The 71,943-nt window shown below is 43.8% G+C and overlaps 1 long non-coding RNA gene across 1 annotated transcript; it reads left to right on the top strand.

Moving 5' to 3' along the window:
- The first annotated feature begins 13,671 nt into the window (after positions 1-13,671).
- Positions 13,672-29,325, top strand: LOC121079183. Its single transcript, XR_005824921.1, has 4 exons — positions 13,672-13,902; positions 19,501-19,558; positions 23,855-24,115; positions 28,248-29,325. It is a non-coding gene; the product is annotated as an uncharacterized LOC121079183 (long non-coding RNA).
- The last annotated feature ends 42,618 nt before the right edge of the window (positions 29,326-71,943 follow it).

Raw genomic sequence — 71,943 nt, 5'->3', positions numbered from 1 at the left:
TGCTGGACCTACCACTGGCAGTGTGAGTAACCCAGCAGGTTTCCTGCTGTCACAAGGATCAAAGTCGTTGATCCCTCCCCATCTTTCTCCATACTGGTTCATCAGTGGTCTTACAACTTCTGGCTTTTTGCATGACAGACCCCAGTTAGCCAGGTTGTATATGGCTGTTAAGAAGTGCAGGTGAGAGTTCGGTTGTTACATGTGCCCTTCTGGACCTGAAGTCCATCTCCTCCCTAACTGGGGGGGGTGGATTCTACAGCCCAGCCCAGCTCTCTAAGGGCCTTGCTCCTACTGAGGATTCTGGTTTGTCTGTCCCTATCAGACTGTGCTCCAGACAAGCCCAGATTTATCCCAGCAAAGCAAACTCAAGCCTTGGAGAAGTAGCAATAGGTGCTCTGGCCAAGCAGGCTGATGCCATGCCTATGCCCTGGCCAGCTCTCTCCACATTGGCCTCCCAGTTTACCAAAGTTTAGAAGTTTTTGGCATTAACATCCCAGAAAGAGCTCAGCCTGCTTATTCCATCCCTGTCCTCCTTCCAGAAGCAAAGCTGCGCTGCTGCTTAATTTCCTGCAGTCACGGAAGCTTTCGGCACAGTCCCTTGGAAGAGGCAGCAGAGCCTCCTGACTTAAACGGATGGGGCGTGAGGCCTGGGCAGCGCCACGGGCCTCGGAGAGGCCGGAGCCAGGAGCGGGATAACAGATGAGGTGCCACCGCCAGAGCGCCCGCAAGCGCCGTCAGGCCTGCTCTCGGCCCACCCGTTGGTATGGTAACGGCCCGTTATTTAGTGGAACGAGCCATCCGCAGTGCTGTCCGGCTATTTGTACTTGTCTAATTATTATTACTCTTTGCATTTTCGTCCAGGGGATGAGTAATGGGAGCGGGTTAGAGGGAAGGGAAGGTGCAGGGGGAAGAGAGCGGTGATTTGTGGGATAGGTATCTCATCTCACAGAGGAGGACATTTATCTTGCTGAGCCTCCGCAAGCAGCCCGGGCTGTTGGCCCACGGTGCCCAGGCGCATGAGTGTCACCCACCCTTCTCCTGGTGTCACCCACCCTTCTCCTGGATGGGCCAGACAGCACCTGGGTGAGCACCGAGGCCATGCCTGGCATTGTTCTGGTCACAGAGTGCCGCTGGGATCCATGTTTGGATTTCTAAAGACTTGCCATGAGCCACTTGTTTGGAAAGCAAGCCATTTCCAGGAGGCCCAAGGAGCCATAAACGCTGGAGTCTTCTCAGATCTTGATTCAAGCTGTTGTGCTCATCCTTGACAACTAAAATCTCCCACTTAGCGTAATAGTTCAGTGAATCAAACCAGATTAAACAGTCAATTTTTCTTCCTAGAGCCGAAGGTAATTTGAGATTATTCACCCAAAGGTAATTTGAGATTTTTCAGGGCAGAAAGTTTTGCCTGAAGTAGGGCGTAGCTTTATGACAAGCCTTCCTTTGGTCAAGCATGGTGGTGACTGCATCAAAGCACAGTTGCCCCAATAGTTTGGGCAGGACATTTTATGGCTCTTGTCTAGGCCAGCTATAATGGTGGGTAGAAAATAGACCCCTGATGATTTTTTTTTTTAATGTATTTACCCGCTTTCTGATAGTTTTACTTCCTTTTTTTTTTTTTTTTTTTTCTCTTGGTTAAAATGTTCCTGCAACAGTGTTGCTAACCTCCCAGAGGGATCATTTTTGTGGTTTTCTATGGTCTAATTTGGAGCCAGTTATCCTGTTTTGGTGGAGTGCAAAGTGTGGCCTCTTGGAGGTCTGCAGAGGTAGGGAAAGAAATGAAAATTTTGTGAGGGTGGAGGGAGGGTCATTAATTCCTACTTTGTGGAGAGGTGCATAAATGAGAAATACGAGTATGTCAAAAGAGCGGTTATATCTGTTCAAATACACTTCTGTTAAGTGAGCATTTTTATTCATGTTTTACAAAAATCATCTGTGATTTCTTTAAACACTGCACACTTGCAACAAGTAGTCTAAACGTCTGTATTGACAAGCCCATTGGATTTCCTTCACCACAACCACGTAGCAAAGAGCAGCCTGTACCTGCTCTAGCAGATCTTGTATTTGATGCAAGAAATCCTGCCCGCCTCATTTTGAGCTATACCTAAGCATCTAGAACCAAAAAAGTTCAACTACGTACTATCTGACTCTTGTTATTTCATGGGTGTAAGTTAAATATAGAGTATTTACAGATGCAATGATGGAATTTTATGGATGCAATGAAGGATTTTTATCAGGGGTCACTTTTATTCCATGGAGCATATAGTTTTATGCAGCTATGCAGAAAGCTGGATGCTGCTTATTTGTTTTATTTTTATTTTTCTTTGTTATTATTTTTTGGCACCTGATTCCCAAGAGGAGGTCTCTTGAATTCTGAACAAGCTCATATCATGCCCTAACCTGTGATTATAGAGAATTTCATGCTTAAATTGCTCTTTGTGGCTGTGGGGGGCTGTTGTAATAGCAGAGGCTTCCACTGCTGGTGCAGAGCCATGCTCAGCAAGCCAAGGCCTTTGCATCGCCATCGAACACTTCTTACTGTGTTCCACAGAGGGCAGTGGATGAAAACCGCAGCTGATGTGCTACCATGCAGCATGCTCTCAGGTTCTATTAAAAAGCAGTAAGTACCTCCTTTTTGCAGATACTCACTTGTATGAGAAGGCAGATGCTGAGCCTGGACCAAAAACAGAGGGGCCGCTACTCAGAGTACTGGTGGTATCTCATGTAGGCACTCCGGAGGGTGTTTGTAAACCAGTGCAGCCAAAACCCAACGTGAAGCTTGTGCTTTGACAGTCAAATACAGTTTTTCCACAGTGACAACAAAACCCATCAGAGACCTTTTCCTGCTTTCCCATCTTCTGGATTTGTACATTGTGTTCCCCATAACACCCTCATCTCTCAGAACCATAAATGCATCACAGGGAAGGCCACCGAGGCACCATGCTGGGACCTAAACTGGGATTTGCTGGGATGGGAAACAGATTTAGTTTTTGCCCTTTGACAGAATCGCCCAAAATTATTGAAATTCAACCTACATAGGCACCTAGTCAGGATTTCTTTCCCTTGCACTGCCTGTTCTGTCAGCTGCTAAAGGTCTTATAAACCAAAGCTATCCTTGCTTTTGGTGCTGGGAAGAATTTTGAAGCTCCAGAGCAGAAAAGATATATTGTCTCTAGCAATCAAAAATCAATGTGTTTGACCATAAGATCTGCTTGTGCTTGAATGTTGCTTGGTAGATAAATTAGAAGGTGCTTGTTGGCTGAATTACCCAGCAGCAGCAGCTGATGGCTGAGCATCTCTTTTCTTCCCTTGCCGTGGTGCACAAGGATGGTCTAATCTGGGGAGTGCTGGGGCCACATTCAACCTGCCCACCAGTTGTGTGCCCTGGAAGGGGAGAAACAAAAGACCTCAGCTCTAAAAGACCCCAGCACAAGCCAATCCGAGGGCAAGCTGTGGTAACAGCCAATTATGATGGTATTATAAAAGATGGCATTACAGCACTGAAAGTATTGATCGAACCTTTAGCCATTGCAGGCATTGAAAGAGAGAAAAAGAATGAGTGTGAGATCAATATATGCATCTTTAGACCTATTTATCTCCGGGTGATTTTTCCATTCCCCTTCCTGTTCGATATGGCATAATTTACCTTCATAAAGTGTTCAGCGTCAGGGGTCCATTATCAGAGTAATCAGTTTTGATTAGTAGAGAAAGGGTACAAAATTGTTTAGCCTCTAGATAGAACTGTGAAAAGTGAGTAAACTATGCTTGACAGCACCTAATGCAGTTAGAATGTAGACTTAATTTGATTCCAATTCTTTATGGCTTTCTGTGATTTCAAGCATCTATTGGTTTGTTAGAAAAATATAATAGGAAATGGGCCATGGCAGGTGGGAGGGGAGAGGGAGGAGAGAGATAATTTAAGTTTGCAGGATGCAATTTTCCTCAATATAAACATTCTAATGCAATTTGATGCCCATTGTGTTTTGGTGCGCCAGGCGGGAGCTTTTATTTTGCAGATTTATTTTTAGCACTCTGAGTTTATACAGGGGTAACCCAAGCCTATGGTTGGTTGCTTATTCCCAGTGCCACGAGCCGAGCTTTAGAAGTTCTGACATGCAATATGGACATGGGAGCTGAGGCTCTTTCACTCATACAATCCTACAGTGCTAGCATCTCCCTAGCTTGATTTTGCTCTTTTTAAAACCGAGTGGAGAAATCATGTAAAATCCATTAATGGTGGCAGGGCTTTACGAGATCCTCTAGTGAAGTATGCATGCTGCTTTGAAGTCAGTCATTAATCAGGATGTGATTAATGCTACTGAGTGTGCCATCTGTGTGAAAGGAAAGGCAGTTAGGATTTCACTAGGCAATGACCACCCTGCTCCAGTTCTCAGCACACGTAGCAGAACAGCAGTACGGCACACTGGAAGTGTTACCTGATTTCCCAAACTTCTGTAATTAGATGGTTTGAGTTCAAGTATTCAAGAAATGAAGTGAAAGATTTCTGTCTATCAGGTGAGGAAGGGACCTCTGTACAGCACTGTTGATTTGGGACTACGGAGAGGGGAGGTTTGTACTCTTTTGAGAGGCCAAGGATGAAACCTTCTGGACGCATCTTTGAAATACGTAGATAAGAGGACTTCACTCTGCATTTACCTGCGATAAGAGAACTTCCTACAGGACCTATCTCCATGTTTCATTGCTCGTCTTGTTGCTCTGTCTTTACGGGATAAATTTAAGCAGCATACTGTTTAAATGCAGAAAGCAGTGAGAAGAAAGGCCTCTGCACTTGTGCAATGTGTTTCTTGATCTACCTCATCGTAAAGACTGCAGGGCTCTGGGACAGGACCCTTCTACCTCGCACAGCCCATGGTGTCCCTGCGTGCCTCCAGCCCTGCCCTCCTTCATCTTGTCCCGGACCCTTCAGTCTTCTGAAGTACTTTTCCTCAAAGTACACCAGAGCTCCAAGAAGAGCTCTCTCCTCCTCTGCTGAGTGCATGAGGTGTCAGAGTCAGGGTGAAGGCTGGGTGAGGAGCTGCAAATTAATTGTAAAGCTTCCTGTGACACTACAGGGTGTTAAAGAATTTTGGATTGGTCATAAATCAACAATCTTGGCAAACAGGGCAGAAGAACCATCTTGACCATTTTAGACCCAAACCATTTAAAGTCAACTTCAAAATGTTTTGTCATTTCACATGAAAATATGGTAAAATTCTGCAACTGTCAAGATGAAACTTCCCTACTTTTTCCCCCATGAATTTATTGGTAGGATTTTTGAAACACTTACACTTACAATTCAACAATTTGAAACAATTATCAATTCACAAAGTACTTCGGTTGACCTGAATCTGTGTTTATCTGAGTGGGGCTGGCCTTGGCACATCCCTGACGGCGGTGGGAAGCGACACATCGGGGCTGTTATCCATCATTCCAGGGCTCAGCAATTAGCCCTATAGCTTGTACCAAAAGGGGCAATCAACACTTTATGTGTCTCAATCCCCGCCACCTCTTTCTCTCCATTTGCAGGAAGCTGTTGTGAAGATTTAGTTTGTTTCGCATTAGGTAAATAATCAGTTCCAGTGGGAGGCATGGGCAGCTGGCCGGTCACCCAAAGGTGCCTGCAGCAGGAGAGGCACGTGGGGCTGCCTGCTGCTGTAACATCTTATGGGAATGTACAATTGGCACTAAAACCTGACTGTGCCAGCTCCCAGGTGAAGCCCTTACACCCTGCTTACAACCCATGTTGTCCTAAATCCCCCCACTTTTACTTTTCCCTCTTCACCTTCCCCTGTCCTCTCCACCTTCCCCTTTTGTTTATTTATTTATTTCTTCCTAGAGAATCACAGAATCGTTCAGGTCGGAAAAGACCTCTATCGGAGCACTTAGAGGAAAACCTGGCAGATTTCTTGAATTTGGCCACTGAAGTCAAACACGGGACCTGCCTGGGTCTCACAGCCACAAAGCCCAGCCTGAGCTCACGCTGAGCTGGCATGCTGCTCGTGCACCGCCTATGCCTGTGCCCAGAGATGCAAGGATTACTTGCCCTAGGTGAGCTGATCAATAACCTTTTACATGGCATATTTATTTTTTGAGCTTTATCTATAAAATTAGAGCCGAGCAAATCAATTTGTGTAATAAGATCTCTAGTCACAGATCCTTTAGTGTTTGGTTTATATCCTCTAGTGACCAGAGCTTTTAATACCTTTTAATGCTTTGGGATGGTGGCAACATTGCCTGCTTTTGTGCTTTTTCTGAGTCCTGAGATATTTGGGCTTGTGTTTATAGTCCCAGCTCCAGCAAAAGGCTGGAGGAGAATCTTGGCTTTTGTTTTAAAGCATTTCTAGTAACTGTGGTTTGAGAGAATAGCTTTAAAACGTGACCTGGCTTCACAGTAAAGACTCAGGAACTAGAAGGCAAATAAAAACTTCAGTTAGCTAAAACATACTGTATTTTTTTTACTTGTGTGCTTTTTTTTTTTTCAGGGGGTGTTGTACTTATGATACATATCTAGATATCTGTCAGCTATTTATCCTGAGATGTTCACTTGTATTTTTATTATTCTGAAAGTCACATCTAAGTAAGGCATTGGCAAACAGCTGCCGTCAGCTGCAATAGAAATATCTGAAGCTCTACTCCCCTTCTCTAGTGGTGCTTCACTTGCTGCAAACCCAATGCAAGCCAAAGCAACAGAAAGAACCCTGGGCTGTGGAAATGGCTTTTCATGGTGAATTTATTTCCACTTTGAAAAGCTGGCAGTAGCTGTAGGAACTTCTGCAGCTGGAACCAAGGAAATGTACTTCAGGCGCTAAAGGGATGGACAGGAGGTGATGTGACACTGGGAGGTTTGGATGGTGGTGGGTATTTATCAGGTCAAAAAAAAGGGAAAGATGTCTATCATTATCTGAAAAGTCCTGACTAGCTCTGTGGTTGTAAAAAATCATAAAAAATGCCATATATATGTATATGCATTTGGCCAAGCCAAGGCTGTTGTCCTCTTGGTGAGCAAGCTGCAGTGCTCTGTGCATCAGGGCTGTTGTCAGACCACATCAGGACTCTGAGCTGCCTGTGCATGCGAGTCGGCTCTTCAAAACAGCATGTTGAAACCAGATTTTGGCTTTTATGATTTCTGAAGAGAAACAGGCCAAATCTGAAAATGTGTTGTTCAAATGGGACACCATACCACCTTGTTGGTATCTGATAGCAGCTGGCCTTGTCTGACCATGTAAATGGAATGTGAGAGTTTTGCAATGGATGTTAGTTTTGATGTTTCAGATCTCTGTCAGAATACTCAGTCTGTGTGTGTACGGAACAAAAGTGCTAAAACAAAAATTCAGAGTGAATAACAAGGATTTCTGGGACTTTTGTTTTGGTCCGTAGCCTAGCAGAACTCTCAAACACATGCAGTTTTAAGGAAGTGTGTAACATCTTAAGTGAATTTGTTTCAGCTGTGTTCACGCCTTTTTGTCAAGTACTCCCCATGAAAATTTGGACTATAAAATCCTGATGGTATGAAAGCTTTTTTTTTTTCTATAAAGTTTAAAATTGTGTGCAGCAATACTCCATATCCCAAACTAATAGTTTACATGTGTGAATCAAAGTATTAAGTTCACAGATTTTGACCCAAACCGATATTTATTATGTGATACAACCAATATGCTACTACTTACCTGTTTATTCACAAAATTGCATCATATGTCATAGATTTACAATCTGTACAGTAGCATGCATTAAATTAATTAAGTAATTTGTGTAAATGATTAGCTAATCAAAAGATAAAGTTCCTTCTTTTTTCTTTTTTGAGCAAAATTAGGCAGGTGCGACAGCTTGCTTAACTTGATATCCACATGCATATATTGCTGGAATTTTAGGAAATTCATCTTCACAGATTTCCTTTTCTTAGACTGGGATAACTCAAGTTTTTGGACATTAAAGCAATTTCAGACAAAGCCTGAGAAAATGGATCCTGTTTTCAGAGGTCATCAGCTATGATGGGGAAGGTCACCAAATCTTTTGTCAGCAGAGTTACCAGATTGTAAGCAGATACATATATCTGGGGCTCCATGATTTAAAGAGGTAACATTTTTCAGTAGTTAAAAGATGTCAGCTGAGTAAATAAACCTAGACTATCATGTATGAGTTCTCCTGCTTCCCAAAGTTCATTTGTGATAACAAGACTCTTGGCATTTGGATAATAAATCGCGATCTAAGGGCTATTGTAAGCAGGTTGAGGAACTCGGATGGTGACATTAATGATGCAAATAATACAATAACATTTGAGAAGAAAATTCCTGGGGGGGGAGTCGGGTAGAAGAAAGGGCAGCCGAGTGCGAGAGAACAGGGACAACTTCATCATCGCGGCCCTTCATGCAGAGAGGGCATCCACCATCTATTCACCACACACAGCTTGTATTTTTGTGTCAGTTCTGTGAAATAGAACTGTGAGGAGTGTGTTTGAGATAGCAGGACATAAGCAATGGTTACTATACCTTTCTGAATCAGTTTGTCTGCTCACATCAGTTAAAGCGACCAAGTAACCTGGGCTTAGTGGGTCACTCGTGTCGGATGCGCTGCAGTAACTGCGTGGATGCGTGCTCAGTTATTCCACTGCCATGGGTCTCACCGGATGATTGACTTTGCAGGGAGCAAAGGAGCATTTTTCCATTTCAGTGGAAAAATATTTCTTGCAAATCTGTGCAAGGAAATGCTAGAACTCCCGGAAACCCAGTTGTAGACCTGTGGGATCCTGGACCTCTTCGTGTTCATGAGCCTCTGACACCCCCTGCTTTTCTGCTCTTCTCCTGAACCTTTATGCCCTTAAGGAAAGCTTCAGCTGCATGAGTGTTTCCACAGTTTTGGTTTTTTCCTTTGTGCACACTCCTTGCATGCTGCTGCTGCTGTTGTTTCTGTTATTGCATGTTATTGTGCATTGCCTGCCTGTGTGGATGTACCTAGCAAAGCAGAACAGGATGAGTTTAAATCCTTCATCCATCATCTTCTGTTGGAGGAAGCTGGGCTCTGGAAGGCTGAGGAATATCAAGACATAAACCATCTCCCACCCTAGTCCTAATCCTAATCCTAATCCTAATCTCAGCCTTGCCCTAGATATCAGCCACAGTGGAGGAGGCGGCTGCAGTATTGAGGGTGAACAGATCTCTCTGCCAAAACTGATGTTCCTGTACGTGCGTGTGTTGTCCCCTGGCTGTGACTGGTCCTTGTGCTGCTTTATCTTTGCCAGGGGCTGCCTGACATTTTTGGCACTGCACCCCCTGCTTGGTACTGATCTGATTATACCTGACTCTCTCATCTTGGCCAGCATAGCAAAAGAATGCAGTTTTGAAGTAGTCCTGTTTTAAGTTGGCTTTATTTTTATATTTTTAATTTTTTTCCCCCCTAAAAATTGTTGCAAGTCCTGTAAATGAGCCTGGAACTGCAGGAGAATGGCAAGAGTTGCAGGGAGCTGAGCAGGCAGTGATCTGGGGCTCGCAGGGTGAGGTGAGCAGCACTGCTGCCCCTGCCAGGGCTCCTCTGCAGCTTCCAGCATTAACTGGAGGTTTAAAGCCAGCTCTCTTGATTTTGCTGAGAATCATGAAAATGACTTCAGGCTTCAACATTGATTGCTCTGGAGAGCAAGTTATATGCACCGGTAGCACAGGCCAACTTGTTTTTAGTGATGGGAAATAGTGAATTTACCTCTAAAATGCTCTGGATTTAACACATTTGTCTCAGGAAAATGTTTTTTACTTGAATACTTGATCTGCTTGAGGGGCTTGACCAGGATGCAGCCATCATTTAGCACTTGTTAAAAAATAAGATAAAATAAAAATGCTCAAGCCAAAATCAAATCAAATAATGATATACATGGGAAAGAGCAAAACAGTGTTTGCCTAAATCTTTCCTTTGCTTGGAGACAGTCACAGAACAGTTCCTGTAATTCTGCCAGGTGGATAAGGAGTTTGCCTCAGTAGTATTGAAAACTTCAAGTGCTAGAAACAGGGTTTATTGAAGACAGAGTAGATGGTCTTAGTAATTGCCATGTAGTGTTTGCAGAATACATGGGAGGACATCAGCTTCACCAGTGCATGTCTTCTGAGTGTAATATTCAAAATCTTGACTCTTCTGTGTATTGTAGCCAAATTCATTAATTTTAAAATCTGGGTCCTTTCCTCCACAGATTTTAGACCAAGTGTCAATTAGCAATGTGGGTGGCAGATAATACACAAACTCTGCATAGTTCCAGTAATACTGTTGGCCTTTCCCCTACAGTTTATAAGTCAATTTTGGCAACAGCAACCTATGTCAAATGTGAGCTGCTCTCTGATCAGGTTACAGCCTATGCAGCAACACGAATTAAGTTTTTCTCTCGTAGGACTATGGGTGGAAAATATAATCAAAATTAGCAGATAAATGAATAAAATCTCAAGGACAATGACTGAATAAACATGTCTGCTAAGCAATTTTCTAGCAGGAAAATCTGGCATCTCTCACGTGAGGAGAAATACAGGGGAGGAAAGGAGCACTTAGCTGCTGAGCCTGAACAAGCAGAGGCTCGTGAGCGATATCAAACACCAGGTTCTTGGGGTAAGTAATTTAAAACTGCCCACCAGGCTGGTGTACAGGGCCTCTTCTGAATGTTGTAGGACAGTTATCATATTTCCTTAGCTTATGGTCATGTGTTTAGAGCTATCCCCAGAACATCAGCCTGCAAGTCAGCCCACACAGAGCTGGTCCAGTGCCTTGTGTTATGCAGCAGCTCTCAGCAAGCTTTGGGGGGGCACAGGAGGACTTACAGTATTATGGGCCAGGACCTAATGGCAGGATGTGCCCTATATTTTGGGGACTGAAGAGAGTAAGGGGACTCATAAAAATAAATATATTTAATAGCATGGAATGAAACAACAAATTGAAATTGCGCTGAAATCCAATTCTGGGGTTTTATAATCTACAGGAACTTATTAACTTCAGAGACCTGGGCAAGTTGGAAAAAAAAAAAAAAAAGCTTTTCATTCCATCTCCAAAACACAGAGAATTTAGAGCATTTTTATAGTACATTTCAGGACAAGGACTTGGGCAATGTGTTTATCCACTTCACTTACCTCATAAAACCCAGTTTATACAGTCCTGGAATCAATCCTGTTCTGTTCTGGGGTTTTCCAGAGCAGGGTCTGCCAGTGGAAGCACTTTATGATATGGGACTAATGTGTCAAAGGTACATAGACCAGAGCTATTGCGTTCACCTCTGTTTGATAGGAAGCAGATACTTAGATAACTAATACTTGTTGCGGGCCAAGGAGAACCTTTCAGTGCAGCCCAAGGTATGAAGGCACTTATCTGTTCTCCAGGACCTGATCTCCTGAGTTCATTTGCACTTGATAGGACAACTAGAGCAAGAGTGGCACCTAAAAATACCCCCAAAGAAAGAATTTGAAGTTGGAGTTTCCTGTACAGTTGACTTGATCATGTCAAGGGTGGCCATTCTCCAGTCTTGAGTTTTCATTGGTGTTTGAATTTTATTGCGTATCTATTAAAAAAAAAATCCAAAATGCTTCATTGGAAAATATCAAAATGCGTCTTTATAGCTGCAATATTTTCAGTAACGTAACTTCATTTTTCAGTGAATAAAACAACCTGTTTCTAGATTTCATTCTAAATTTGAGTTTTAACTGGTTTTCAGCTCACCGTGCCCAGCTCCCAGCCAATTAGTAGGCAAAAGTTTGCAGGCTGAGGGGTGGGAAGAGCCAAGTATTGCATGCTTCAAGGTGAAAGAAAGCACGTCTCCTCCAGAGAGATCCTGTGCTTGCTGCTTGAGTCCTTTCTCTGGATGTTAGGTTTTTCTGAAGGCTGTTCTGTTTTCCCATGAGCGTTCTGGAGAAGCCTGAGAAGGAAAACATCTGGGCCGTGGTAGAGCTGGGTTAGACTTGAAAAGGAAAAGAAAAATGGGTTGAAGAGAGTTAACTGAACTCTTTTTATCTCACCCTAATACAATGATTTGAGTTCTGGATTAATGTTTGAATGCCTACTTGTTTTAGCCAAAGTTATTTGTTTATAGTTAGTATTCTGCAGCTTTTGCAAGACTCTAGCTCTGCAGAGTGTCAGCTATTACTGCTATTTCTTCTTGCAGCATGGCAGAAGTTTGCAGTGTGGCCGCCGCTGCCCCTCCAGCCAAGTGGTTGTAGTGTGCACATCGCTACCCGGCCGCCGTGGAGACAGAGGAGAAAAATAGGAATTCAAGCCCTGTCTGAAAAGTAAAAGGGACAAATTAGTTTCTTGTCACTGCGCTGCAATAAATACATTGTCATTTTTATACCCCAGTGAATCATATTCTCCATTTCCCCCGTAACTATTATACAGTCTGCTGGCAGTACATCATTTTTTGGTAATTTTATTTTCACCAATTGTTTTATGAAATTTTTGAGTTTTATGGACACTAAAACAAATCTAGCCTGCAAGTATTATAGCCCTTTAAATCACTGGCAGGAAATCTCAAGGTTCCTCCAGACTGTGAGAGAAGGAAGCTTTAGGAAAGAAAGATTGCTCCTAGCTTATAAACTGAGCAAAAACCCAGAGATAAGTTTGTAAAAGGGGCATACATCATCACTGGCAAAAGCCAGGACGTAAAACAACATCTCTCTGCTCAGCTCCCTTACAAATAAAAATGGATTTTTATTTAGCAGAAACACTAAAGTAGTTGGGGAAAGGAACACACAAGCTTTTCCATGCTTTCTTAACCATAACAGTCCTTATTTCCTACAGAGCCACTGTGTCAGGCACCACCTTGGCTAAATTGCAGTTAATTGTAGTCCCAAAACCCTGGTTCTAATCCGTGTGCATGTAGCACTTGTCTGAATTTGGTCCTCAAGATGCTGAGGAAGTGTTGGCACTTGGGTATTTTGGAAAGGTCTCAGATATGTTCTTCTCTCTTGTCTGTTAGTTTTGCTAATATTTTTGTCACTAATCCTGCTGTACATATTTTTGAGAAGTTGCACAAAATTTTAGACAGCAAATAGGAGACCCCTATCTGCAGAGCCACCCTGTTTGCAGTCATCCTGGTGTTGGGCTTTGCTGAGGAGCAAAGGATTATGATTTCCAAAGCTTACATCAAAAATCAGTCATAGTATGATTTATTTTGTTTGTAAGTAACATTTTTGTTCTAGATGGACTGCTTGATGTGCTTTGCTATCTCTGAATATAAAAAAGTAAAAGTAGGTGGGATGGTGTTGCCTAGGTAGAAACATTAAAGAAGAACTTTCTTAACAGTAAACCTGGTGGGTGCAGATGGACGAGCTCCATCCGGTTCTGACATGGCCTTTGCAGTTAGAAATGAGCTACCCTTTTTCACTTTTTCTTTTTTAATAGCATCTTAGTGTATTTAAGTTTCTCAACAGAGTTAGGTTAAATATTTGTTTTGTGAATTGAATGAAACATTACTTTTAGAGCAAATTGAATCAATTTTATTTCTAAGCAACTAAAAAAAAAAAAACAAATAAGAAATTTGAAAATAATATAAAAATGGCTGCTTTTTCTCAGACCTGTGGTCCACTGTGGCCAGAAGCAGAACAGTATAAGTGCATATGCATATAATATTTCTTTTGGTATATCCTTCCAGCAATCTATTATGTAGGAACTTATGAGCCAAAGGGAACACATTTGTTAATGGCCCTTGATGGATTTTTCCTCTGTGAATTTATTGAGTTGAACATATGTATGCTCATGACTTCCACAGTATAATGTAGGAATGACTTCCACTGTTTAACATGTTGTGTGATGGAAAAATGTCTCTGTTTTCATACTTTTTGGCTTGCTGCTTGTCTGCCTGTTGACCTGATGCCTGACTTGCCCTTGGATGCCCAGGATATGAAAGATTTCTGCCTGAGTCTGCCCTGGTCTCCTTTCTTCCAGTCTGAGGTATACTTCTATTTGTTGGACAGATAACTTCCTGAGGGAATGGAGGCACTGATCCCAAAGGGGGGCTTGATTTACATGCTGCAGATTTGGGAGGCTGTAACAGCAACCATCGTATGTTGGCTAAAAATCAACCCTGGGCTGAGGCATGCTGTCCTCGTAAAAGTCCTAAAGAAATGAAACCGGTAAAGATACTTGCCTGAGTAGATGCTCATGTGATTGCAAAATGAAAATTTCTGAAAAGTACATACAGTCTAAAATCTCTAGGTGTTAATATTCACAGATTACAACCTTCAGCCTATGCGTGCTGAATAAATCAGTAAATAAGCATGGGCTAGTTTTCAAGCTCTGTTTTCATATTACCTGGAAAGAAAGGCCCAGGGGTTTGGAAGCAAACTGAGTGTGAATGCCTGCCTGACGGCTGGTGTTTGCAGTCCTGGATTCAGGAACCTCTGTGCATTTTGTCTGTTTGGAGCAGGGCAGCAGTGCTGCCTTCCCTCTGACCTGCCACTGATGTTTGGGTGCTTCAGGAAAAGGTCTTTAATGACCTGAGGATCTGGCTGTAATAGTCTGGTTCCTGTATGGTGATTTTTCTCCTGCCTCCATCCTGAGAGCATCTTCCATCTTGAAGACTTATAACTGGTTTCTAGTCCAGTAGTGGTCAAATGGGTAATAGAGGTGAAACACTGCTTAATTTAAATGGCTAGGCAGAAAAACAGAGAAGAGCACGAGGTGCAGTGAGTCAATGTGTTCAGTATGTCTGTCCCCTTCACGAAGGCTTGTTTAAAAACAGGACATGGATGTGTGATAGTTGTGAAATTTGGGATGTAGCTGTAGTGGGCCAAAAGGTAGAAATGGAGTTAACCTGAGCTCTTCGAAGCAACTTCGTGTCACTGAGGCTGTAGCCATGTTGGTGGCATCAAATTCTATGCTGAGAAAATACTCTTTGGGGTTTGGCTTGCAGTCGTGCTGCTGTCTGGCTCTCAGGTCTTTGGAGGAGGAGTGTGCATTGGTCGGGCTGGCTGCAAGGAAGAATTTTGCAGGATGTGAAAGATGGGGTGTATGGCTCTATTGACAGGGCAGTGGAGAGAAAAGGGGGCAGCAGAAAAAATAATCCACAAAGGCGTTGTTGTAGCTAGTGCAGCCAGAGGCACCGCGAGCCAGCCGAGCTGCCGGGGCAGGTGCTGCCATTGCTGCCAGACACCACCAGTATCTGGGGGAGGTGACACAGGGTCGAGCTCCGTGGTGCTCTGTTTGCTTCAGCAGCGGCCAGCTGAGCCAGACAACAAATTCACATCACAGTTGCTCTCTGTTTTATCAGCTCTCTGCCACCTCCTCTTTCAAAATAAAACCCATTGCACCACCCCTCAGCTCACTCCTTGCTGCTCTCTGTTTTCTCCCTTCTTCTCTTTGCACAAAGTGCACTTCTTTTGTTTTTATTTTTACTGTCTATAGCTAAATCTACTTCTTCCCCCCCCCCCCCCCCCCCTTTTTTTTTTTTTCCATGCTGTTTAATCTCAACTCAGAGCCCCAGAGCTGGTGCAGTGTTACAACAGTTTTGTCATGTTGGCTGTCACGGCGCTGACAGCCCCGTGACAGCTGGCAGATGTACAGATGATGGATGTTTTCTCCCTTGTGCAAGGACGATGGGATAAAAGTGCAAACAAACCGGGTAATAGATGGGAAAAGCAGAGCAATGTTGATAAGGCCTGGTCCTCACTCTGTGATGTATGGGAAAGCAAGCTGTGGGCAATTTGTTTCAGAGAAATGAGGGGTTCTTTGTAGAGAGGGGCACAAGGAGAAGAAGGAAAAAAGGAGCAAAAATAAAGAAATAATAATGGGGGGGAGTGGAGGGGGGAACTTCCCAAAGCTTGTCTTTATTGTGGCAACACTAGCCTGTTGTTATGGCAATAAGCAAATCTCATTTCAAGGACAGACTTGGGGGTCCTTGGCTCACGTCTGTGCCTTGCATCCAGAGAGGGCCCCCAGGAGGAGGTGTCTGGGGCTGGGAACACTGCATTTCTGTTTGCTCCTTTCTGCTGCTCCACTCAGCTCTGCGCTGGCTCGCCCCTAGCACCTCCTATTATTCATGGTGTCTAGGTGTCTTCTGAAAGAGCTAACAAATGACCACACTGGGTACAGGCAACAGATAAACTTTTCAAGCTGCTCACTTAAGCTGGGTAGTGGAGAAGTTCATAGGCACGTCTGGATCCATGCGACAGGGCTGCTCATCTCTAAAAGCTGGCGGTACCACGCTCTGGACCAGCACAGGGAGCTCCAGCTGCAGCCTGAGCTTCTCTGCTCCAGCTCCCCACTCCTGCCCCCCAGCTGCCAGCAGTCAGTAGGAGGATGCTGCACTGGTGCAAGTGACCTGGGGCAGAGGGTGACATTCACCTTGTCCCTGAAGGCAGTGAGCTCCCAGGTGTGGTCCTGCAGCTGAAGGAGGTGGCAGGATGCAGGCATGAGGTGCAGGTCAGCATACTCCAGCTGGTGTGCAGTGCAGGGAGGAGGATGCTCACATTATGGCCCCTCTTTATAAGAGACTTAACCCTGGCACGCCCTTTAAAATTCAGGGAATATCTTGCAGGGCTCCCGTATGGATCCTGAATATTAATCCCTCGGTGCGGTTATTGCTCCATGTGCCCTCGCACACCCACTTACCAGCATGTAAATTTTCAGGATGCCATCATCTCCCTCACTTCCCTTCCGCCTTTGGTTCTGTCACTGTCAGGGACTTATTTAGGCCTGTAATAGTGATAATTTATTACAGCACACTTCCTACTGTGAGTAAATAAGTCTGTCTCCCTTAAATTCCCTGGGCAATTAGAAGAATGAAAGACTGTGCCACGTATTAGCATTTATTTTCTCCCAGCATTTATACAAGGCCATTTTCTTGCTGACAAATTGAGGGGCAAATTGTTCTCGAGAAAGTCTGTCAGATGGGAAGGTGTTATGATTAAACTGTTGGAGTAAATTTGGGTAACAATAAATCCTTTTATTGCATTAACTGGATTTATTTGCTTGCAACTGCCGTTAAGGGTTTGAAGAAATAATAATAAACAGGTTGATTTTGCACCTGCTTAAGGGTAATTAAAATGCGCTCTAAAAATAGAGAGTCTGCTTATAAAAAATCCATTCAGTGATCTAGGGGCTGCTGATCAGGAAGTGGATGTAGAATTAGCTGTATGTGCATATTAGCATTGCACTAACAAAAATCCTAAAACGCAATGATGCTGCAGTGAATCCGGAAAGGGCTGCATTCAGACGCCGACTGGAAGGGCTCAGAGCTGCTCTGCTGCTGCTGTGCTGCTGCTGCGAGCCCTCCTGTGCTTGGAGCTGGGTGGGAGGAAAGTTGGCTGGTTTTTATGGTCATTTTACATCCATCGCTGCTTTTGTCACAGCCCTGTATCTGTTCCACCCTGGAGGGGGTTTACAGAGAAGCTTTTACTGCTAGTGTGCTGCTTGTGGGAAGTTTTTATGAAGCCTGGGTGACTGAGCAGGAAAAAGAGGCTTTTTGCTTCATCAGGAGTCTAGCCCCAGTTATCCCTATTGTCAGCTTGGATAAAGGGAAATGGAAATATTTGTTTACCTATGTTAAAAAAAAAATAAAAATCAAATATATGGAAAACCACCTGGAAGGTGAGAATAACAAAGTCCCATATGTCAAAAGAGATATTGATAAATTTTGTGTAAGTGATAGTTGCAGAACAAAAGTTGTTTGTTGGTGGCCCTTTATTTGTTCCCCTTGAGGAAGGAAAAGCCATTCATATCATGAATGGGTAAGGATCTTCTTAAAGCCAAAATAAAAATAATCAGGATCAAAAATATACAACTTGATCATAAATTTTGGTGGGAAGTTAGGTAAAGGTAAAACTTTTGGATGCCTTTTAAGAAAGGGCTTTGAGATAGAGGGCCTTTATATTAATTCTAAGAGGGCCCTTGATATCTTATGACAGGAACTGGAGGACTGGACAAGTGGCGTGAACTTCTGGGTATCCACGTTGTTACCATCACTGCGGGGGCTGTGTGAAGAACCACTGGATGGAGAGGTGTCTTCTGCTGTGCTGGGTTATCCCATCACTTTGATCTCCCACTGGTCACTTTTAGCGTTGGGTGAGACTTCTTCCCTGCCCTCAGCCTCCTCCACAGACAAATGTAGAAAATTGGTCATGGCTGGTCGAAATAGCTGGTGGAAATCTAGCTCTTGGTATTTGGATAGTGATGGCTAATAGAACTGGGAGCCTGGCAGCGTATTCTGGTGCTTCAGCTGGCATCAAAACTGAGATGCTTGCTTGATCTTGCTTCCTCCTCCAAGTTAAGCTGGGGAGGAAGCACAGCACGGGGCGCTCAGCAGCAGTGGCGCGTTCTTAGTGCCATTTACATGGGTTTGGCTTTGTGTGGGAGCTCATTAGGCTTGTTAGAAGGTGTGGGTGGTTGTTTGTGACCTGCAGAGGGGGAGCAGCTGCTCTGCGGACCTTCCCAACAGAGCCGGGCCTGGGCATCTGCGTGGCTTTGCAGTGTGGCCAAATTCAGTGCCACCCCTTTGGTTTTTTTTCCTTTTGTTTTCCAGTTGTTGTGGTTCTGAAGAAAATGAGAACACATTCCTCAGCTGAAGAGAAAATTCAGCACATGCCTCTGTGATTGCACCCTAGTGTCCACATTTCTCTCCCGGTTATTCAGCCTGAACGTGCGGGCAGCCTGCCTCGGCCGGTGCTTGTACTGCCCGAGCCCATCCTGCTGGTCCTGGTTTGCTGGCTGTAAGCTGTTAAAACGATGTAAATAATCATCTGTATTAGACTGGCCCTGTTGGAGGAGTTGTGGGTGTTTTTATCATCGCAGTAGAATTATTTCTAGGAGGACAGGGGGGTGTCAGTGAGTTCCAGATGTCACGGCTTGCCAGTGGGTCGCGGTGCTGCAGCCGCCCACGTCTTGCTGCTACAGGGCTTTTCCTGCTCGTAGGGCGCTTTACAAGTGGAATTGATTTTCTTTATTTTAAAAAACTATTTTTCCACGTTTTTAATATTCTTCCACACTTGCTAAATTAGAGGGGTAGAACATATGCTGCCATGCTAATGACTAATGAATATGTGCCGTTGATTTTAAATTACACATTTTGGGGAGTGATTTGCTGGAGCAGCTTGTACACACAGAAGGGTTGAGATGGTTTCACAGCCACTTTCCAAAGCAGAGAAGCTGCCTTTCATCTGCATTTGGCTTAGATGTAGTGTTTAAGGTGCCTCTCTATAGCGAGCTGAGGAACTGGGTTTGCTCTAGCACTGGAGCAGCTCGGCCCATCCTCACTGCTGTGACATGCAGTAGAAAGAGAAGGCCTCGGCCAACAATTTCCAAGTTGCCTACAGGTCTCTTTGCTTTATTTGCCCCAGCTGGTAATGCTGCTTGACCGCCCACTGCCACCTTTGGCATCCCATCGGCCTCCCTCACATCTAGTGCTAGTCAGAAAGATTTTAGTCTGAACTGTTCTGGGGAAAAACACTGGTAATTTGTAACAGGGATTTCTCCCTGTCCGAGTGATACCTTTGCATGGAAGGTTTTAGTTAAATGTTTCATTACATTAGATTTCTTCTTTCTTTCTTTTCAAAGATCTCCCACCTAGATGCTGAAAAGATTTTCTTCTTGTAACCTTGAACCCTTCCACAAGGTAAGCGTACCCATTTCCACACCATTCTCCCCGTCTTATTGGCTTGTGTCAAATTGTTGCATGATAATTTGTTTGGCACAAAAGTTTTCAAATCGGGATGTGTGGAGCAAAGCGGCTCCTGTCGCAGTTTGACAAGGTTATTGGAGGGTAATGTGGTAAATATTTTTCATCCATTAGCGGATTATAAAAGCGGTGCATCACACTACTGCTTGGCATCGGGGGGGTGGAGGGCAGGAGCACAGTCGTTAACTTAAGAGGTAAGAAGCCATCAGTCATCTGATGGATCCGGGAGGCAGGGCGTGCAGGAACATCTCACGTGTGCATGAATGCGTGTTTGTGTTAAAATTAACTATCCCGATCAAAAAAAACAGCAGATTTTTTTTTTCTCCTATCTGCTTCCATATTTACCCCTTTTCTTTTTTCTTTCCTGGTTTTGTTTCTGATTTCCATTCTCTCTTCATGAGGTTTTTCCTTAAATTTTTTCTTATCACATCCCCATAAAACCAGCACAAGGTGTTAGGTGTGTCTTGGTCTGCATCAGCATGTGGTCCGTGCGCTCCCTGCTCTCCTCCCCTCTGACCTGGCTGCTGAGAGTGGAAAGGATTTTTCTCTGCATGGGACTTCATTCTGCACTGACCCCTCATCATTACTGTAATAAAAAAAATTAATAATATAAATCGTAAACCATTTACTGTAGTGATAAATACAGTGATACATTTCTGTGCAGTTTTTCTGTGCTTTTCCTACAAAAAGCAGGACTCAATCTCTTTATGTGTAAAATGATACTGAACTGTAACTACCTTATAATGTTGCTACATTATTCTGTAGTTATAGTCCTAAACACCACAGCTTTTGTCAATTTTACTAGGTAGGTTTCATTCTTACCATAAAAAAAAAAAAAGTAATTTTTAATAGGGGTAGGTGGCAGCAGGAGAAAATGACTCATAAAGCACTTCTGATAGACTTGGCTTTCTAAGCCTGGGGCCTGAGTCTTCCCTGTTTGTCCCCTGCAGGATGCTAAGTTGTCATCCCTCAGGACTCTCAGTGACTTCTCCTTTGTGTTTAGGAGCTCAGGGATGCTGGCAGTCAGGGGCTTTCCAAGTGCACCTCTAGCTGGCGTACAATTTGGGTCAGGAAGGCACTTGTGAAACGCATCTCTTGGTTGTCTTCGCTTACTGGAGGCTTTCTCATCTCAAGGTGCCTGACCGAAGTTCCTTTAAAAACAGCTGAAATGGGAAATGCTCTTCAAGAACATGGCTGATGACTGCAGCCACCAAGGGGCATTTAGTCTGGAACCAAGCTGGGACTAGTCTGGAGGAAAAAACCCTCTGAACTGTGGCTAGTGTCGATGTCAGTCCTCAGGATTTTGCCTCTGCAGCTCCTCTTCTCTTGGTCTGCCTTCCCTGGCTGTACAGATGTGTCCCTGTGGGATGAGGGATGTTGCCTGCTGAGTTGGACCCAGCCTGGGGGTGTGATGGGGCTAGCCAGGCCCTGCTTGGTGTGGTTCAAACTCACCCATGGGGACCCCCAGCCTCAGAGGTAATGTGCAGCAAAGCACGGACTTATCCCTGCTGCTGGGCCGTGGATCAGAGCCTGTCCCAGCAGGACAGCCACTGCTGTAAGGCCATGGTGCTGTGAGGGGCTGCAGGGCATCAGCAGTGGGACCGGTGGGTGTTGGGAGGCAGCTGCAGGGAGGTAAAGGCAGTGGAAGCAAGGCAATGGGATGGTGACAAGACAAGGAGGCAGAGAAAACACTGCAGTTTGGCTTGCCCTATTTTTTTTTTTAAAGGGGGAATAAAAAAAGAATGGCCTCAGTTATACAAGCAGTTCCAAGCCTTGACTTTGGGAGTTGCTTATGCCCTGACTTGGTGCATTTTAAGGCACAAGCCTCCATTTGGAAGACGGTTTTAACCATAGGACTTTTATAGCTTTCTGCTGTGGGCTGGGTTGGAAAGCAGAAGCAGTAGTTGGCAAGCAGTGTCTCAGCAAACAGCCACATGCACGGCATTACAGCAGAATACAGCAACTGAACGCGTCGGCAAGTCCTTGGCCTTTGTCAAGCTTTTGAGACTTTTTGCAAGGCTTGGCTTACCTGTTTGTTGGCACATCTAAAAGTTTTGAGACTGTTGTTTCTCTTCTGCTTCTGTCCCCTTGCTCAGCCGCTGGCAGGAGGGCGGGCGGGCGGAGGCACTGCCTCTAATTCTCACTTTCCCTTCCGAACGAGAGTGATCTATGGATGCTCAGAGCCCGAGCCACATTAGCGGGGAAGACCCTGCAGCAATGAGGCTCGAGCTCAGTGCAACTTCTGTCCATTTAATTAAGAAATGCTACTCAAACAGAACTGAATACACGAACCTAATTTACTGCCATGTCTGTCTGTCTCTCTGTCTAGCCTTTTGTCTCTCCCTGCATCCTATACAATGCCGTTGTATCTTATTACTCGAGCTAGGTAGATTCTTGCTTGGCTGAGCCGAGATCAAAAAGTAATTTTTCTTTTTGCAACAGCCGATTAGAAATTCATTTATTTTCACATTAGACGTTTGGCCAATACCTCCCTCCCCCAACAAACAGATCCCCCCCAACTTCGTCAATTTAGCTCCATTTGTATAGTCTGCATAATGGAAGACAGTGAGCCTGTTAGAAAAATGTGGCCCAGGGCAAAAATTAAATGCAGAATCATGTATCAGAAATGAGATGTATTTACTATTGTTTTTGAAAATTAATGGTGCATTTTTAGTTTTTATAATGTAATTTAATGATGCAATTCATCTAATAAAAAAACACATTTTAACTCAGTCACATAGACCTACTGGGGCAGGACAAAATGTACCTTTCAGATGTAAGATTTTTTAAAAATGCTTCGGGCTCTTTCTTGAATGCAAAAAAGAGAAACTCTTTGCGTGCATTGGCTAACAGCTGGGATATCAGCAGGAGTCCAATAAAAAGGACATTTTTCTTTTTAAATATTGGTGTTTGTGCAGCATACAATAATATTATAAATGCAGCAGTGGGTTTGAAGTACAATGCTGCAGCTGATTATAGGATGCCATATGGTGCTGGCATGTTAAACTGATACAGGCTGAACATGGGCTGTAGCTTTAAATGCTGTGGTCCAGCAATTGTGCTAAACTAGAATAAATACACTATACAGTGTCAATATATCGAGCGATCGTGTTCAGCAGCAAAAAGAAACTGTGTCAAAATAGTACAAATTGATTGGAGAAAACCCACAAAAGTCAGTGTGGAGCAGATGCTCCTTCCTAGGCACCGATTCTGCTCCAGCTTTCGCAGAGAAATGCCCATGCCTCAGTTTTCTTGTTTAAGGCATTAAATGTTCTTTGTCCATTTTGCATCATCATTTTCACCTGCTTTGCAATTTGCCACGGACTTTAAAACCTCCAAAAAATGCAGTTCCACAACAGGGTGCAGACACAGGCTAAGGGGTGCTACCTGCTGGCTGCAGCCTCCCACCAGTGCGAGCAGCTGCACTGGGACTTGGGCGATACTGGAAAGAGACCCGATGAAGTTAGAAATAAACAAACAAACAAACAACGAAAGCCGCTTGATGCTTTGCCATCAGCACTGAGCTGCTGTGGCTCACTGCCACGCCGCTGCTGGAGGTGAGCGATGTGCAGGGCCAGGAGCACGGGGCTGCCTTGTTCAGCTGGTTCACTTCAGCTGATCGCGTTAAGTCCCAGGGTTTTGAAGGTGCTTCTACAAAATACATTCAGGTTTGATTTCCAGCTTTAAAATAAGCTTCCATCTGCTTTTGTAAAGCTTTACTTTTATGGACAGAACTTGAAGTTGCAGCTGAGCACATTGTATCTGATACTGTTTTAAGAAAACTCCTTTCTTACCATTATTAAAAATGTACATTTAACAGGAATGGCTGAGATTAACTACATGAAAACTCTACCAGTTTGGCACTGAAGTAGATTTTGGTACAAAGCTGTGGAAGGAGAGGTTTTCATTTGTGGATGAGCTAAACATCTGTTTTAATTTGTGTCCTGACCCTGGTTGCATGATTTCCCAGTGGGCCCGAGGAGATGGCTCCTGTGACAAGTAAATGGGGAGGGCTCCTGTGAGCTCTGGCGAGGCACTCTTTGAGGGAAGCCCTTTGCTGTTCCATGAGGTTCGTTAAAGGGAAATGTCAGCTGGTTTGGGTCTAACAGGGGCTCTGCTGTTCAAGTTCCCAGTCAGTTTGTAGGCACAAAGAGGAAATAGAAAAGCTGGGTCGCTATTTGAGCAGGTTTCTCTGAATCCCAGGATTAACCTTCTTTTCTCTTCCCCTTACAGCCCATCTCCATGCCCACATTTAGTAAGCCTGAGCTTCTGGCCCAATGGATGGATTTTGAACCATCCCCAACACATCCTCGCTCCTGCTCTTCCCAGCAAGCCCCGAGTGCATGGTCTCTATGTTGTCCCTTCCAGTTTACAGACCTAAGGCACAGCCTTGGAGAGGGGAGCCCAGCAGGAGCAGAGCAGCAAGCCAAAGGCTAAATCGTTCCCAAGGTTTCTGGTGGCTTACTGCATGCAGAAACCCAACACACAGGACAGGTAAGTAAGCAAAGCACAAGCATCACAGTGCCTCTTTTGTACTGCTCTGCGTGTGAGCAGTGGCAGAGGCAAAATATGGGACCCTGTGCTTTGTTTTCCTGTGCCACAGAATTTAAGCAACATAGAGAAATGTGCCTGTGGTACAAACGTAAGCTTTTTGTTTGTTTGTTTTGTTTTTTAATGGAGTGACTTTAATAACTTCATAACCATCATGTTTATAGTTTGATGCACTGGAGTAGGATTGATCCCAGCACTGGATTTCCTGCTGGACAAGGAGAGCCCTCATTCCTGGCTTTCTGTGCTATTTGGTGGCTTTATAGCACCTGGGCTTTACTCTGCCTCCTTGATGGGAGGTGCCAGCTGCAGCTGGGATTAATGCAGCCTTGGCTAGCTGCTGGCAGAGCCTATGAATCCTCCTTGAAGGTCTCATATTGTGGAATTTTTCTGTCTGCAACATCATGCTACCTGTATAGGACTTAAAACCAAATGACACAAAAGTCTGATTTGATGTGGCAAATCCCGTATGGGGCTTGATATTGAGAAATTTGCGGTGCTTAGGATCTTAGGTCAGGAATAAAGGTTGCGTTTTACAATTGAATGGTCCCTGACTCAAAGAGACTGTAGATTAGATGTAAAGAATATCTCCGGTTTATCTGTTAAGTGAAGAGGTGAATCTCTGCTAGGCTCTGACCTGTAGACGCATTTTTCATTGTGAAAGAAAATAAAAAGAGTTTGTTGGGAGTTAGAATCTGTCTTTGCTATGGCTCGGGGTGGTGTTTAGCAAAGAAAAACGTTCAGGACAGTAATCAGAATTTGAGCAGGTTCGGGTCATGGGATTGTTACAGGGAGAGAGTTACTTACATGGGTAGGTAGAGGCAAATGTTAAAATAAACACATTTCTTATAGCTGAAGAGTTAACTGACATTTAACATGGTGACTGAAGGAGTTGAGACAGACTTTTTTTTTTTTTTGATTTAAGCTAATTTGTTGGAGGCCTCATTAGTTGGTGCAGCCTCTGTATCAATAAACTGGAACCGGATTTCCAGAAATGCATCACATAATTTTTCAATGAAAAATCCAAGAGCCTGGGAGATGATGTTATGGTGTGAATTACATCGCAGAGCGGTTGTCAGCTGTCCCTGTCAGCACTTTTTCAGATGCCGTAATGCGCAGTGAATGCTGTGGCTGCACCTATTTAGGATTACTGTGGTGGTGGTTTTAGGGGAAGCACCACAAGTTAACAGCTAAAGAAACATGTCCCTTTTTCTTGAATTGCCTGATCCTTAAACAACACTTCACTGGCTGCAAGTTGTCACCACTGTATCTGTGCCTATTTCTTCTCACCTTTTGAAATGAAGCATGTCCTTTCCCACTTTTGCAGATTTACCAGGAAGAGGATCAGTGTTTGCTCTGACTTTCCCATTAGCATGCTAATACTTTCTAGCACAAAGGACAGTGAAAATACTCCCATTCTTGAGGCTAGGATCACAGGCTCTGGTTGCTCTTTAACTGCACCCAGCCTGGACCGCAGACCCCACGTGAGGTCAGGACGCAGGGTTATCCAGAACAGCAAGAGAGCAAGTCCCAGGCAAACTGCATGGTTTAAATCAGCAGGACAACCCAAAACGTGTTTATTTTGTTTTTCAGATCAGGGACTGAGATTCACAAAGACTACAGGACTTGGCATATGGAGCTGTTGCAGGGCTGTTTCCCCATCACTCTTGGAGATGTTTCTTAGTGTGCCAGACACCACTGTACCCCAAGTAGGATTCAGGATAAAAAACCTGGGCTCCCTGGATGCCTGTCAGTTCAGTAAATGTCCCCGCTATTCAAATATTAATTAAAGATGGTCTGTTTTGCTAAAATATTGAAATGCTGATGAAGCACAGCTTTCCTTCTCCTGGAATTAACTTTTCCAGCTCACCTGTATGTGTCGCATGGAGCAGAGTGGCTGTGGGCTTACAAAGGGTGTCACCCTGCCTGCGCTGCTGGTCCCTGGCTGTGTACACCCCATCAGTGGGGCTTCAGAGCTGCGTCTCCAGAGGTTACCAACAGCTATGGGTGGGTCTCATCCTGTCCCGGTAGGACTCCTGGTGAGCTGACCTGGCTGACAACAGGTCTGGCTGTGCTCACTTTCTGCTACTTCATGGGAGAAAATAAACCAGATGAGCAAGTGATTCATCTTCTGGGGGACCTGCGAGCACCCTGCTGCACACCGGACTGATGATAGAGTGATGTCTTAAGGTATGCAATTTACAGATATCTTGCATTCAGGGTTTTGAAAGTGTTTAATTAATGGAATAAATCTCGGACTTTGCAATGGACTAGCTGGCTATGCCTGTTTCCATATTACAGAGAGATTCTGTAAGTCCAGGAGATTTACTAAGAAGTATGTGAATGTAAACACGTCTAGGATTCCTTTGCCACCAGCTGCAGCCCAGGTGAACGGGTTACAGCAGACGTCTGAGTGCTTCTGAAAACTTCCTTTTCTTGCAGTCAGCTGGGGAAACAGACACTTGATCCTGTGCTCAGGGTCAGTCCTTCTGGCTCTGAGCTTCCTTTGGTGAGAGCCTGCACAGCTTTGCTCTCACCTGTGCGAAACCTTGTCTCCCATGAGGGTGCTGGGTCCTCTGCATGAGCTGGGAGAGGCTTGCAGGATGCCTTGCTCATGCACACCTGCATTTCCTATACTCAGGATGCTTCTGCACGTTTTAAAGTTTGTTTTGCCATTTGTATTAAGAAGAAGAAAAAAAGCCTTTCTCATTAACGTGTTGTCAAACCAGCTGGTGATTCGGCTGCGGGAGCTGAAGCCCACCGGAGCTCACTGCAGCTGGTCACAGCTCTCCCGGCCACCAGGCACGCAGTGCAGCTTTCCCTCCGCCCTGCAGGTGGTACTGTTCGACCACTTTGCAGCCCTCTAAGGCAAGGAGCTGCAGCTTTTCGGGTAAGCTTTACCAGCGCATCTGGGCGCAGTTGCAGGCACGCAGCAGCACGGAGCTGGGCTCTATCCGCTGCTCCCCGTGGGTGCAAGGACCAAAGGCGTGCCCTGTCCCTGGGACACCCGGTGCACCCATGTGGGTCACCCACAGCTCTCCTAAGACAGTGCCAGCCCGTGGGGCAGGAGGGGTTTGTGCGTGTATCAGAGCAGCAGCTTTAATCCTTAATGTAGGCAGCTTGGAGCAATGGGCAATAACTTTTCCCCTTGGGAATTCAACATCTTTTCAAGGGCGGATTGCCAGAGTTTGTGTGATTTAATCAGCTCCTTCTGGGCTGCTGAGCTGGAGAAGAGCAGGGCAGGGCTCTGGGGACTCTGGCTGTTGACTGATTTCTTCTGGGGAGCTGGTGCACAGAGCAGGAGGCTGAGAGAGGGCGACGGGCACCTTGTATACACACATTGCACGCTTCTGATTAGGTTTGTGTGATAGGTAACGTGGTGTTTTGCTTGTCCACCAGCTAGCTTTATAGGCACTGTGCTAGCCCAGGAGTTGCTCCTGACTTGCAAAGGAATGGGAAGAACCTTTCATCTTTCCTGACCTTAAATACTTGTATATCCGTGCCAGTGGTTCTGCTCCACCCTTTGCAGTATTCCTGTACTTTGGGAACGATGCTCTGCAGTTACAGGTGCTCAGCCCCTTGCAGGGGAATGCTTGGTTGTGTCCTCCCTTTCCTCTGCATGCACCTGCACTTCAGTCCTGAAGACTCAGTGTCCCCTTAAAGCCTACAAAGTGGGAAATCAGCTCCCCTCCACCTTTTCTGCTTGGACCTGCCCATGGTGTTACTCCAGCCCCCACGGAGAGGGCAGCTCCCTAAGGCTGGGTTCAGCTGCAGTGTAGACAAGAAGGGGTTTGTCTTTTCTGGTCCTGCTGTGCAGCTGATCCCTGCAGTGCTGGAGAGCCCCCCCACCTCCATTTGCTGCTGCGGGCGAAACGAAACCAGATGCAAACAGCAGTGCGGCACCAAGTACAGCTGTTTTGCCCCATGTTCAAGCCCTGCTGCAGCAAGGGTTGGCAGCACGATGTGTGAGACGTGTCCTGCATGTGCATGTTTGTGCTGAGATGTCTGTGTAAAAAGCACCAGAAGTAGGCGCCCCTGTATCTGGCTGAAACTCATTTGGCTTTTGATTCTCTTACAGGCTTGCCATGCGGATGAGGTGTCAGTAGCTTTGAAATCCTCGTCGTGAGGCTGGGGCCCCTGTTTGCAGCTCAGCACTGTGCCACATCTCCTTTGGCTGGGGCTCATTTGCGGTGCTGTCAGAGCACCAACAGGTCCCATACAGCAGCGCACGGATTCAAGGCATTCTCCTGGTGTATCCATCACTATCTCCGTCTCATTGCCAAGCACTTCAAGCTTTCATCAGATCAATTTTCTCCCTTTGAAAGAAAAGAGGCTTGTTATCTTGTGTGCGGGGCAGTGGGAACCACTCACCTGCCTCTTCCCAGGGTGCTGTGCAGGTGTGGAGGGGCTTGGGGAGCATGGGGAAAGCAGCTCAGGGGTCTGGCTGTGCTCACTGTAAGCCTTTGAAATATTGAGAATGGCTCAGTGGCTGGATGGAGGCTTGCAAGGGGTGGACAGATGACCAAATGTCTGTAATAGGTGGATTTTATGGGCTTCTGCTGTTTTCTGGAGGCATGCCTTCTGCATGGGCTTCTCATCCCCAGACTCGTTGCTTTGAGAAGGCGAAGGCAGGGAAGCAGGAGTGAGGAAACACGGGCTGAATTTTGCCCAGGTCTCATTGGAGAGGGAAGTAGTGGGGGGTATCAGCAAGGTGCTCTGTGTCCCTCAGGTCTGTGTGGGGCCAGTCCCGAGTGTGGGTTTTGTTGGTCCTGCCCTCAGCTCTGGTTCCTCGTCCCAAAGCCCTCCCTGCCAGGCCGCCTGTTCTCCCCGCTGACCGCCCACTGCTCTGAAATCACTCCCCATGGAGTCGAGCGGTTCAAAGACAACAGAGGCACGAGATTAATCATTCCTTCCCTGCTTCTTCTCCCCCCAGCCCAAATGGCTAAAGTGTCTTTATTATTAAAAAACAAAATAAGACACAAAACAACACACACAAGAAAAGCCCTAGCAAGGTAGACAGACACAAAGCAAAGGAAAAGGAAAGGGTTAGGCTGCGAGCCGCAAATAAGCACCATCAATCATAGTGCAGTCAAAAAATGTACATGTGTTGGTACCTGCGTGTTATTGGCAGGACTCAAGAAGCCTCCTGAGTACAATCTTCAGGGCTCCTTAGATAAATAAATAAATAAAAAAAATTCCATGTCCCTCTGAAAAACTGCTTGTCAGCACCGGAATGGCAGGTGCATTAACTCCCTAAGAACCAGATTATGCCCTGCACGGCAAAAAAATGCAAACACAGAGAAATAAGATGTCAGTCAACTCCTGTATCCTCCTGGTGTTTTTGTTGTTGTTTATTTGTTTGTTTTGATGGAAAGTGTTTTGAAATATAAATGCAGCCCTTTGTACAAATGGATCCAGGAAACAGAGAGATACAAATGCACTCATGGTCCAGCTATCCTGCTTGCATATTTACCCTAAATTTGCATATGCCCAACATATGATTTTTTATTTTCTTTTAGTACTCCACAACAATAGCTGAAAAGTTAAGATTTGGTTAGGAAATAGCCTCTACTGCTGCTCTGATCTCGAGTCCCTTGGTGGGCTTCCCGTCCCCCCCTCTAACCCTGCCAGACCTTGACACATCATCCCAGTGCCACCTGGCTGCCTGCCTGCCCCTTGCCTCGGCTCCTCTTCTTAGCTCTGAAATGTTTCCTTTAAACACCCACCTCTTTGAGAGCTACTGTCTTTTTCCCTTAGACCTATACTGCACTCTCCCTTTCCTTGTCTTTTCTTTTATCCTCCTCAGCTGAGGACTTCAAGTTGCTGGCAATATGGCCTGGGCTATTCTGCAGATGTCCTCTACATCTCTGGAGCTGCTCCCATCCTTCTGCTCCTCCCTGCTCCTTTTCATATATATATATATATATATGAATATATATATATCTATAATATATATATTATATATATATATATATAAAAATATATATGTGAATATATATATCTATAATATATATATTATAGATATGTATACATTTACATATATATTTATATATATATATATATGAATATATATATATCTATAATATATATATTATATATATATAAATATATATGTGAATATATATATCTATAATATATATATTATAGATATGTATACATTTACATATATATATAATATTCACATATATATGTAATGTATATATATTATGTGTATATCTATAACGTATATATTTTTTTTCCAGTGTAAGCCATGAAGAAGCAAGTTGCTCTTCCAGGATGAGTAAAGTTTGCATGACCTCGTGCCAGAAGATAGATGTTTTTGGGGAAATGGCCATTAGCCCTTCCCTGAACTTGGCAATGTGTTTCCTAAGATTCTTATCACATGTAGAAAGATGCCAATTACTTTTAGCTGTGGGTGAGCCAGCTGTTCCTGAGACAACCTTCAGCCCTCCCAAGGACAGCAGAGGTGTCTGCCTGTTCCGGCTTGGCCCTCCTCGGGACCAGGGCTGGTGGCTCTTGGGGCCAGGTGATGGTTGGGATGAGTGTGGTGGAGTTGCACAGGAGGGCTGCATCCTGGAGCCTGACTTAGCCGTGCCTGGACCAGGGACGGTTTGGCATCAGCACGGAAAAGCTGGCACGACGACAGTGACCTTGGGTAGCCACCGGGCCAAACTCATCACCTGGAGACACCTTGCTTCATTGCAAATTCATAGATCCATTTGTTTCTCTGTGGGGGGTGTTTTGATAAGATAGGCCTGGTACTACACCTTCGGTTGTGTAATGGAGATGTTTCTGAAATAATTCCTTTTTTTTTTTTTTTTTTTGGTCTTGGCTTGATTTTAAATTAATCAGGCTCAAAGATTTATGAGCCTCCAAAAACTGTTTCTTCGGGGATGCCCCTTGATTGCACTGAAGGCGGAGTGGAGATCTGAATTTTCAGCATGGCTTCCTGTTGGAAACAGATCAATAGCCTCATAAGGAGGATCTTGTTTCAGAGTGGGAAAACAACAATTAAGCTGGCATTTATCTGTTACTGATTCAGGATAACAAAAACAAAAAATCACGTTACAAAAGTGTACAGGAGTAGACTTATCTGCATTACCCATGTCTGAGTGAATTCAAAGCAGGATCTCCAAAGGCAGCAAAACTCTGTCACAATATTGAAACTGTCATAAAATGTGGCTGAAGCTTTTCTCTGTCAGATGGACGAGCTGTGCCTTCTTAATTTTGGGGTTTTGTCTCTCTTTTCCTCATAGCATCTCACTTGAATCCTTGTGCTTCCCGTTGGCGGCAGAGCATGGCCACCCGCGCTGCAGAAATGACAGGTTGGAGGACAAGAGTAGGGCTGGGGCCGTCCCCAGGGCTGCTGTACGTGGCCAGAACATCGGGTTCGGAGACTCTCAGTCAGCATGCTGCAAAGGTCATAAAATAGTGAGCAGCAGAAGTAATCAGAGCCTGGGGCTGGCCCGGATCGCCCTTTGCTTTCAGAATTAAGGAGGGTGCTTGGCTCTGCTTGCGAAGCAATCACATTGAACAACCCCAAACTGGCTTCCACGGGGAACCGTGGCCTCCTTGCTCTGCGATATGCCCTCCTCCGGTCCAGCAGCTTTCTCTTCCAGACCACAGCTTTATTTAATTTAGGTCCTACCGTTGGCAACGGTTTTGCAATGGGCTGTGGGTTAGGAAAAAGTAGAGAATTTTTCCTTAAGCAAAAAGGAGATGACATTGCACAGAAAAAACAGGGCAAAGAATAGTTTGTTGGCCGTTTTTCTTTTCTGCCTTGCTTCTGTGTGTGATGCCAGCAAAAGGATTGCATTTTGGAGTGATTTAATGAAAAAACGACTTTTATTTCTAATTCCTTTGCCTGCTTCAAAGCAGAAGGGCCACACGATGGAGCTCTGGGGCTTCCGTCGGGGCCTGCCTGGATTCACGCATAAAAAGCTGTTTGGAGACCTTGAAATTATGGTTTTTATTAATTTTTCACTCAGTTTAATTTTTACATTCATTTTAAAATGGTAAGTGTTCTAGACATTATAATTGTAAAATGTAATTTATGGTTGCTAGCTGAAGGTATTTACCTTTGCTTTCTTAAGATTGGAACTTTTATTTTTATTTTTACGACTGTAACGGGGTAACATTTTTCAATCTCCTGAGAGTCTGGCATCCCAGAGACAGCGTTAGACCATATAATTCTTCCAAATGACACCCTGACTATGTTGGGGAAGCTCTCAGGCCTCTCCAGGTCTATATGCAAATATTAAGCACAGGCCTTCCTGCACGTGTGAGAGAATAAATGATGTTTTGGAGTGCTCCTTGTTCCTGATTATCAGTGAACACTCAGCTGGTAAAATTTAAACCAGTGCAGTGCATTTGAAAAAGTGGATTCTTCAATTAGAATAAAAGCATTTAAAATCCCAAATTGTATGTCTATAATGAAACGAGAAATTTAATATTCTGCTGTGGAAAATAAGAGCTTTTCCTCCTTCATTCTGTCCTTCTTTTTCTCTCCGTCCTTCTTTCTATTTCTTTCCTTCTTCAGAGGGGGTGAGCTCTCTCCTGCTACGTGCTGCTTTTCCCTGTGAACTGGTGCTAAGCGTGTCAGATCTGTTCAGCTCTGACTGCTGTTATGACAGGGCATGAGTGTTTAATTACGATTGTATCGCATAGATGAGGCGATTCGTCTGACTAGCTGGAGTTCGGTTATAATAGCTGTGCACACATGTAGCTTCAAGTGACAAGAATTTTTATTTTATTTTTTTTTTCCTATTTATACACTCTAGCCTGCACACAGAGAAGACAATGAGATTCTGGTAGCTGATGGTCTCCTGGAATATCACTTGCTAATTACTTAACTAACACAAGCAAACATTTTATAAAAGCTTTAGGAAACACTTCTGGGACAGGGTGTGCAATATCGGTTACCGAAAATGTATGTTCCTCATTTATGGAAGTTAACATTTTTATTAGAAATTTGAACCACCCGACAGAGGCTTCCGGAGAAGTTAGTCCCTGGTCTAACAGCTATGGAGTGCGCTGATGAGCGCTGCAGTAAACCTGCTGCTAAAAATACTATGAACTTTATGGGGAGTTGCATTTGCTCGAGTGGAAGGTGAAATTTAGACCTGTTCCTCTAGTCTGAGCGGGGTGAGGCCACCCAGTGTTGTTTTCTGTCCCAACAAGGGAGATGCAACTTGGTATTGTGTTGTAAGCTCAGGATTCCCCGAGCTGGGGATTCCTATAAACGTTTGTGCCGGGAGACTCCTATGCTAAAAGTTGTTGCAAACAGCAATAGCAAAGAGCAAGAGCACTGCTTGTTTCATTTTGGTTTTCTAATTCAAGGAAATATTTGATTATTTTTTTTTTTGTTTTTAATGGGCAATTAGTGGTAGGCATTATTTCGTATAATTCCAATAGCTGTCCAAAAGGATTTAGAAACACATACACATCAGATTCCTTTTTTCTTTTTCTTTTTTCTTTTTCTTTTTTCTTTTTTCTTTTTTCTTTTTTCTTTTTTCTTTTTTCTTTTTTCTTTTTTCTTTTTTCTTTTTTCTTTTTTCTTTTTTCTTTTTTCTTTTTTCTTTTTTCTTTTTTCTTTTTTCTTTCTTTTTTCATGTTAAGGAAAAGAACAGTTTCAGGGGCTGACTGCTTGGGGTAGCTAACAGAGATAATTGTCACAAGTGGCCAAAGCTATAGCTTCCTGAGCAGTGACTCAAGAAAAACGAGGTGTCACTTGCTCCAACCTTTCCAGTTCCTGTATAAAGCACAACTGCTTCTTAAGTAGAAATGAATGGCTCTGACAGCCTCCTCTCTTTCCCCTGGCAGCTATCTATAAAGAGCAGCACTGTGGCCACATGCACCGAGTGCAGCAGGGGCAGTTCAGGAATTATTGCCCAGAGCATCTTTGGTGGTACACAAGTTCTTCTCTTAAACAACATCACTTTAGGACCATCCGATTGTCCTCAAAGTAATGATTTACAGGCATCTTTTGCTCGCCTGTTACTGCAAGGAAAGGAGACTTTTGCTCTCTTCTCGGTCCCTGCAGTGCCTCAGGAACCCGTCCCCAGCGCCTTGCTCCCCGGCTGCTGCTGCCAGCAGCGGGCAGCTGCTGCTGGGTGATCTCGTGGTGCTCCTGCAGCTGCTGCTCCTGCTTGTGCACAGCTTCCCCTGCACTCTGCCCCCCGAAAAAATAACCCCACGGCCCTCACAAAGCGGCAGAAACCCCGGCATGACTCAGCCCTTAGGATGGTGACAACAGGCTTTTTGTAAATTCTGTTAAAAAAAAAAAAAAAAAGAGACAGTGGGAACATGAAACTGATGGACATCTTAATATATTTATTTCTGGCATTTTGATCAAGTGCCATGCTTATGGGAAGGGATATGTTTGCAATTAAAGCCAAGGAGTTAACTGTATTTTTTTTTCTCTCTTTTAAAAGATAACATGAGTTTAAAAGGAATCATAAAAAAAAAATCTTTAGAATTTTCAATAGCACTGAATTGCCTTTGGAAGGAAAAAAATTCTGACAAACTGAGAATAGCTATTTTGCAAGTAACTCTAAGAAAACTAAGATATTCCCCCCTCCTTTTCTTCTCATAATCTTCAAACAATTTGATTTAAAAAAAAAAAAAAAGTTTAGAATTATTAAAACACAGTAAAAGAAAATCTACTAAATGTAATAATTATAATGTTGAATTTTGTATCTGCTCTTAGGAACATTTATCTCTTCTTTGTACTTAACAATTCAAACTTCTCATTTATCGGGTTTCACAACATAGATTACAATATTTTGACACTTAATTTGTTGCTCCTTTTCAAGAATTAAGAGAATTATTAATTATACCCTTATTCAGAAGTCTAACTGAAGCTTTAAGTTAACATTTCCTAATAGGCATTTAATTCTGATTTAATAAGACAATTATTGCATGATAAACAAATATCCATTGATTATTAAACACATTTATTTTGTATTAACAGCAATTCCATAGATATCACAGCCATTAAACATCAGTGAAAAGACTTTCATTAATAAACTGATTTATTTACCGTGGCATAAGTGTCCTGTTCAATCTAAATTAAATATCTATTTGGGATCCTCAGCCTGTAGTGTTACCAAAGGCATCTTCATGTTTGAACGCTGCACAAAAAGCATTTCTAGTTCAGATTTGCAAGATGCAATCTCAAAAATAATCAATCCGTATTAAAAAAGACTTTGGTTACTGCTAGATAACTAATTATACAGACACAGCCTTTGTACATGTCTCTATGAGATATTCTTTGTTATTCTCTTTCTTCAGAACTTAGATGCTGTTTAAAAATAAATTTAATTACCCACTGGTTATTTACACTGCATTTATTTCTTCCGTCTAGAATTCTTTTCAAATTTAAAACCTGAAGGTCAATATCATTTTAGAGCAGTTTATTATTCATGGATATTGCAGAATTTCCAGGGAGAAAAATTGCTTTAGTTTAAAATTAGAAGGCAAGAAAAGAATTGTAAAATGAACTGCATCAGGCCTGATTCTGCAGCACACTGTGGTAGCTGTTTTACTAAATAAAAGCTGCAGGGTTAGGTCTTAGTATTTTTCTTCATTAACAACAATAATTTCAAAACTACCATTTAAGCTACATGTATGTATGATACATGCATATTTATGAAATAATGACAGGATATCTGTCTTTTTTCTGAGTTTTTCCACAAGACTTTATGGGCCTTATCAGGTAAATTCACATGAGTAAAAGCCCTCACGGGTACAAGTGTCAGCAGGGATGTGCTTTGTGTCCGTTTTTCTCTGCTTTGCTTTTTTAAAGGCCAAATGTTAGGTGCAGCTGCAGACCTCCTTTACGCAGCAAAATGATTTAGGGTGGCTTATGTTTGCCACATTGATTTTATTTTTTTATTTTTTTAAAAAAGGTATTTTTTAAGGAAGGTTTAAAAGGCCTTTATTGCAATAAGCGAGTTAGATGTTTAGATGACCTCAGAAAGAGCAAGCAGTTTTTGTCCCAGTGTTGAGGCCATATGTAGACATAGTGATTCTTATCTTTGGTCTCCTTCCCCTGCACTTGTGAAAAAAACAATCTCAAAAAAAAAAAAAAAAACACACAGTCAAGAGGTGTTCATGAGGGGATACCCCCAGCCTGCGCTTGGGGTTCGGGGCAGCAGCTGATGAGAGATGGGCAATTTTTTCTCAGAGAGCTTGTCCAGCATTTGACCAGAATGACTTCCTTGATTCTTCTTTATTGTTAATGAGAAATAAGATTTAACAGTGGCTTATACTTGACTATGGGCGAAGGGATATTTTTTCACTTAGAGAAGACAGATTGTGTATGTTTAGAACGAAAGCTGTCGAGAGAGGAATTTGAGTTGTAATGAGTACGTTGGGATGGAGAAAGTTGCTTCTGCCTGTCTGAGGGCACATCAAAGCCCAGCCTCATCAGTGCAAACACCTGTGGGGGCTCCCTGGAGGGTGGTGTTTGGGGTGGGGATGCTGATGGAGGGAAAGCAGCTCAGTTTGCTCCCAAGCCTTCTGCTGGCCGCCCTAGCCCACCTCCAACCCAGTGCAAACCCTGCCCTTGCTTCTGTGGATAGGATCCGACCTGTTCTCGCTACAGCTGCAGGAGATGTGGAAGTGGGTGTTGGTGAGCACACAGGGGGCTCCTTCTTGCTCCTGCAAAGGACTCAGCAAAGTCGGTGAGACTTTTGCCTAAGGGCAGAAAGTGGAGCAGTGTTCCTGGCTTGGTTATTTCTCCCCTCTTCCCCTGGTTGCTTCTGGTTTTGTGCATCACTTTTTTTTTTTTTTTTTTTTTCTTTTCCTGAATGCCTTTGGATCAAATCACAATATTTGTAATGGTATTTTGCATGCAGTTTCCTGGGGCTAATGGCTTGCAATTGCAAGAAATGTTTCTGTTATGGCCTCTGTCAGGTGGGACCAGCCCCAGATTGAGCAGGTGGGCTGTGTGCACCAGGTGAAACATCTCCCCCCAAACTAGCCACTGATGAGTTGCTTCTTCCTGCAGCAGTAAGAGATCCTGTTAAGACCTTCTGCACACTGAAAGAGGGGTGAGAGCTTGAAGTAGGAAGGAGTTAGGTGCAGAGCTCCCCTCTGTGTCCTTCAGCAATTCTGCAGAAGTGCCGTAGGGAGAGCTCCTTGCCCTGTTCACCTCTGGTTTCACTTAAGCCTTAACAAAGTCGAGTGATCGACTTACAAATGAAGAACTGGCCAAAATGCAGTCGAACCTAAACTGTGATGGGAAACACCTATTTGGAGAACTTGCTATCTGTGATGTAACCTGGTCTGGAGGCAAAGCCAGAGACTTTATCTTGCATGGTGAAGCTGGGATTCGGCAGAGATGCCCGCCTCATTTCCCACCATGGCTGAGCGCCGTGCGCTGTTACTGATGGGGTCCCACGCTGATGCCACATCTGACAGCTTGGTTTTTGCAGGGCATCTGAATTTTTTTACCGCATGTTTCCTACATCTTCCCTATTATTGCTTTTAAGCCATTCTTCCTTTAATTGGCTCAGGAGAAAGGACTCATTCCTTTGCCTCTAACTTTTCTTTTTTCCCAATAAAGTATTTAGGGAAAAAAAAATTGCCGAGTATGTAAACTAGAGATCATTAGAGGTTGCAGGGTTTTTTGTTGCTGTTTTTTTTTTTTTTTTTAAAGACTAGATTCAGCAAAATGTTTTCTCCCAGGCTCTGGGTCTCTATTTAGGTGATTTTAAGCTCTGTTATTTATTTATATATTTATTCATTAGATAGGCCCACAGTCAAGGAGAAGGGGAACGCGGGGTTATTAATCTTTCCTGTCATCCACTCACAGATGTGAAGTTCACACCACAGCAAATGTGAAGTCAGCAGTACGCAACCACAAGGTGGAAACTTCAAGCAAAACAGGCTGCGAGAAACAGGGGTGGGAGAGGGAGAACAGGAGGGGAAGAGGGGAAAAGGGAAAGGGGGAAGGGAAAGAAAAAGGACAAGGGAGTGATGAATGGCGGAAGGGAAATGGAAAGGTGGATGAACAAGGGAAATGGAAGGAGAGAAATGAGACGGATGGAAAAGGTTAAAGAGGAACGGCAGATAAGAGAGAAGAAAGTCTGAAGAAAGTGGGAGAGAAATGAGAGATGCCAAGACAGAATATTTAAGATAGGGCGTTAATGGAGCTGGGCCCGTCTGGGTGCTTGGATATCCTGAAGATGTAAGGGGTAATCACTCTCTCAGCATGTATATGCTATTGATATGTTAATATAATTTTCTTTTTCATCTGAAAGCAATGAAGTTTTCAAACTAGCTGATTAACTAGGTCTGGCTGGTCCTGTGTACGTACATGTATTCACAAACACGTCATATATAAATATTTATACTCTATACACAATAGTGTCTGCAGATTCCCATAAAGCAGCAGCCAGCATTAAAAGTCCTATTAGTATTGATGTGACATTGGACAGACATGTTTGTGCTGATATAACCTACTGCAATAGCAATCCCAATACAGCTTTTCGGGAATACCAAATGTAAACAGACATTATTAGAAACAGTGAGAATGTTATATTAAAAACAAGCCTGCTCTGATGCAATAGGAGGGGTTTCAACTTGCATTTGGCTACAGGTCAGTTAATATGCACATTCTTTACTATGACATAGTTTATCTTACGGGGTTTTTAAAAATGATTAATTTCTCTGTTGTCTTATGAGACTTAGCTATTAGAGCTGGTTATTTTTATGTAGTGAAAAGAACAGAGATAAGTTATCTCCTCATACATACATATATACTCACACGTCCTGCAAACTACATGTTAAATCACTGTTTTAGTTAATTTACAAAGATGGCTGTATACAGAAATGACCCATTAAATAAGGCAAATGGTTGGGAGGCTCACACCATCACCCCAGTAAAGCTAGGCTGCTCGTTCCTCCTCTGCCCATTTCAGCAGCTCTGCAGGTCCATCTGTGGGCTTAAACCACAAACTGCACGTTCAGCCCCAGGGCTCCTGCACCAGCGGTGCCAGAACCTGTGTGGGGTGGGGAGGAGAGGAAGGGGGCAGGCCAAAAAGCCCCAGCTCCCCTGTAACAGGCAGCAATGGTAGCCTGGCTCTTCTGGCTTGTGCTCGTCCCCTTTTAAAATGCTTAAGAGCAATTCTTGCTTGTGCGGGCCAGACAGCTTGTGTCTGTCTGAGGTCTAAAGCTAAAAATCCAGCACTGAAAATACTTCCAGGGTGTTTACCCCTTGTTTGCGAGGAAGGTGAAAACATTCAGTATCATTTACAGAAATCTTACTGTCTGCACCTGGAAACACCTCTGAAAGGGTCACTTTTCTGGAGTCAATGGGCCCCTTCCCACATTCATATTCTCAAGGAGTAACTTGTATACAAGCCTTGCGTTTTGGTTGGTTTCTTTGATGACCTGCTATATACACTTATTTACTGGATTTTTGGTGTTCAGAAGATTTCTGCAGGCTTCTGTGAGTTATTCTATATTTGTTGTAGTATTTTTGTATAATGCACCTGGGATTGTTAGCTTTAGGACTTAAATATCTGCTTTGTTCTTGTACCAGTCCATAATATTAGCCTGCTTGGATAAATCAAGGAAATGGCTATATTATTTATACCACATATTATTACTTACTGTACTACTGGATCTGTGCTAGAAGGTGACTGAGTCTTTCCGTGGTTGAGCTTGCAGTGCTGAGCAGCGCAATGCCACCTTACTTCCCTTTGCTCTATGCATAGTGAGTGAGCATGGTACCGGTTGGACTTGTTTTAATACTGTCAAAAATCACCCATGTAATCTTAACACTGCTTTTTAGGACCTGAGGATATCTTCTCTCTGCTATCAGGATTCTTAAAAATGGGAATTTGTTATTCATATGTCAAGGTGCATGCTCAGAGCAGAGGCAGCAATGCTGGTTGTGAACGGGTCAGCAATAAGCCAGGGGATTTAGGATCAGTGGAATTAATTTGGCTTCAGTTATTTTAGTTTCATTGGCACAAGCTGGGAACTTGGCCCTTTTCACCTGAATACCGGCTTTCAGTGAGTTAATTCGGAAGGCTCTATGGCACAAGACACTTCATCTCCTCCTCTTCCTGGTCAAATTTCCTGATAGATACTGCTTTCATGTGGATTTCTGGCTTTGGTCTCCTGTATGTGTGCATGATGAAAGTAGAGATGAGACAAACAACCCCTCCCTTCTGCAAAGGCTCAAGATAGAAAGGGATGAAAAAAAAAAAAAAAAAGGTATAAAAATAGAGCTGTATTTTTTCCCACTTGGAAGGACCTCCCACTGACTATATCATTATCCGTCTCATGTAGGATATTGGATTCAGGATCTATAGCAGTGAGCTGTGTTAGTATTGAATCTCATTTGATTTAATAAACCTCTCTTCTCCCTTGCCTGCTCAGTCTTCCCAGTCCTTTTCAGGCGGTAGTAGCTCCCCCATAGTGTTGGCCATAGAGGGACACATAATGCACTGCCCTCTTTATACGGTGATGTGGGGACCTTCATGCTCCACTGGAAATGCAGATTTTTGTTTTGCAAAAATAACCCCTTCTTCTTTCCCTCCCCTTATGCATGCATGTTATATGGCCCATTCTATAGGTATGTTGTTTACTTGCTGTTATTCTCTACAGTTGGATCTATTTCCAGTGAATTTTGTCATCAAGAAGTATTTTAAGCAGATTTAAGGTCTGGAATTATTTCATTTTTTTATTGTATGAAGTATAGTTTTGGAGATAAGCTGAAAATTTTGAGGGAGGGAAGAGAATGGGGAATAAGATTTAATTTCAAGTGAAAAGGAGCATCACAAATTGTTGTCAATGGACATTTTCAATACATTAGAAAAAGGAGGCTATTAAAGAAAAGAATAAAATTTCAAATCCTGCAGAATTAACTACATAGCAAAATCTATGCTTAGGAAGAAAGAGCTTTTGGAACCTGTCTTTAATTTTCAAATGGGAGTTCTTTTGCTGGATGTGATGAGGCTTGGCGTGTCTCTTGGCATGTATATGGATATGCAGGCTTGGTGTCTTTGGGCTCTAATTTCCCTAGAAGAATTTAAATAAACCTTTCTCAAGCCAATCGGAGTTAACTGTATAGTAAGAAACTGTGCTCTATGTCTATATTGAACTTGGAAAAAATGAAATTCTGCTCTCTGCTCTAATGTGTCAGGCAAAGCTGGCTTCAGTGAATGTGCGGAGGCAAGGTTTTGTTTTGAGAACTGGAATATACTGAAGCTTGATTACAGACAGTAGGCAAACTGGCAATCCGTTTTAGCTTGTTTTTAGCATATACTCTGTGTAGGTCGGAAAGATAATAAGTTTCTACAAGTTTCAATAAAATAGGGTGCCTAGTGATAGAAAAGGTGCCTAGCTGCAGAAAGAAGCTGTATTATAAATGCAACGCCTTATTTGACTCCAGAGACTCCATGAGACCAAGCCAATTCTTACCAGAAGCCAATCAGAGACTGTTACAATGGGGGAGATCCAAAGATGTGAGGTATGGTACTTTGTGGAACAACTTGTTTTGAAGACAGGATGCTGTGGCTATGGAAGTCGGGGTAGCCGAAGTCCTGTCCTCACTGTCAATTTATACCAACAGGGTTTCTAAAATTTACCTGCATCTCTAGTAGGCTACCGACTCGGATTTTGCAGTGGAAAACTGGATCCCAGTGATTTCCAACATATTTTTTTCAGACTGTTGAAATACTAGAAGTGATTCTTGAACAAGAGGATCAAATCCCTTCCCCAAATACAGCAATAGCATTTGGGGTGCCTTGACCAGTCTCTCATTGGTCTCTTTGCCTTCATAAGGGGTGTGTGTTTGGCAATCCTGAAAGATGCAGCGTCTCCTAAAGCATAATCCAACGATGCCAGGCAGTGGGAAAGGTGAGAACTGTTGCTTTGAATTGTAAAATCACCATATCCATAATGCATGAAAGGACCTATGCCATAGCACAGGGTTTCAGTCCTCCTGCAGCTCTGGAAAATTGGACAACTTCATAGTCTTTTATGAAAATATAATTTATCTTTGCTGCCTTCTGAGTAGTAAATTATGAATTTGAAAGTGACAAATATTAGCAACCTGCCTTTATTGCTAACAAAACTAGGCAGGAGAGAAAAGGAGTCTGCAGAGCCTTTGACAGAATGTTTAATAACTTTTGTGATTACTGTTTCCCAGAGGTGATGTGTATAATATGTATTTTCCCTCTTTCATTTTATCATAACACTTATGCTGGAGACTATTGTTGTGTCTCTGTATTCCTCAACTTCTTCATCAGTCAAAGGTTAGAGAGATTTGAGCAACCACAGTCAAAGCAAAGCTGTGAAGCCTTCTGCATCCTTTAAAAAAATGCACTGCTTTAGCTTGGTCCAACAGTATGAAAATGGGCCATACCCGTATCATAAATAAGCAGTATGGTATTAAAAGTCTGCAGTACTGGGGCAGCTGAGAATAAAACTATAACAATCATTTTGTTGACGGATGGAGACTAATTGCAGAACATGCCAAAATAGACTCTATCTCAGGTGTATTCTGCTAGAAGAAAATTAGTTTCCATTTAGGGTCCCTTCCTGTTCAGGAAATGTAAAATTTTGGATGGCTTTGGTACCTTGGCTTTGAAACGTTCACAAGACTTTATAGAAAAATTGATCACTGAATAAGATTTCAAGAGGTAACATTCTTCAATTAAAAATCAGTATTTTCGACTTGGCAGCTAGCATGCGGTTGTGGTTGATGTGAAGGAAGAACGGCGGATGGGGACCAACATGTGTGCCCCTTGGGAGAGGGACTGTCTGGGAGGTGTGCAGTCAGGGAGCTTGCCAGGGGTGTAGCTCTCAAATCAGGGGATAACAGGCTGAGGTTACAAGGTATGTTTAGGAAGATTTTATGGGTAATGTGGACCAATTTTCCTTCTGAATGGATGCACCAGAGATGGGATGAAAGCTGAGTTCCCAGTAAGAAATAGTCCCACAGCTTCTAGACTGGGAGGGAGGATCACATCCATTCCTTTACGTCTGTTTTTGTAAGTGCAGGAAGAACTGTTCAGACTGGTTTAAATTCAAGCAACCAGTGCTGCAGACTGTTATCCATGCTTGGATGAAAGCTGGTACCAGAAACAGGGCAAGGATGCAGTTCAAACCACCAGGAACCATCTCTCCTGCGAGGCTTAATCCAACTGTAAAAAATAGCCACATTATGGAGAAATGGAGAAGTTTTCATCCTTTAACCAACCTATCAGTTATAGAACACACAGACAATTAAGTCAAGTGTTAAAAGAGTGATCCTAGCTTTTTGCATCAGTGAATAGCTCAGCTAAAGCAGCGCACATTTGCTGCTGTTTCCTAGGTTTGTTGCTGGGTGGCTTCCAGACAGACATTGGATCCAAAGCTGAACTCCCCCTCTGAAATCACGGTTGGTTTTTCATAATAGAGCTCAAGCTACAGCCAGACAAGCAGGCTGAAACCTAATATGAGCTTTTGCTGCCTGCAGTTTGGGATGGACTGTCTCTAGTTTCACTTCCCTTCTATTCAACATGCGTAGAACCATTAAAACCCTGGGTGTTGCCTTGAGCATCATCTTCAACATCCATAAGGCCATCTCAAGCACGCTGAGGTACCTACTCTTCCTGGTCTCCAGCTCGCTTCTCCTAATTCTCATCTTAGTTTCTTTCCAGTCATGGCTTTGTAATGAACTCCATAGTACCTTCAGGTGAGAAAACATTCTAGTTTCCATCACAAACCAGACTTCAGCACCTTATTTCCTAACCTTTTGTACCTTGTCTTTTGATTTTTGGTTTCCTTAAACATTCAGCAAGATGAGGGGTGCATGGTGTTCGTGCCAATGTTTTCTGTGCTCAGGTGAGTGAGGTGGCGCTGTTCTGCCTGTTGGCAACTTTTCTTGTTGGTAATCTCATAGTAATGTAATTAGAAAGCAGAGTATTAGCTTCACAGGCTCAAAAATGAGAACAGGTCACTGAGAACAGGAGATAGAAGTCACTTGAACTGTATTTGTTGCTAGCTGTAGAAAGCCCAGAAGGGTCCAAGTTTGGAGATGCACTAAGTATGGAAAGTAAGGCATGATGCTATTTTGATTTGGCTGCTGTCCTGTGGGAGGAACAACAAATGGAATGATGCCTAAAACTCATTTTTTTTACAGATGTGCTTACGTCATTAAAAATCACAGAAACCCAGGGTTCTCAGTGCTTAAATCCTTTTGGAAATAGGCCCAGGAACTCCAACCGTGCAGACTTTTTAGAAAAGTTTGTTTTGAGAGAACTTCTTCCTGGGATGTTCTCTCAAGGAGCAGCCCCTAAAATATCTCAGTTAAGGGTGAAGAATCACCAGTCATCACAGAAGTTCATGGGCAGCACAGTTTGGAGCTAGTTATAAAATATACATAGCTTTTCCACTGTGAAATATTTGGTATTTTAAAAATTAAGACAGTGTTATTTACTTCCCCCACTGCCCCCCCATGGCTGGTGTTGCTTATGTGCTGTTGGCAGATGGGATGTGGATCATTTTAATTAGATTTTATTGGACTGTTATACGGCCCATAATTGTGATCATTACTCATTTTCACTGTGGTTCAGACAGATCCTCTATTTAGACATGATGATATTTTGATGAGACAAGTCCCATGTAACTTGTTATGTTAGGGGCCAGTAGCCAAAGCAGTGGAATTAGGTGTTTTCACAGCATAAAAATTAGAGTAGATTAATAAAGGACGTAATGGTCAATTTGTGTTTCTAATTGTGCCCAGATTGTGGATGCTATGGGCAGAGTGTCTCCTTGGGCTGCTGAGTTCTGCTGAAAGCTGCAGGAAACAAAGAGTTCTTGCAGCAAAAGCCAAGGTAGGGAGATGTGGCACGGAGAGGGGACAAGCCCTGTTTCACCCAAGGGAGAGGGGCAAACCCATTGGTGCTGTCAAACTGACTTTCGCTGAAGCCAGAGATCTCGTGCTCGTATTCACATCAGCTCCACGTCTGGTCCTGTATGCTTTAGGTATGCTCTTTCTCTGCTGTGCTTTAGGCATGGCTGTTCTCATGGCAGGTCTGGATCACTGCAAGGAGACTGAGGCTGGAGGCTGAGTCTGAACTGGGAATGGATCCAAAATCCAAGAGACTTTTGTGGGAGCTGCGCTCTGCTCTCACACAACCATCTTCTCACCTTCACCCCTTATTTCTTGGTGTTCAGTCTTAGCCTTTTTCCCTTGGCTTCTCAGACCCAGAACTGGTATTTGGACATAATACTCCTAAAGTGTGGACCCAGCTCTCCCTTTGTGTCCTGGGGAACATCGGTCATGCAGCACTGCCAGGGATCACGGTTCAAGCAAATTGTCAGAAATATTTTGAAGAAAGATTTAGTGTTTAAGTTTTTACTCCTTATTTGTAAATAAAGTTTCATTTGGCTAATTCTTTAAAACATATATTTCTCTCTTAAAGCCCAACATCTTTTGACCCCCAGCTGTACTGCATTTGCAGATGTCAATGCTGGAGAACTGAAAATGTTGGGGTTCGCTGGCTTTGGGGTACAAATGCTATCAGTTAGTGATGCACAAATATTAACTAAACTGCAAATGTCTCTATCCCAGTAACAAATCTGTGAATTTAGCTTAGTGTAAAAAACATCTGCAGCTAAGGAGATGGGATGCTACAAATAGTCCCAGCCTTCTGTAACCCAGTGGGGGACACTCCAGTGCTATTACCATACCAGTGGGGGACACACAGAGCACACCCCCATCTGCTTCTGTTCTCCTGGACAGGTACCTCTACAAGGATTCTGGTAAGGGTGACTGCTGAAAATTATAATTGAATTTAATTGTACAAGTCAGATTTTAGCAAGGATCAACTCAGATCTCTTTGCGTATGCAAATGAGGCCTGTTATCCCTCTGGCTGCCCAGTTTGTGTACATCAGCCATCTTTGGGTGGCCTACAGATCAGCTTGTCCCGTGCAAACCCAAAAGGAGCTGAGCTGCAAAGTAGAAGAGAATACCACCTAACTCTACCCTGTACCTTTTATTGGGCTGAATGCCATTCTCATCCTTTATATATATATATATGTAAAAATCCATTTTTTTTTTTAGCATTTCTGTGCAGGGACACAAGCTCTCTCTCTCTCTCTCTCCCTCCCATCCAAACATATCCACTGATCCACTAGGTGCTACTTCTGCTTACAGTTCTTGTAGATTCCTCCTGTGCTATTGTCCTTGCACTCCATGTTAGAAACTGGGGCCTAATTTAGTGCTAGGTAATGCTTACCTTAACTTCTTGCTTCACAGTGTCCTTTTACTCCCTTATATCTGAAAGTCTTGTCTAGATGCAATATACAGTAAGGCCTCACTTCTCACATCTGCTGAAAAATAAATGTGATAATCTCAACAGAACCCTTCTGTACTTATACCTTATCTGTCTTTTCCTTCTTTTAAATGATGGAGAAAACACAGCAGAATATTACAACAAACGGACAGACATTTAACTTATAATTTACTTCACTAACCATTATGCTTTTGTTATAGTTGATGGTAGACTCATTTACATTTTTCATGTGTGAGACAAAATTAAATGCTCCTTGTAAAGAATCACTTACACACACAGTCTCTTTTTTCCTGCTTAGTCAAAAATATTCTAATTTATTAAAATGCCCTTATTTTTTGTCTTTTTTATTTTTCTGGGAATCGGGCCAGCTCACCTGAGAAAATTATTTTTCTCTTTGGGTTAGTTCCAATAAACTCCAAATCTATGTTGCTCCACAGAACGAGAGAACCTTTCCTAACAAGAGAACAATAATCACCAAATTCTGGTATGAATTTTCACAAAAAGAATGTGTACTAAAATGGATGAAACATCATGCTTCATTTTCTCATGCTGATTTTTCAAGTGAATAATTGCAAGCCATGATTAATGTCACCCCAGAAATCTGGCATGCTTATTTGTGAACATATTAATGAGTCTAGTTTTACTATTATTCAACCAATTCTAATGCCTTGGTATAAGCCTTGTATTTCCCAGCTTCTCTGTCCTTATAGGATTTTTATTTTTTTTTAAATTTTTTCTTGTCATTGGCTTTGCAGTCCAAATTTTAAGGACAGTAGGTTTTGGCTTTTTGAGATTTTAAGAGTCCCCTCTGTGCTGATGGTACGATGGAAATCACAGATACTGCTTTCCTTGTGCCATTTAAACTTGCTAAGTCCCACTCTGATAGATGCTGTAGACATGTGGGGTAGGCAAAACTACTATACCAAGAGTATTGGACATCTCTCTTTTATCCGGCTCCTGATTGTGTTTGTGACTAGATGTTCAGACAAAAACATGATTTATCAAAATGGAAACCACTGGATGGATAATTCATGCAAACTTTCACTGCAGACCAACTTGGAAGCCTTCACGAGTTCCATGTGTTAGGGGGAGAAAAATGCATTGGTTTTGCCTGCTACAAGGTAAGCCATGGCCTAGAATTCAAGTGATTTTTAGGTTAAAATTCACACATTATCACACTTCAGTATGCTCTACAGCTTGCTGAGCTTCTTCCACGATGAACTCCAGGCCAATTAAGTTAAAATCATTAAGAAGTTTTAAGTTAAAGTGTGACCTTCTGGTTTTGACTAGGTGAGGGTTTTGTTTTGTGAAAGCTGTTTTGTCAGCGGTTAGTCCTGCCAGCTCCCAGTGAGAGGACTGAGATGGAAAGAGCTGAGATTAACTATTGCATTACATTGGACAAAGAATTAGGAAACTTCATGATATTGAGTGGATGATAAAGAGGTGGTTAAAATTTCAAGTTACGAAACGCAAAGGAAAGGAAATGGGGAAAATCAGTCGTAAGTTTGTATGCTCAGTCATGGGCTTTGAACAAGGTATTAGTACTCTGGAAAGAGGTCTGGGAGGCATTTCATAAAACTCTCTCCTATCGACTCAATGTAGAAATCTATGGTGTGCCCACAGTTTGAAAAGTCTGTGACATTTTTGTTCTCTTATCTCGAGTGCATAGCAGGAATAGAACAGGCACAGCAAAGGACAACAAAGGTGCTTAAACATATTAAATAATTAGTCACTCTGTATGGAGATGTTAACTTTGGATTCTTCAGCTTGGAAAAGGAATCCCTACTGTGATAGAGGTGAATAACAGCCTGAGCTACCAGGAGAAAGCATGTAGGGAGCAATTGATCACTGTGTTTCTCACAAGAGAAAATAAAGAATATCATGATCATTTGTCAGGTTGCAGGTTGAATATAAACAAAAAATGATACTTCTTTCATATGACACCTGGGTACACTATGGAGCTGCTTGCTGTGCAACAATGAGATGTGAGAGTTTGCCTGGATTCAGATACTAGTGATTACATTTTTCCCATGGATTAGGATATTAAATATATTGTTATATATCTTGCACTGCTAAGGCTACTTGACTGTCTCCTAAGTTTTGCTTTTCCCAGAATTGTTGCTCTTGGAGGAGGGTTACAGGAGCAGCCAGGCTTTTACCTTGCCCTGGTTCTCTCATAAGGCTCTAATGATTTCAGGAGGGATATAAAAAGGACCCCAAAGGCCTGAAATCTCAATGATTTCCCCATCAGGGTACCAAAATGGGGTCAAAGAAGCAGTTAACTTGGAGGCTAACACCTTCAGGCCTGAAGGCTGCCACTTGGATGAATTTGTTTGCAGCAAAGCCCTGCTGAAATCTCTCAGAAATACTTGCATGCAAGGTGCTGCAAAATCTGGGTTTGTTTCTGCCTTGCCCTGGACAAGGATGAAATGAGGAGTGTGTCATTAGAATGACAGAAAGGAAGGGAAGGAAGAGGGGAAAATCAGCAAAAAGAGAATTCCTGCTTTACCTGCCGAGAATGAATCTGATAAGGAAATATCTGGCAATGTTCACAATAAGTCAGACATTGTCCCAGACCTTAATTGCTGGCACAGGCAACTGTGGACCTGGTAGGAGGGATGTGGATGGTGTCTGTGCGCTCCATCTGCTGCCTGCAGAGACGGGAACGTTCCAGGCCAGGTGTTGCTGAGCATTGCTCTTGTCTAGCAGCAAGATAAGTTTAATTAAAGGGCTAATTATTCCCACTCTGGAATGGACCTATTTGTTGTACTTGCAACTGCTTTCTAACTCTTTTCCTCTGGTGTTCATGCATTATACATTTATCTTCCATTGTCACATTACTGACTTGTTTTGCTTAAGTGAGGATAAGTCTTTGGTGTGTGTGAAAATTGGAAACAAAGGGAATTGGCTAGTCTTGAATTTAGGTGATACTTCATTGTAATGGCATTTGTCAGCAAAAAAAGGCATTTCATGCTGGTTTTCTAACTTTCTTGTGAAATAGGTATTTTACAGTTGTGGTAACTAAGGGCTCAGATCAGTAGGGAATTGGACCCAGATGTTTGTGTTCTGCTGCAACTGTTAAGAGCATCAGGCAGAACTCCTCTTTCAGTTAAACAAGGAGTAACCCACTGATTTCCAAAGAGTTGCTGGATTTACTTTAGCAGACCATAGGATTATATCTGAGTTGAAGTTTTATTCTTTTTTACATTGTTTGAAAGCTGTGGTGTAACCCATGCTTGCTTTCTCTGGCTTTGTGGAGCATGCAGATCTCTAAATCTTTGTACTAGTTTAGTACTAGATAGTTTCCTCTCTCAGAGTGTTAGGGACTTGCTTGTCCAAATGCTGTGGTCTTGTGGGTCACCAGACCAACCTCACTGTTCTTTTGACACTTTGTGACCTTGCTCAAAGACAAAATCTCTAGGTGAAACCTAAGTTTAGAGTCAGGACTTCGTCCTCAAGCTCCTGAATCTTGCTGTCCTTTCATAGACCAAAGGTTGATGTTTTAGTTTTACAGGGTCCATTGAAGGGGTCAACATGGATCACCCTGTAGTTGGACAATGGAGAGCTATTTGTTGGGAACAAAAGTGCTTCAAGGCACACCTATCTTTAAAAAGAGGCAGCTTAATTCCTTTTTCATTCTTCTGTTTTCTACCATACAGTGAGGACCTTTGGATCTGCATATGTCCTGGTGGACTTGGAAGAGAGAGGGAGTTCTCCTCTGCCTAGTTCTGTGCCTATGAGATCTAAGATTAAACACAAATGACCATTTTTTTTTCTGGGCTAGGACTTTTATTTAATGTCTTTTTTAGGTCTCTTGTTGGTTAAAGCTTTGAGTCAGGTCAAATTGATATGCGAGATTCCCCCCTCCATGTGGCCAAACTTCAAAAGACACATTACTCATACCATTTTAGCATTCAAGGCTTGCATTAATTACCCACTAATGGCTTTTTTTTTCTTTTCTTTTTTTTTTTTTTTTTCCAGGAAGCACTTTATATCTTACTCATGGAGCCAGGAGAACTATCACTAGGATGGATAAGGATATACACATAGCATTTGTAACCTTAATATAATCTCTGAATATTCCATGACTCTGTAATGTCTGTCATGCTGGGCTTGAGCCCTGGTTCTGATGAACTGCCTGGGGCACTGTGTTGCAAATGCATTCTTTCACAGGCTAAAACAAAGCAGAGAAAACCATATAATGAATTCCAGTCATGTAACATTATGGGCTAAGTAGAAGTGCCACTCCTTTACTAGGATAGTTGTAAGAAGACGTTTTTGAAACCACATAGCTTAAGTGATAGCAGCCACCAGCCAAAACCCAAACATGTGTCTGTGTATGAAACAGGCACATGTGGAATGTAAAAGCTGTGGATTGTTTTGTAAACCATATTTGTAGAAAGGCCATGAAATGTGAGAGAGCAGTACAAAATACACTGTGAAAATGATTTCATCAAGAAAACCTAGAGAGAGGATTTTTGGCTTGAGTGCTGGTCAGAAAGGCCATGGTGTGAGCAGTTCTGCAGAGCAATCTTTTCTCACAATTTATGCCATGGAAGGGAGCAAGGGGCTTTTTACGTCCTTTGTAAACAAACAGGATCTGCTTGTTGACTCCATCTTCAGTTCTTTCCCCTTTATGCTAGAAAAAACATGCAAGTACCCAAATTTTTGGCTAACTATCGAGGTAAAAAGGGGATAATAATCTACAATCTTTTGAAATCTATGCAAGCTATATAGGATTTATGATGCTGTGATAGGGAATAATTAAGCTATGAGAACTTCTATCAAAGTTTTCAACATAAATATGTCTAACTTGCATCCCATAAGTATGATTGAAGACCAGGGAGGCATAACCCCCCAAAACCCCAATAAAAACTTTTTGTTCCACAGGGAGACCTGAAAATGTAAAACAGTGGCAGTGGGACTCCAGCTTTACAATGTTTGTCTGAGGCGATGTTCATTTGTTTTAATCTAATTTTGAATATAGATCATTTCAGTGGGAGCATATGTTACAGCAGTGTTGTGAAACCAAGGAAAAGGTACATGGTGTTCTTGTCACAATTGTCATGGGAAGGAAAGGGGCAGCCAGCAGCAGAGGAACAACTAGTTAGGGACCTCTCAGAGAAGTTGGATGTATTTTAATTTATGGGGTCAAATGGAATTCACCCAAAGGTGCTGAAAATGTCAGCCAATGTGATAGTGAGGCTGCTGTCTATCATTTATGACACATCATTGTGATCTGGGGGAGGTCCCTGATGACTGCAGAAAGGCTGATGGTACTCCAGTCTGGTAGAAAGGCAAGGAGCAGGACCCAGGCTAGACAAGCCAGTCATCCTATGTGCCAAGGAGTATATCTTCTCGCAACCCTTTTTCCAACGTGAGTTTGAAAGGAGAAGGTGACAATCAGAAAAATCAGCATGGATTTATGAAGGGCAAATCATGCTTGAGCAGCACGACTGCCTTTGATTAAGAAATAACTGCTTGTATGGGTTGAGCACAGGATGAAGTAGCCCAACATGTCTGTGGAACCAAAGCCATGGCTGACCTGGCCTAGTGCTGGCAATAGCAGGAGGTAGGATCAGAGACCTCCAGAGGGCTCTTCCAACCATCATTTCTATGATTTTGTGGATTGCAGTAAATCATATGCTGGACTGAAGCAAATGCGGAGTAGTGAAAACATTTGTATGGCTTGATTTTTGGGTGGTCCTGTGTGGAACCAGGAGGTGGGCTTGATGATCCTTGTGGGTCCTTTCCAACTCAGGATATTCTATGGTACAGTGCTCAGATGTTCAGTGCCGTGAGGAGCTATTAGCTTTTGGGAAAGACCTTGTATATACATTTTTATAAGAACAGAGGTTTTCTCCCAACATTCAGAGGAACAATTAACCTTCTTAACTGAGTGTGGTCAGGGAGTTTATGATCAGGAAAGAAACCTGGCCTGTAATGGGTCAGCAATGCCCAAAACATGGGGACCCAAATTATTTATATTACCAATGTCTTAAAATAATTAACACTTAAGTCAGGTTTCAGAACTTCCAACAGCATTCACCCACAGTAACGTAGATCTCAAAGATCCCTGATTTTAATTTCCCTGGCCTGTGCCGCTTGGGCAGGCTGAGTTCGGAGCCCTCCTTTCTTCAGGCCAGGAGGCTGGGCCTGCTCTGAGCGCGCTGTGTGCAGCCCTGATGTGCACTGTTCCCAGCAGACGGATGAAGCCATACATCACTTCTCCAGTGTAAGGGGTTGATGCTAGGAGGCCCAGGTCCTACACTGAGGATTTCAGGTTATATTTCAGGAAGCACCGATGTGTGCAGCTGGCTCCAAGTGGACCAATTCTCCAATACGCCTGGACTGCGTTTGCTTTGTTTTAAACTTATTCAAGAAACTTGTAGAGTAGGAGCAGGTTAAACCAAACTTGTACTATCAAATGGTTTGTTCTTCTGTGTTATTCTTAGGCTGCATCTACAGGTGGGGCAGCTTTTTTGAGCTGGTAACATGCCCCCATATATGTACTGCCCAGCAAATGCAGCTGGAAAGCCTGTTAAAAACAGCCCCTGGCACTGAGTAAACACTGCCCTGATCAGTGTGTCAGAACCTGCATGTAGAAATCCTTTGTGTTCATTATTCTTGAATGCAGTATGGCATGAGGATCTGTGATCCTTATGGGCGTTGAATTCTGAACTCCCCAGGAGAGAGTATTTCCTATAGAAACCTGAGTCCAGGAGCTGAACATGCCTAGCTGGAGAAAGCACACATAAAAACAGCCTCTCATTTCTGGCTGCAGCTCATACAGGCAGATAGCTTGTTTACTTAATCTGAATATTTGACCTTTATACTTTTTGGAAATGGTATTTTTTCCTCTTAATTACGTGGAAGGAGCATTTCCTTTCAGTACTCTGATAGACTTCTCTATAAATAGCTACTCACATCCCAGAACCTCTTGCTGAAGCCTTCAGCAAAGTCAGCATCCTGAGGACTTTTTAAGCCTGAGATAGGAACCACGTGGAGTTTAATCATTAATCACCAGTCTTTAATTAACAGCTCTGGGCTTTGAAAAAAAGGCACTTACTGCAAGGCTGCTGAGGGGCCCTGAGCTCTTCAGCGTGCTTCCATTTGAGGGACCTGGTAGCCTTCCGAAGGGGGGCTGGTGGAGCAACCTTCTCCTTGTGGGAAGGGTCGTGCTTCCTGGGAAGAGCAGATGTTTGTGGCCTGATCTCCATTTTCACAACTGTCCCATTGGCTGGCTGCAGGTCTGAGCTGGCTCAACGCAGGGATGCTGCCAGCTCCCCAAGACCTCCTTTGCTCTGGAAAGGGCTCAAGCATCTCCTGAGCCTTGTTGCCTCCATCAGGTGAGGTGGGTTTTAACCAGAGAAAGGAGGAAAGTTGCTCCAGGCTTGGAAAATTTTATTAGGAGAGTGTTCAAAATTGAGCACTCGGGAGAGAAAGAAAACATTGCTATAAAAGTTGACTCGGCCAATATTTTTCTGCATTCCTGCTGCTGTGATTGAAGATATTTGTTTTTAATATAGGTTTCTCCTGTTTGTAGTCTGGTTTTCCCGTAGTAAAAACTAAAGGGCAGATCCTCAGCTGATATAAATTGGCTCCACTGAAGTTAATGGAGCCATGCTGGTTTGTACCAGCTGAGGGATCTGGCTTGTGCTGCAGTGCTCGATACCCCCATTATACTGCCATGATTACGATACTAATTCAGTAAAATGGCTTCACAGTGTAATAAAACCAACCCAGAGCATGGAAGATGAAAGGGCTCCCTCTCCAAGTGACCTGGTATTTTTCATCAGAATGTTTTCCTTTATTTTCTCTTTTGTTAGGAAATGCTCTAAACCAAAACTATTTTTTTTTTTTAACAGCAAATGTACCTACTCTGCTAAAACTTTCCCTGGGAAAAGCTTCTCGGCTTCAGCATGAAGGCTGCCCCTGTGTGCAGAAAACAGACACAGCGTGTGCAGTGGTGATGGGTCAGGACATGCCAAGGCTTGTGCAAGAAAATGAATGGGATTTTCAAAGGGCAGGGATGATCTTCTGGAGCAGTTAAAGCCCTGAGCTAACCTTGACTTCTGAAAAATAGGAGTTATCATGCTACTGGGTAGGGCATTGATCATTTTACTTATTCTCTGCCTTGTCTAGTTTTTCTTGATCTGTCTGCAGTGGGAGAAGCAGCCCATGGAGCTGTATAAAGCTGTATCCTTCTCCATCCCAGGAGTAAGTGACACATCAGTGGCTTTCCTCATTGTCCTCAGCTCTGCAGCAGTAGCAGGAGGTGCTGAGCTGAGGAGTGGGGAACACGATAACCTGTGCTGCCTTTTTGCTTGGAGCTGTTGAGCACCAAAGGGAATAGAAAGACACAAAGACCTAAATAAAGGCAGATAGAAGTGTAGCTAGATCCCTAAGATGAAATGTTTTGTTTGCCATAGCACAGCTGAACTGCACACGGGTTTTTCTGTGCCAGAAGGGATTTTTACAGGGACATGGCTAAATGGAGGCAGTAAATTTAACTTTAAAGGACCATGAATTGAAGCTTTTGGCTAAAAGTTGAAGTACTGTTACTCTTTACTGGGCCCTTTTAACTTCACTTGGAACAGGACAGTATATTTTACCTCGAAGGCCCCTGGAAGTTGAAGGCTCTGTCTGCAGGGCAGGCTCCTGGCAGCTGAGCCCAGGGGAGCAGCAGTCTGTGTTATGGGAGCCAGCCCAGATCTTCTGGGCAACGGGGAAGCACAAAGAGATCCCATCTGGATCTCCCCCAAGGAGAGTTGTGGGTTAAACTGCTGCTGGGAGGGTGCTGTGCCATTGCAGAATTAAACACTGGTACAGTTCTGAGTGCCAGTATAGCTAAAGAGTTGAAAGGCAGAAAAAACAAAGTGCAAAGTCGTGAATTAGCGTGTTTGGTTGAATCCTGCTTCCAGACCTGAGCTGGTTCCCTAGCATCATCATACTAGTGCTGATTCAAAGAAGAGTTTTCCTGTACTTTGGAACAACCTGAACTATTGGTTTTGATGTTTCCACTAGTAAGATCTAATTTAAATCTGTTTATACCCTCTCTTTCTTTCAGGGAAAAACATGTGTTTTGCACTAAAGTCCCTTCAGAAGAAGCAAAACCTTTCTTGCTTATATCTAGTAGCATCTCACTGCAAACGCTTTAAAAACATGTGCCGTGTTTGAACTGTGCCCAAGACTGGGATATTCAGTGGGAGCATGGCAGACTGCAAGTCCCTGTTAAAGGTAGAATTTGGCTGCCTTTAGCATCCACATTCTTCTCCTCCAGGTTTTAAGGAAATATCAGAAAATCTCATATTTGGCACAGGCTGGCAGTGGAAGCTGTCCTGGACCGAGAGGACCATTTCTCAAATCACATGCGTTGTGTGGTTGAAGTCTGAGAGCCTCGGCATTGGGAGACTCTGCTCACCCAGAGAAAAGATGGACCCAAGCTGGCCAGGAGAGGGGACAGGAGAATGCCCGCAGATCTTACTTGTGGGGTAGGTGTGCTCTTTTCTTGCATTAATTGGAGAAAAGGACGATTGATCTGGAAACCTCTGCAGAACCCAGGTGTTGCTGCTTCCTTAGCCAAGGGTTTGTAGCCAAGCGATGACTGTGCAGAGCTCGGATCCTCTGTGCTCCTGGGCGTTTGTGCCCTGTTCTGAGAGGAGGAGGCAGAGCCTCCCACCACAGCAGGAGCAGTGGGTGCAGGAAGTCGTTGCTAGACCTAATCAGGCAAGGAAAAGCTTTGGAGCATATGGACCCCAATGTGTGGCCCATGTACAACAGCTTGGTGAGTGTCCTGCAGGGAGACTTTTACTAGCGCTGCAACAACAATTCATCACTGCCTGAAGGTTTGATGGGTCTGGTGCTCCTCGTCTTAATTGACCTCGGCTGGAGACCTGCATTTCAGTCCAGCTTAGTCACAAAGGACTTGGGCTGTACTTGGGCCTTAAAGAGGATATTTATCAGGAAATCACATGATTAATGAAACCGAGTGATGTCCGCTTGAGGGTGGCCAGGAACTGAATTAACAGAGCAGGGATTTTGGCAGGTGTGAAGTGCTGGCAAAGCCGAGACTAACGTCTGGGGAGACAGAGCACCCCGAGCCTCAATGAGGTGCAGCCGCTGGCCTGAGGGCAGCTGGCAGAACAGGGTGTGCCATAATCTGGGCTTCTATTTGGATAAAAGCAGGGGGTGCAGATTATTAACCCGTCACACAGCAGTGCCAAAACTGGGATTGCTCCGTGTCCTCTCGGAAAGGGTAAACGTAAAGAGGAAGCTGATATCCCCAAGTAAATGGTGATAGAGGGGGAAGAATAAATGAATAAATAGCCAGAAATCATCCAAGGCTTTCTTGCCTGCTTTTTTCCCCACTCTTATTTCTTTTTCCCTCCATGTCAACACCAAACAAGACAGGACTAAAATTAATGGGGAAAGCAGCAATTAGCAAATTAGGTTAGCGGCGTGTTGCAGTGTGCCATGGCTGCCAGGTGTGAGGGGCTCTGGCAGTATATTTATTAATGGCTGTCAGAAAAGTGACACTTTGATGAATGAAGCTGGGTAATCGGCACCCTCTGACAGTGAGCACTGAGAGGCCTCAACATGCTAAACTGCAAAATCAAACCTTTTTGAACCCCCATACAAAAATACAACAACAGAAATCGCTGCGAGAGGAGTGTTTTTCCATCAGGAATTGGAGTTCGTGTTCTCCTCTAAATATGTCTTTTCTGTAACTCGCTGGGAATGAGTTGTCAGCTTTGAAGGTTTTCCCTTTCCTTGCAATATGGGACTCGATAATTTATAAATGCTGGCAGCTTAAAAACGTGTATCTAAATGTGTATGTTTTGGGTGTATCAGTTAGCACTGTCAAAGGCTACGCTCATGCTTTTGGGAGCTTTGCCATTTAAACGTGATGGCATCAAGAATCCGTAAGCTGAGTTTGTGAGCTAGCCCCCTGCGTTAGGTATTAGTGTCTCTTGACCGGTGGTCAGCAATGGCACTGCTCCTCAGTAATGCCATCGGTGTGCAACATCTAGGAGCCCCAGCTGCCTACAGAGAGAACGTGCAAAGATCTGTAAGGGGAAACATGTCTCACACAGTTGCACCAGCAGCATCATGGCATGCTGATGTTGCCACTCTTGATAACTTCAGACGTGAGTGAATACCTTGTGATGAAGACGTGTGTGCTGTGGGAAATCAGCCACGAGGGTGGCCATTTGGGAGCGTGGCTATAGGGCACGTGGCAGGTTTGGCTCCTCAGGGCAAGGTTGTTCTGTAAATGGGGATTCCAAACTCTTGGCTGACATGAAGTGAGTTTAGGGGAAAGTTTCTTTAGAAAAAAATGTTTTGGTACTAAAGCTCGTGGGCAGATCAGTCTAGCTGCTGGGGTAGCATCTGGATAAAAGATTGCTCTGCAAAATGCTGCAGTACATGGAATTTTTTTTCCAAGTTTTCAGACTTTGTGTTGTATGCTGGAGGTATCTTTTGTGCAGTGTTTCAATAGCTCAGCATAGAGCTGCCCAAATCCCCCAATTCCACGGAGAAATTGAATCCGTTTTTACAAAATCCTGGTTCTGGGTTTGGCCAGCTAAAAGGACTGTGTAAGTTTTGATTAAAAACATGAGAATAAATGTAAATCATATCCCAGGCATTCATCTGGTCTTCTAGTTGGAAATGAAGCTGAGTGATCTTTCTGGAGTTACTCACTGGGATCTGTGGGCTTGTAAAATTTGGATTGGCACTTGAAGCAAATTTGAAATTGTTCTCTTATGCTTTAATAATTGTATTTAGTTTCCTAATTTGGCCGGTGAGTTTATCAGAAGATAATTGAACTTTTAAAAGTATACTCTGTCCAGACTGTAGGAAATATTTTAAAATAAACTTTCTTTCTGAAACTTTGCTCAGTTTTCATGCTCTCTCATGAAAGCCGTCTGTCTGCCCACATCCAACCTGCAGAGGTGCACGTTCCTAAACCAAACAGCTCCTGAACGAAACCAGGTCACTCCCTGTACACAGAGGAAGTCGACACATCCCTGCCAAGAACAACCAGCAGTGTGCGGGTGCAGCTGGCTGCGTGGTTTGGCTCCTGCTGCCAGCCTGGGTGCCCGCCTGCACCCTCTGTGTGGGCACAAAAAGTCGCTTGTGAACTATTGCAGGGAGCAGAAGGAATGGATCTCAAGTCCCTTTTGTTCCTGAATGCAACTTTAGCTGTTACTAAAGGTGAGGGTCTTGCTTTCTAGTACACCAATCCGGCAGCAGGAGATTGGTGGCTTGCTTTGCACCGACTATCCCAGCTGGCAGCCTGCAAGGCACGAGCCGTGGGCTTGGAGCCCCTCGCTGGCTGCTGTTCTCGGGCAGACAATACCCGTGCTCCAGCAATGCCTGGCCAAGCTGTCCCGAGCAGCTTGGGTCCCATGTGGGCTCACGTGCCATGGTTTCAGGTGCCGGTGAGCTTTCCTGCTGTTTGCAGTTGGCTTTCAGGAAGCGAGCCTGGTTGCAGTTGTGGTGAGATTTAACCCGACTCCTAGAGTTCTTGTAAGTGGTTCCTGAGCTCTGGGGTAAGTGCTGTTCTCCGGTTTCACTGATAGTGCGGGGAAGTTTATGGGTCTGTTGCAGACCTGCAAACTCAGGTTTCCCAGGTCCCACATTAGCATGTTAACTACGGGGCTGTTTTTCCCACTCACCCTAGCTGTTTTCCTTCCTGGTTTAAAGAGGATTTGCTGCTCTTCATGTTCTCCATTTTATGAATTTGCAAAGACTTCTGTTGCTGTGAAAGCCAAAGATTTTTTCCGCTTATTTCGGTGCTTATGGTTTACATTTACTTCCCATTGACTTGCACAGGTGTCAGCAAGGGGAAGACCTCTGACTTTCCTCTTGGTCCATAGCACGATTGGGAAGCCCCCAGCTCCAGCAATCAATCATGCTGCATTGATAGCTGCTCAAGGAGTAAGCAAAGATAAATGACTTGTCCAGATTGAGCTTGTCTTGGCTTTAAAAGGGGAAACACTGCTCAGAGCTCCCTCTGTGTGTGTGCCAGGAGGGTGCCTTTACCCACTGATCGCTGTGGCTCTGCTGCAGAAAAGGTCTGTTAGCATCAGCACTGCTGCTGCTCTTCACTGGGCTCCGGCCATCCCTGCCCACGTGAAGATGAGCATTTGTTCATGGCTGTGCTTGGTATCCACCTGCACAAGCTGTTTTCTGTTTTCTTGTTGCTGTCAGCTCAGTAGTGCTGTCATTTTCCAGACACATGGTGTGTAATTAATGAGAATGTCATTTCCGAGTTGTTTTCAAAGACTAGATTGAGCATCTGAGAAATTATTTCACTCAATACCTTAGGATTTTTTTTTTTTTTAATTTAGAAAACTATTGTCTTAGTTGCTTGGTTTGGGGATACTTCAGGAGGGAAATAGCTGTACTTCTGTTTCAAGGACACGGCCTCATCATAAAGCCACAGAGCAGGGGTTCACCTGCTGCTGACCAGGAGCAGTGGTGTGCTTGGGGCAGGACAAGGCAGGCTGGCTTGTCCCAAATCGTGGCAGCCCCAGCAGTGCCAGCCTCCTCGCTGTGCGCTGTGAGCGTCGTCTTCTCGTGATGGCCTCCAGGGGCAGTGGTTGCATGTGCCGTGGGTCGGATCTTGCCCCGTGGGAGCTGCAGGGCTGGGGGGATGCAGTGTGAGTCCTGCCCGGCCCCCTCGCTGCACCTCGGGGCTGGCTGGGCTGGGCAGAGGTGTTGGCCTGGATATACGTATTTTATTGGGCCTGTTGTTTCTTTCACAGGGGCAATAAGTCTGCTTTATGGGAGACCCCGAGTGACTTTGTACAGAGCACAGAGATTGGTTTTAGCCACCTTTGCTCCCCAGGGCGATGCTGTCCCAAAGGCTGGATGAGAGTGCTCAGGCGCAGGATCCAGTGATGCACGGCGTGCAGCCGCACCACGGGGCTGTGGCAAGGCATCTTCCTCAGGTTCTTCCTAAGAGCTGGGTTTGGGGCTCATTTAGGGATATTATCTTCCATTCTCCCGAGCAAACACCTCCAAGTGTCTCCGCTGTGCCTTATATTGCTCTATAATTTGATTTTGCTGTTTGTGAAAAGAAGGGATGAAGGGAAGGACTCTCAGGCAGCAAATGTTTCTCTTTGACTCCTTTCTGCCTCAGTTGGCTAAAGCAAAGTTCCCTGCACTGATCGTGCCCCCAGGCACTCCAGCAATGCTTTGCAACAAGGCCCCCTGCAGAGCTCAGGTCTTAAGGGCTGGCCAAGGCTTTGCTACGTGTTGGTGTCATGATCCATGCTTCTGGGCTGCTGCCTTTGTCAGGGGATGTGGTACACACTGCCCCTATGTACTGTGTGGGTTCATGGTTTTATTTTTTTTTCTTTTATTATTATTATTTTTTGAGAGGGTGAATATTGGAAAGCAATGAAGTGGTTGGTTCACTGAATATTCTGAGCATTGCAATTATTTTATTCCCAATGATCTGCAGGTGCCTCTCGGGTGGGTGAGATTCATGCAAAGCCGAGCGTGTGTGCGTGTCCATGTCTCCTGTGATATACGGAGCTTTGGTGCTGCAGCTGCCATTACTGTTAATGGGCTAAAACCCTTCACATCAAGCTGAGAATATACTCCTGCTAATTGTGTACCAGCCCTCCCCTGGGACTTTCATGAGAATGATGCATCCGAGGAGAGGCGCTTCCAGTGATACAATGCTTTGGGATAAATAAATAAGGGGCTAAAGTTAGATGCTGGTTCAGTGCCAGCATTATAACACTGGGAAATCAGGTAACAGCGATGCCAACCCCTTTATCCTCTTGGTCCTGGCCTGGTCCACAGCTGCACGGTACCATCTTCAGAGCCATACATCACCCCTCAGCCTCACCTTGTTGATGTATGATGCCCATAGATCCTTATAGCGGGAGTGCACTCTGATGTATTGCGCCAATACATCATGGACAGGGTTCGCCCAGGTGATGTATTAGTGCCCTGAGAATGTATTACTCAAACGCTGGTATTGTTCAGGGATAAAGCCAAGCCGAGGAGTGGATTCAATTTAATTACAGTGCAAATGATATCCCAGTGCCAGGAGCACTTTGGTGCTGAGATGCTGGCACCCCGTGGAAATACGAGCTGTGGCTCTGGTGCTGCTGAGTCACACCACAGTGTGCCATGAGAGGACGTGCCACGTTTTAAAGGAATGGTCATTTTCAGAGAAATATAGGAGGACAGTTTTGAGAACTTGTTATTGGTAGGATGATTTCATAAGAAATTTGGAGAGCTGATTCTGTATTTTCCTTGGGATGTCTTATGAAGATCTCTTTAAAAAAGAGAAAGAGAGGGGGAGAGAGAGAGAGAGAGAGAGAGAGAGAGAGAGAGAGAGAGAGAGAGAGAGAGAGAGAGAGAGAGAACACTCAGACCATTAAACACAACCTTGATTATCATCAGTGGGAAACTACCAGGTGATAGAATCAAACGAAGAGCAGCTTTGTAAGGAATCCAGAAGTGAGAAAGTAGTTCCTGTGAAAATGCACTTTGGATGCTTGTCTCTGGTTTCCTATCCCTTCCTCTTTGTTGTTCTTTTTTACATCTTTTTCTGTTGCACAATATTGAAACAAGAATGTACATCAGCTTTATTTTAAAATGAGCTTTACTCCCAAATAAGCTCCTATTAGATTGTCCCATTGTTCTGGATTTTTTTTGATAAGGAAAAGACTTGTGTGGGTGTTATCTGGATGTCACAGGACAGCATGCCCTAACCCTTCTGGTTTTGTAATATTCTCAGTTACAATGGCAGGTCCCCTGGGAACACATGGAACTTGGGAATGAAGGTGACATTTCAGAAATGATCGGTTTAGTGCTCCACATCTATTATGTTCCTGTGAAGGCTCAAAATGTGTCACTTTGACTTCAATAAGAAATGAAAATGTCTTCTCTTTGGCTACAAAAGGTAAAATCTTGCTTCCTCTGAAGTCAAGAAGATCTCTGTGTAGTCAGGATTTGACCCAGCCTCTTCCAGGAGAGTTTCTGATCACTGTCTATCTAGACAATCAAATATTTAGGGATAATTTATTGTTCTTTTAGAAAAATGTTTACTTAGCCAGGGGTAGCAAGGTGGCAGCAATACTTGGCTCATGTTCAGTGCTTTTAGATCTATAAATCCAGGCATTTTCCAAGCAAGGTAAATATAGATTTGCAGATGAGAAACTTGCAGCACAAACAGATAGTGACTTGTGCAAGGTCACATAGCAAGCTGGTGGCAGGGCTTGGAAGAGAAGCCAGTCGGTCTGACACACTGCTCCCCTGGCATCCCTGTCATTATTTCACTTCTATTATTATCTTATTCGCTCCATTGTTTCAAATCAGACCTGCTCCTACCTTCCTATTGTTCATGGCTCTGAGGCTGTAATTTTTGGTGCTCTATAACGGAGAGAAAATGTCTTTCTTTTTTTTTTTCTTACTTTCTTTGCCATTAGTTTCACTGTCGATAACTCAGAAATGCTGATTTTTCATTATTTTTCGGTGCAGAATGTGGAAGGCTCAGTCTGATGCACAGGTACAGTGTATGCTCCCAAGAAAATGACTTCTTTGCCTGGCATTACAAAGGTCCCTCTCCTGTTCCTTGACCGTCCTTCCCTGTCACAGCTGTACCATCAAGTAAAACAACACGGGTACCCTTCTGGTAGTTTGCTGCTTAAAATGCCAAAGAGAAGTGGTGTGGCCCAGGACAGCAGGAATTTATACTGATTTTCTCAGATTCTGGGCTTGCTGTCTTTGGAGAAGAGCATGCAGCGCTCCTGAGTACGTTCCTTCTGGGCTAGTCCTCTCCATGCTCCAGGAAACCCATTGGTGTCCCCATCCATGAATGACCCTAGAAGCTGTTCATCCCTTCAGAGTTGTGTTGCCTCCTTCTGTGGCTGGTTTGTTGCAACACTACTCCGCCATGGGGCCTATGGTTCGTAGTCATCCCTATCATCCTGTGATAACTGTTGTAAAAGTTTCTATAAATAGAATTTCCTCCTGTCCAAGTCTTTTTGCTAACTCAGCTGTTTTATTTTTAACAGAAAGTCATGTTGATGCTAAGCAGAAATATATTTTTTTTTTCAAATCTCTCTATTAAACATAAAAAGATGCTGTGTCTGAGTAAAAAACGAAAGGTGCCCCTTAGATATTTTTAACACTTCCAAATATAGTCTCAAGTCTGTGACAAAGATTATTGGGTGGGAATAGTTGTGGACAGCAATTCTGAAGTGGGAAGGATCGTGCCTCCTTGTGCTTCTGGCTGGGACCTGCAAGGAGGGAGAGCAGTTGGACAGAGACCTCTAAAGGGAATTAACTGAGGGCTGCTCTTTAGAAGGCAAAGCAGCAGCACTGCCTAAATAGTTCTGCTGGTGATCTCATGTCTCTCTTGGGCTTGCGACTGCCCTCGAGGCTGGGATCCCATTTCTGGAACTGAGTCTTTGCTGGAGATCTGCAGCCCCACTGCGAGAGCCACTGCTGTGCAGCAAAGGGGTGACGGGAAAAGGCAGTGAGTTCTCCGCCTGGTATTTTGGAGTATAAAGGGAGCAGGAGGGGGATTGCTAATTTTGCCTTGTAAGCACAATTTATATTTGACTTGAAAAAAAAAAATTAAGACTGGGTTATTGTTTCTGCCCCTGCACCCTCCGGGTCAGAGCACAGCCATATAAGCAGTTGGTGCAGCCTCCAGCGCAACTGGGGAGGCAGAAAATTTGGAGAGAGAAGCAGATGGGAGTGGGGCTCTCCAAGGAGATATGTTTTACAAGGTTCCCAACACTTTTTCCTTCTCCCCCATAGTGGGGGCTTTTGTTTCCTTGCTCGTGGCAAATGCCAAATCAACTTCTTGTGTGTTCACGCCCAGCAAGAGGAGAGAGGTCTCTAGAGAACTCGTGAAAATTAAAAAAGATAAACTGATTATTATTGAAATTGCAAATATTAAATTGGTGACTGCTGAACAGCTTATAAGGAGAAGAAAAGAGAGCATTAGAAAACAGAGGGAGATCTTCTATTGTTTGCAGTTAGGAGAGAAAAAAAAGTAGAATCAGAGGCAGTAAATATTAGCCTGCTTCAATCCCAAAGTGACTGGTTAGCTATGCTAAAGCAGCCCGCATTTGTGTGCAAGCTCAGTGTTTAAGGTAGGTGAATTGCTGACCATGCGACCGTAGGGTTTTTCAGAGGGGCACAGGCGGTTTTGATCTCCCATATGGCAAGGCACAAGAGGTGTTTCTTTTCCTTGGACTTCATTGGTTCTCGTAGCAGAAACAGGACTAGGCAATGGATTACAGTTCTTACTTCTCCTGTAAATATCATGCATGTCCTCAAGAAAACTGATTTATGGCTTTCAGCCATGATTCCTCACCTATAAAATTGGAAAAAATACTTCCTTAGTGCCCCATTTATTTATATGGTTATCTCTTCCTATCTGGTACTGTGCTTAGTGCAGCAACAGCTCATTCCTTCCTCGGCACTCTGTACAACAGCTTATATTGCAGCAATCCTTATAACTATCAGTAAAATAAAATTGCCAGGAACAGACATAACCCGTGTGAAACACTGGTGCTCGAATCTGAATGTAAAGCTTGCCTGGGCTGTCCTCTGCCCATAGCTGTCAGCCTGCACTGACGCCTGTCGGGGCGAGTGATGGATTAACGCCTGGGTAATGATCCGGTCCCTCTCCAGCGGCGCTGCCTGAGTACCTCCAGGTACGCAGAGAAGGGGGACGTGTGGCATCGTCTCACCCGATAACGTGGGGCTTGGCAACTGGTGAACACAATGGTTGTTAACCCTTTTCAATGTGCTTAAATAGGTGGGCCCTACGAAATGCAGGCCAGAGAGATGAGGGCCTGGTTTAATTTGTTTTAGTTTTTAATCCTAGGGTGTGCTTTGGCAGCAGCATGTGAAGCTTCCGAGCTGAAAGGCTTCATGCTCTGTTTTATTCCAGACGATGTTAGTGAGGGATCGGCTGGGTTCACTGGACTCCACAAGGTACCTTTGTTTATGGATGAAGCCATGCAGATGGGGATCAAAGGTTGTGCATAGCTGCTGTAGAGCACACTGGGGCTGAGAGAGGTCAGGCACTGGAGATTAATTTCTTGGCTGGTTAGAGCCAAGGTTTAATAGCAGGCTTGGAGAGGACAGTGATTGAGTTCACTGCTAGCAGAACCTATAGCTCAGGTCAAGTGAAAGGAAGGAGCTAAGGGGCTCAGTGCTGCCGGAGGAAGCCTAATGGCTTAACAATATGGGGCCTCCACAAGACGTATGAGGGCCGGTGCCGGCGGCGAGCCCCACGCCACGGTGCTGGGTCTGGGGGCAGCAAGGGCACAGCCCTGGCTGCTGCATGGTGGGGCGAGGCGGGCACGCAGAGGAAGCCTTGGTAATTCTGGAAGCGGACAAGAAAGGATGGAAAACATCAGTGTCTTCTAAATTGGGAAAACAGTGTGTTCAAGCTGCAACAGAGGGGATGTACTTACTGTTTTTGAGTTGCATGCTTCAGCAAACCCATGTGGATATCAGATTTCCCAGGATCAGGGCTGGGTGACCTATTTTGGCTAAATCAAGAACTGATTTTGAAGCTGAAATTATATTCTACTCTGACTTTTCAAGCTACTGTGCCATTATGCTTCAATTTCTAAGTTTTCAGATTTTTTTTTTTCAGTTGTGCCCTTTATTTATGTAACCTATATAATTGCATCTGAATACTGTGTGATTTTCCTCCCTCTGCCTTCACAAATGCTTTTGGTTTTATATATATATGTGTGTGTGTATATATATATATATATATAACAAAATTTATTTATTTATCCATTCATGCTATGTATTACAAAAATTGCGCCAGGAGAATTTGCTTTGAGCTCTCATATTTTATTCTGAATAAGGCTGAATATTGCCGTAAATAAGTCATGTAACGTAAAGGATTTGTCAAATGATTTTAGGTTGATCATCCTGGTGGAAGGAGCCTGGCTGTGTGCAGAAGAGACTTGGTGTTAGTGGTACCCCCAGTGCTAAGGACCCCAGATCAAAATCTGCATGCAGTAAATTTGCCTTTCATTGGTGATTTGTTCTAGAATTACCAGGGGACAAGAAAAGTGGGAGAGTGCAGCAGGCAGGACATGACCACGGTGCTCATAGCACTACCAGGGTGTGTCTTGGCTATGCAGAAAGCAGCAGCGTGCTCCCTCTGGAAATTCCTCATTCTGTGGCTTGGAGTAAAGTGTTTATTGGATTTCCTATCAAAACGCTTTCCTAACTAGTCCTGCCTTAAATCTCTTCCTTGGAAGTCTCCTGGCTCGTGTGAAGTTTTGCTCACCTTGGTGTGCTTTTCTCCAAGGAAGGCAGCAGGAACAGCAGCAAATGTGAACGGAGTGGCATGGATTTGCTGGTTAGGCACAGATGGGATTCCTCTCCCAGAGTGATCTTATGTTGTCTCCATTCATTAAACTCACTAGAAAAGCTATTGACACAACTCTGCAGTGTCTCCTGTTAGAGTTATTTCACTCTTTTAGAAGTAAGCACTTGTTGGGTCACAGAGAATTACCTGATAATGTGGTGATTAGGATCCTGGCTAGAGGTTTGGACCTCTGCGTCAGAGCAATTGGAGAGGGGTTTTTCACATCTCATGTGGTTGTTGGGATGAATTCATGGTGACTTGCAGATCACTGAAGACATTCTTCTGAAATGTTTCTGGTTTTGCCATCATGTAAAGTGAGAAAAACATATAAATATTTTTCTTTTCTTTTGTTTGAAGGCTGTTTTCTTGTCCAGTTCAAATTAGAAAGATACAAGAAGGAGCTTAGATGCTTGCTTGGAAGCCATTTATGAAATGTTTTTAGGTTTTGCCTTCTACAGAACGAAATTTTGGAGAGGATTTTTAATCTTGTGAATCAAAGCTTGAATCAGTCTCTAAACTGGTCTGCAGCAGTGCAAGGACAGAGTATCCCAGGTTTTATGCTGCAGGCTTTCTTCTTCTCGAGAGCACCCTGCGGTAGCTGCTATCACAGACGGGACAGGAACATTGACGGAGCCAGGTCCGTTCAGTGCAAGCTCTGATTTTGGTGGTTATCAGTGGCATGTCATCTTTAATATACATTTTTTTCTTTTCTCTTTTTCCAGAACCTTTATGTTCCAGCTGACTTTCTTTAACAGAGCAACCCAAAGTGCTTTTTCACCAGAACTAACTGAAGCGCGAGTTCATTGGGACTGAAGGAAAACTGTCTCAGAGACAAAAGGTATGCTGCTTCTCTGGTTTGCTGGCTATATGCCCGATCTGAAATCTGTGGGGAGTTAGTTTGCCTTGGGTTTTTCACTTTTTGCTCACCCTCTGTAGGCATTACCAAATTGCTTTGCTTTCTGCTCTGATTTTTTTCCTTTGGGGAAAAAACTACACAATGGTTCTGCACACTCCAAATGCTGACAGTCCCTGACCTGAGTCCCATGAAAACAACACCCAGCCCATGCCTCTTAAATGCTGTTTGAGAACTGCGTCCCTCTGTAGGGTAATACAGTTATGGTGGCATTTTAGAAAACTATATCGTGTCAGAAAGAGAATTCAGTACAGCTGTAAGTTTACCAATAAAATTGCAGAGAACAGTGCTGCTCTGGAAAGTCAGAGCCATACTTGTGCATGAGCCTGATGTTATTGAAAGACGGAGATAAGCAACTTTCCAATTTTACTGCTAAACTGCCCCTTCTCAAACCAAAATCAGCCCAGTTTTATCCTTTTTTTTTTAACCCCATCTCAGTCAAGCTTCTATTTAATCTGACGTGTAGCACTGGCTGCCTCTACCAAGCAGGGTAGCATTGTACAGGATGGAATCAATGCTTTTAAAAAACTTGCTTTCATTGCCCCATGGATGGCTGTGCACATTCTCCCTCAGCCTGCACCACCCAGTTTCATAAGCAGGACCCCGAGTTTGGGATTTAGCCCCTCCATCGAAGTTTCTGGCCACATGAGCTGATGCATTAAGGTGCCTTCCTGCAAATTCTCGTCTAATTGCTCCAAGCACTGTGGTGCAGAAATCCAGTTGGTAAACTCTGCAGCTCGTGGACAACTTTTCTTGCCAACCATGCATTACGAAGGGCTAATTGTAAAAGTGGTGCACCTGCTGGCTCCCTTGGTGGCTGCAGCCAACAGGAAAAAAATAGTAATTTATTAATGATCGAGTCACAAATAGTAATGAAAACAATAGGAGCATCTGAAGGAAGCACTGCCGGGGGCAGAGGTGCAGGTGCTCTGTGCCCTGAGCAGGCTTGTCGGCATTTTTATAAAGCTACTTTACAGCCCTTATCAATTTCCTACTGCTTTCTGTGTACCCCCTGCCCCTTTGCAAATGTTTTGCCTGCACAACAGGCTCAGCATTTCTTGTTGTAAGTGATAAAATAGCTGTCACCCTGCGGAGGGAGAAAAGAGGCAAAAAAAAATTAAAAAAAAAAAGGAAAAAAAAAGTTAGGTCCAGAAAAACAACGCAGAGGAACGCATTTCACAGCAAACAAATGAGTGCTAATGAAGCCGCTGAGTCGGCACAGGGAGAGCGATGAAGGGATCGGAGCTGAGGAACGTGAAAAGATTGGGGGTAACAAATGCTGGAGGGCAGGAGAGGCTCCTGCCTTAAACTGAGGCACTGCTTTGTGCCAGGCCTTGGATTTCGAAGGTGACTGGCATGTACAAACCTCAGCCAACGCCTTCTGTGAGGGGTTTTGGATCTAGAGCAGGTCTCTGAAAATCCCAGCCATAATTTAAATAACTACATTGCATTGGGAAGCTCAATACTTTTTCTTTCTTAGCAGGCAGAGCAGAAAGCGCATGGGCATTGCCAGATTTGACAACCTCCTTGTGCCAGCTGAGTGTTTTAAGTAGTCATAAGACATGGTCATACTGTCTCTCAAAATACAGTATCTCTTGAAATGTGGGAATAGTATAACTGATGTGCAGAAATGGATGTAAAATCCTTGATAAAACAGTATTCACCACAGTGGCACCCACTGCAGTGCCTGTGAAACCTGGTGGCTGATTGCAGAAGGACCTAAAAGACCCTGAGGTCTGCTAATATTGCAGCTTTGATAAGCTTGCGATGCAGGAAAGCTGAACTAAGTGGAGAATTCTTGCACTACCATGGTTTAAGTGCTTGTACGTGAATATTTACCACGTCTTAGCTGGGATTTGGGAACTTTTTACACTGTGGGAACTTGCTTGTGTGTGCCTGAGCCCATGAACTGCTAAATGTAGTCTGGAGGTCTAACAACTGTTCTCCAAATGCTGCAGGTTTAGATCTCACAGCAGAAAGGAACCAAACTGAAGTCAGAATGAGTCTGTACCAGATCCGTGTGGGTCCCATCGGAGCATTAAATGCATGGCATGGGGTTTAGTCAGCTAACAGGGTAGTCAGCACAGAGCACTCGCAATACCCAGCCAGTGAGCGTGGTGTGGCAACACCTCCCAGCATTTACTGCCTGCTCTAGCTTCCAGAGAGCAAGAGGTGCCCTGCCTCTAACGTGGTTTCAGTAGAGAGAGGGGAAAATAAATATATAGCTCTGTAAGAGGAAAAAATAACACGCAACCCCTTCAACAGGCCAGATGCAATTCTCCCCATAGCTGAGTTGCTGAGCCTACAGGGTGTTAAGTTGAAAAACCCAAAGTATCACGGTGCTCTGCATCAAATGGGGAGTTGCTGTGCCTCCTTTTTTGTTGTTGCTACTGTTCCTGTGTACAGTACTTTCAAGTACTAAAAAAACTTCATTATTTTCTTTTTTTTTCCTTCGCTTCTCTCATTCTCTCTTTCCTTTCATACACCCCCAAATCCTAAACCATCAGACAAATGCCAGCAAGTTCTGAGACTGACTTAAAGCACACAATTTTCTGCTGTAGGGACAAAGCTTCAGCTTTTAAAGCTTTTATTTTATTTTATTTATTTATTTTAATCCATAGGACCTAGTAAACTAGGAAATTTCTCCTGAAATTCTTGTGAATTAACTTGCATTCAGGAGTTGTGCATTTTAAGAACTGTGCCTCGTCCTGTGAAAGCAGTGCTAAGAACGAGCAGTTGGCAATGCTAATTATTGCCCAGTAATTTGAGGGGCCCTGCATAAAGTGAGGACGTGCTAACACATCTATGATGGCATGCAGCATGATACATGAGGAAAGGTGAAGGCAAGGCTCATATATCCCCATAACATCGAAAGCATATTCCCCTCTCTAATAACTTACACAGTCACCATTTGCTGTCTGCAGAATTAACCTCTTGTCTCCACCAGCCTGCTTATTGGGTGCACAGATATAGGATTTAAAGCTTCTCTGTTGAAAAATGTCCCTGCAAAGCTGTCCATCAGAACTCCCGGTGCTTTCCGGAGATTGTTATTAATAAAGTTCTCCATAGCAGAAATGGGACCCTTTTAGAGCTCAGATAAGGTTTTTTTCCCTGTTAACCAGCTGGGCTGTTTGGCTGTAGACAAATGCAGTGATGAATGACGGGTCAAGGATGGAGCAGGCTGATTTCTCTCCAAGCTTGACCTTGTCTCTGGTCTGACATCTGAAATGACAGGTGCATTAAAAAGTTATTTATTTAGGGGAGCTGCGGTGCATTGTACCCTTTGCAAGGTAGCACCTGGTTTTGCAAGGGTGTTAGAATAAAGGCTGCTAGAGCCATCCCCTCTGTGTCTGTTGCCTCATGTACCGCTTACCTTCTCCAAGCTGCGGCTCTGAGAGCAGGCAGAGAAGTGCTGTGCATTTGTCAGAGCACGGGAGATGCCCTGTGAACTGAAAGGAAAAAAGGAGCAGGGCCCGAGCACGCCAGCAGGCTGCTCCCGAGCGAATCACCTGCGTTATCTGCAAATTGCCTGGCTGTGGAACAGCAGTAACCAACTCTGGAAATGCACCTGAAGGTTTATGGGCTGTTGAAGGCCCAATGTTGTGGATAAAATGCAGCAGTGAGGATTAAATGACTTCTGCTGTTCAGCTTCTTATGGCCTCAGTGCACTTGTGAGACTTCCTTTTTTGACACCTGGATTCTTTGTGGCTAGTTGCACCATGGCTCACTTCAGTCTTCACTATTGCTGAAACTAAAGCGACACTTCTGCTTTTTTCCTTCTCAGTGGAGGACGCATGGGTGGAACTGTAGCCAATCTGCATCCCATGAGCAGTCACTTCATTTTGGGGAGGTCAATTATTGCTGAATGGCGAGAGACCTCAGCCTAAATCTGCAGAAAAGTGCATGCATAACCCGTAGTGCTTCTACTTTTGTCTGCCTGATGTTGCTGCAAGTATGTAAGCTGCTTGTATTTTGAAGTCAAGAACTTTCTGTAGAAAAATAACCTGGCTTATACACACCTGGTGGTGCATGGCCAAGTGGGGATGCAACGTTCTCCTGATAAGAGCTATGGCATGGATTTAACTGTAGACCAAAGTTCATGGAAGAGACCATGTGCTCTGATTTCTCCATCCTTCTGGAGTACTGGTAGGGCTTAGATTAGGGAACAGC

This window comes from Cygnus olor, chromosome 16 (assembly GCF_009769625.2).
Source record: "Cygnus olor isolate bCygOlo1 chromosome 16, bCygOlo1.pri.v2, whole genome shotgun sequence".
In the NCBI taxonomy this organism is placed as follows: domain Eukaryota; kingdom Metazoa; phylum Chordata; class Aves; order Anseriformes; family Anatidae; genus Cygnus; species Cygnus olor.
Note: the sequence above shows the minus strand (reverse complement) of the source record. Positions and strands in the feature narration are given on the sequence as shown.